The 72,089-nt window shown below is 40.6% G+C and overlaps 2 protein-coding genes across 3 annotated transcripts; one reads left to right on the top strand and one right to left on the bottom strand.

Annotated features, from left to right (window-relative positions):
* Positions 1 to 31,294: 31,294 nt before the first annotated feature.
* Positions 31,295 to 42,201, bottom strand: mzt2b (mitotic spindle organizing protein 2B). Of its 2 annotated transcripts, none has more exons than XM_034192154.1 (4): positions 42,125 to 42,201; positions 37,166 to 37,343; positions 36,892 to 37,052; positions 31,295 to 31,634 (listed from the first exon to the last, which is right to left on the bottom strand). In XM_034192154.1, exons 2-4 carry the CDS (start codon positions 37,330 to 37,332, stop codon positions 31,489 to 31,491), a joined length of 474 nt encoding a protein of 157 aa, XP_034048045.1. In that variant the 5' UTR covers positions 37,333 to 37,343; positions 42,125 to 42,201; the 3' UTR covers positions 31,295 to 31,488. The 2 variants fall into 2 exon arrangements, with proteins under 2 accessions (XP_034048045.1, XP_034048046.1); XM_034192155.1 differs by lacking the exon at positions 42,125 to 42,201 and adding an exon at positions 40,286 to 40,315.
* Positions 42,202 to 50,293: 8,092 nt separating this feature from the next.
* LOC117530031 (protein strawberry notch homolog 1-like) lies at positions 50,294 to 71,667 on the top strand. Its single transcript, XM_034192970.1, is given in 31 exon segments — positions 50,294 to 50,375; positions 53,471 to 53,605; positions 53,758 to 53,792; positions 53,794 to 53,854; positions 54,035 to 54,154; positions 54,156 to 54,263; positions 55,435 to 55,558; positions 57,322 to 57,420; positions 57,499 to 57,624; positions 58,259 to 58,419; positions 59,144 to 59,277; positions 59,567 to 59,726; positions 61,456 to 61,591; positions 61,702 to 61,807; positions 65,565 to 65,718; positions 65,795 to 65,977; positions 66,116 to 66,213; positions 66,302 to 66,453; positions 68,167 to 68,370; positions 68,464 to 68,625; positions 68,705 to 68,874; positions 68,973 to 69,104; positions 69,274 to 69,409; positions 70,312 to 70,424; positions 70,510 to 70,581; positions 70,664 to 70,763; positions 70,879 to 70,932; positions 70,935 to 70,952; positions 71,052 to 71,198; positions 71,386 to 71,480; positions 71,569 to 71,667. Coding segments are annotated over 31 exon segments (3,615 nt in total). The 5' UTR covers positions 50,294 to 50,354.
* The last annotated feature ends 422 nt before the right edge of the window (positions 71,668 to 72,089 follow it).

Genomic DNA, 72,089 nt, shown 5'->3' with positions numbered 1-72,089 from the left:
TTAGCTCAGATAAGATAATTATAGTGGGCAATTTTAACATCCACACAGATGCTGAGAATGACAGCCTCAACACTGCATTTAATCTATTATTAGACTCTATTGGCTTTGCTCAAAAAGTAAATGAGTCCACCCACCACTTTAATCATATCTTAGATCTTGTTCTGACTTATGGTATGGAAATAGAAGACTTAACAGTATTCCCTGAAAACTCCCTTCTGTCTGATCATTTCTTAATAACATTTACATTTACTCTGATGGACTACCCAGCAGTGGGGAATAAGTTTCATTACACTAGAAGTCTTCAGAAAGCGCTGCAACTAGGTTTAAGGATATGATTCCTTCTTTATGTTCTCTAATGCCATATACCAACACAGTGCAGAGTAGCTACCTAAACTCTGTAAGTGAGATAGAGTATCTCGTCAATAGTTTTACATCCTCATTGAAGACAACTTTGGATGCTGTAGCTCCTCTGAAAAAGAGAGCTTTAAATCAGAAGTGTCTGACTCCGTGGTATAACTCACAAACTCGTAGCTTAAAGCAGATAACCCGTAAGTTGGAGAGGAAATGGCGTCTCACTAATTTAGAAGATCTTCACTTAGCCTGGAAAAAGAGTCTGTTGCTCTATAAAAAAAGCCCTCCGTAAAGCTAGGACATCTTTCTACTCATCACTAATTGAAGAAAATAAGAACAACCCCAGGTTTCTTTTCAGCACTGTATCCAGGCTGACAAAGAGTCAGAGCTCTATTGAGCTGAGTATTCCATTAACTTTAACTAGTAATGACTTCATGACTTTCTTTGCTAACAAAATTTTAACTATTAGAGAAAAAATTACTCATAACCATCCCAAAGACGTATCGTTATCTTTGGCTGCTTTCAGTGATGCCGGTATTTGGTTAGACTCTTTCTCTCCGATTGTTCTGTCTGAGTTATTTTCATTAGTTACTTCATCCAAACCATCAACATGTTTATTAGACCCCATTCCTACCAGGCTGCTCAAGGAAGCCCTACCATTATTTAATGCTTCGATCTTAAATATGATCAATCTATCTTTGTTAGTTGGCTATGTACCACAGGCTTTTAAGGTGGCAGTAATTAAACCATTACTTAAAAAGCCATCACTTGACCCAGCTATCTTAGCTAATTATAGGCCAATCTCCAACCTTCCTTTTCTCTCAAAAATTCTTGAAAGGGTAGTTGTAAAACAGCTAACTGATCATCTGCAGAGGAATGGTCTATTTGAAGAGTTTCAGTCAGGTTTTAGAATTCATCATAGTACAGAAACAGCATTAGTGAAGGTTACAAATGATCTTCTTATGGCCTCGGACAGTGGACTCATCTCTGTGCTTGTTCTGTTAGACCTCAGTGCTGCTTTTGATACTGTTGACCATAAAATTTTATTACAGAGATTAGAGCATGCCATAGGTATTAAAGGCACTGCGCTGCGGTGGTTTGAATCATATTTGTCTAATAGATTACAATTTGTTCATGTAAATGGGGAATCTTCTTCACAGACTAAAGTTAATTATGGAGTTCCACAAGGTTCTGTGCTAGGACCAATTTTATTCACTTTATACATGTTTCCCTTAGGCAGTATTATTAGACGGTATTGCTTAAATTTTCATTGTTACGCAGATGATACCCAGCTTTATCTATCCATGAAGCCAGAGGACACACACCAATTAGCTAAACTGCAGGATTGTCTTACAGACATAAAGACATGGATGACCTCTAATTTCCTGCTTTTAAACTCAGATAAAACTGAAGTTATTGTACTTGGCCCCACAAACCTTAGAAACATGGTGTCTATCAGATCATTACTCTGGATGGCATTACCCTGACCTCTAGTAATACTGTGAGAAATCTTGGAGTCATTTTTGATCAGGATATGTCATTCAAAGCGCATATTAAACAAATATGTAGGACTGCTTTTTTTGCATTTGCGCAATATCTCTAAAATTAGAAAGGTCTTGTCTCAGAGTGATGCTGAAAAACTAATTCATGCATTTATTTCCTCTAGGCTGGACTATTGTAATTCAATATTATCAGGTTGTCCTAAAAGTTCCCTGAAAAGCCTTCAGTTAATTCAAAATGCTGCAGCTAGAGTACTAATGGGGACTAGAAGGAGAGAGCATATCTCACCCATATTGGCCTCTCTTCATTGGCTTCCTGTTAATTCTAGAATAGAATTTAAAATTCTTCTTCTTATACTCAACAAAAATATAAACGCAACACTTTTGTTTTGCTCCCATTTTGTATGAGATGAACTCAAAGATCTAAAACTTTTTCCACATACACAATATCACCATTTCCCTCAAATATTGTTCACAAACCAGTCGAAATCTGTGATAGTGAGCACTTCTCCTTTGCTGAGATAATCCATCCCACGTCACAGGTGTGCCATACCAAGATGCTGATTAGACACCATGATTAGTGCACCGATGTGCCTTAGACTGCCCACAATAAAAGGCCACTCTGAAAGGTGCAGTTTTGTTTTATTGGGGGGGGATACCAGTCAGTATCTGGTGTGACCACCATTTGCCTCATGCAGTGCAACACATCTCCTTCGCATCATCCGTGAAGAGAACACCTCTCCAACGTGCCAAACGCCAGCGAATGTGAGCATTTGCCCACTCAAGTCGGTTATGATGACGAACTGGAGTCAGGTCGAGACCCCGATGAGGACGACGAGCATGCAGATGAGTTTCCCTGAGACGGTTTCTGACAGTTTGTGCAGAAATTCTTTGGTTATGCAAACCGATTGTTTCAGCAGCTGTCCGAGTGGCTGGTCTCAGACGATCTTGGAGGTGAACATGCTGGATGTGGAGGTCCTGGGCTGGTGTGGTTACATGTGGTCTGCGGTTGTGAGGCTGGTTGGATGTACCCTCCTGGATCCACGGCGGAGACTGACGTGAGGCCGTGCGGCCCTCCTGGGCCCACGGCGGCGACTGACGTGGGGACCTGCGACCATCCTGGACCCACGGCGGCGACTGACGTGGGGACCTGCGACCCTCCTGGACCCACGGCGGCGACTGACGTGGGGACCTGCGACCCTCCTGGGCCCACGGCGGCGACTGTAGTCTCAGCAGATATGCTCTTGCGCATGTCAAAAGTGGAGTGGAGGCAAGTCATAATGAGCACAACTACCGTGTTCATCATTGCAATTCCCCTTTAAACTCTGACTGACTCTAGGACAAGGGCATTCGTTTTCTGGGAACGGACTCATATTTGTTGGGGAAAATACAGAGGCTCCTTTACACTTGTAAATACTTTGGTCGGTACCATCACTGACATCTAAACATTGACTAGTACATGGGCACATAGTTCTACTACTATCTTGGTTTAGAGAAGTCGTACTGGATTTCAATGCAGAGCCCACCTCCAAGGGAATATTTATACTTGTGTATGAGCTACTGTGTTTCAAGTCAGATCCAAAGTGATTAAACTCACATGGCTCTCTATTATCATAAGAATCATTACATTGACTGAAATTTGGACCGGTATGGACTGGATCTTGAGAAGCATTAGACCTTACTGTAGTGTCACAAGAACGAACAGTCAGACTGAGATTGGACCTGGTGCAATCGGGATCTGGGGATATATCAGCCCAATCGGAATCATCAGAAAGATTGACATTTTGACTGGGATTGGAACTGTTACCCTCAGGGTCTTGGGAAATGTCAGCCCAATCTGTATCATCAGGAGAATCACTATCGCGACATAGACTGGGAATGGTGTGAGCAGGATCCTGAGATGCAGTAGACCATTCTGTTTGAGGCTGTTTGTCTAGGCCTGCCCCCAGGTCCGTATTCTGCAAACAGCAGGATCCTTTGTGTTTCTGATCCTGCGAATGCGCAGGTTATGTGACTTGAATTTACCCAGCAGCCCCTGCTGTGCTTAAAGTCCAAACTGGCTTATCAGTAGCCAACAGTGTAATCCGATGTGGCCTCGACCGAGTCAATACTAAAAGTTAGCGGTAACTTCTGCTAAATTTTTTTAGCAGTTCATCAGTTTAGCATTATAAAAGTTAACTTTTCAGTTTGCGGTTTAATGGTTATCAAAGCTAACATTTCAGTTAGCTGTGCCCACCATGCCATTCTAAACTGTCTATTGTATCATTTCGCCAATAACCTTGCTCAGATATACTGTTGCTAGATTTTAAAGGGCATGTAATTTTAAAATTCAAAAGGCCCAAATCATTCGCCCTTATTGACGTTTCAAATCCTGCAAAACCTCTGAGAGGTCGCCGCTCTGCGAGATCTCAGTAACATTGAGAACTGCATTGAGACGCTCTGATCACGCTGCACTTTAACCGCTACACACGGACAACACCACTAACATCGCAACATAAAACTATTTTTATATTGTGCCTAAAACTCTTGTGAATATTATTCTCTGGGTTTATAGACGTTATTGCATTTGTTTTACGTAAATATGCGAGAATCACAGTCTGTCTCTCTGTTATTTTCAATGGAAGCTGCTGTGAGCTACAATCGCTTCCTGATCATGTCGCTCTGGGGGAAAGTGAAGTTTGCTCTTTAACGTCTTGATTATTGTTCTTTGCAACACTGTTTGTCCTCTTTGTTCCAGACGTTTGCGTTTATTAAATTCCACGCAGATTAAATGTAGCAGACACAGATTATTTGTTCTAATTCTTTTAGCACGTTTTCAGGGTATCATGCAGGGTATCATGAAAAAAAATAAATTTTTGTAGTATAATATTCATTTACAATTGTCATCATGGGGATTCTCTATGTTGTTTTGACTGCAGCGACTCTCTGGCGCACAAGAGATTATGGGATATCTCAATAGGGCAAATAGCTTTGCACGTTACTTTTGGTAAATACAACCATTAAATGTGTTGCATAAAACACAGTTTTGACAGAGAGATTCATGTTTGTGCAGCTTTGTCCATCTCGTTTCCACAAGTGTTGTCACGACTGCCATTATAATAAATTATAGACTCAATCACATTCTGTAGCCTCATTACTAGCTGCAAATGTAAAAGTAAATAGCTTAACCCTTGTGATGCAAGGGTCAATCTTGGAATCATATTGTGTTGAAACAGTGAAACACATAAGTGAAACAAATGCGAAATATGTCTACATATATTCAAGTATTTGTTAAATGTTTAAAATGAACAAGCATGTAAATATGTTGACATTACTAATTTAATTATATACATTATATACATAATTTAATTAAGCATTAATTGTTACAGTGGAGTAAATGAGCATCAACATTAATACTTTTCACAAACAAATTTTATCTAATACATGTACGGCTATTTGTAATATGAAAAGAACCAAGTTGATCAACTTGCCTTCTTCATTGTTTGGCAACAAGGTAATATCATGCATTAAAAAAAATCATCAGTCATCTATAAACTTTGACTTATATCATTACTTATTTAAACATCAAGGTATGGTTGTTTTACATTATTACAAAACTAATAAAGATTTTTTTTTTCATTATAAACTGTATTCAGTGTAATCTACAGCATAAACTATTAAAAATGTTGCTGAAAATACTGCTGATGTCAGGATTAAATGTGTGCCTGTTTCCAGTCCGTTGCCTGTTCTCGTGGGAGTTTTGGGTTTACTGTTTCTGTTTCAGCTGACTGTCCCGTTAGTTCTTCATCACACCATTGGTGTGTGTGTGTGTGTGTGTGTGTGTGTGTGTGTGTGTGGTATTCACTTCACTGTGTTTGTTCTGTTTCTAACCACACGCCGGGTATCACACTACGTCAGTCCCCACTTAACCACTGTCTTTGTTGGTTTGATGAAGGTTTTCTGGCCACCGTTTGCACGTCTGCAGTTGATCTTGGTTCGATGGAGCTGTCTGTTATCCAGCCCTGAGCCTGGACTGTACAGAACACCTGCACTGTAAACAAGGACGTTTTCACGCCCGAAAGTCCGGAATAAGGTCTGAACCAAGGTTCCTGTTTGTGTACGGTTGGTCCGATTCGTTTTGTATCACACTGCAATCTTGTGGTAGGGCTAAAGAATTGTTCACGACGTATCTACCTCATCATCTATGTATGTCTTGCTCCAAGGCAAGAAAATAACGGGTGCTGAATTTATGTTTATCCCTACAAACTATGGTATTTACACTGTGAGCAGAAATAAACATGTTTACAGCCTGGTACAAAAATGGTTTTGGTCTCTATATCTAGTTCTCCCCCAATGACAGCTCCAGGGCTTTAACGTCTTACTTCATGTCATAAAGGTTTGCATAATTAGGGGTGTGGTCATTTTGAATGACAGCTTGTCATTGCTGTTGATCATATTGCTGGTGTTTGAGTATTTTTTTTTTAATATCTGTAATAATATGGCTTTTTCTGAGGTTAATTCTCATAATGGATCATCTAAGATGTATGTGCCAGTATTTGCATCTAGTCAAATTATCATGATTAATTTTGGATGCTAACAGTGTTAGCATTCGTAGTAGCTACCATAGCTTGATGACATTAGGTGCCGTTAATCCACAACTATTTAAGAAATAAGCGGGTCATCATTTTTAATGCCCACATCAAAGTAAACCTTTGAGAACCACTGCTCCATCCCCCAAAATATGATTTAATAAACACTAGGGGTATAGCTAATGATACACAAAAATCATGGTTCGGTACATACCTCAGTTTTGAGGTCGCGGTTCGGTTCATTTTCGGTACAGTATGGGAACAAAATGCAAAACCTAAATTTGCTTGTTGTTTAAACCAACAATTTATTGTAACATTATACAAACAGGAAAATAAAATAATTGCAAAGCGCTGCCTGGTAATAAGTTCAATAAAATGTTCTCAAATAAACAACAAATGTATGAAATATTATAAAAAATACATTCCTAGCAAAGAGCTTTTAACAAAACCTTTCCACAAGTAAAGAGCAGCACAACGGTTCCAGCACGAAGCCCTGTTCAATTTTATTCAACCTTCATATTTTTTTTGCCAGGAAATTTAACTTGTCCAAAACTGTCACACTCTGTAAGGGATTTTTTGAGATAATTAATGTTAAAGAATCCCTTTACTTATGTACAATTTATTTTATTTTACATCTCTTTCTATTAATTGTTTGTTTAATGTTTGTTAATATATCTTTTTAAATAAAGTTTTGAAAACAAAAACATTGTGGGACAACGTCTAGAATCATAAATGACGACACTTGTTTTGGGTAAGTTGACCATGAGGATTCTGATTCTGACATCATTTAGACATTAATACACCATTTTGACCCAGAATTTCAAGGTGGTTGCCATCCAGTAATGTGAAAAAGTAACTTTTGAATGGGAACACCTAGGATTATGAATGAACACACTATTTCAGTGAACTTGAAGCATTGATACAATTTATAACAGCTGCAGATTGATTTAAAGTCAAGGTCATTCAAGGGTCATTTTGAGCTCACACATAATGGTCACAGATTTGAGGATGTGGACAATGTTGGCTGCATATCTATGAGTGTACGACCCTATTGTTTAGTACAATGAAGGTCTTGTTGTCTTTAACTATGACACTTGCCTGTTAGGTTAATTAGTTGTTCCCTTTATTGCATCGTTTCATATCACATACATCTCATGGAAACAGTTGTGCATCATTTATCTGGTTTGTATTTCCTATTAAACTGAACAGCCAAATAATAGGCATTTATAAGGTTGTCATGGCAACCAAGAAAGAAATGGGGAGAAATAGGCTTTTGGGGAGGAAAAATATACTTTGTGATGTCTCAGTAAAATACAGCTGATTTTGACAATTGGTGGCTCATTTGAGAGCATTATGTTTAAAAGGGAACACTGAGCCAGTTGTTATTGGATTTCTTTTCACAGAATAAAAGGATTATTGGGTTATTGGACAGTTTTGAGGGGACACCACCTATGTCCTTCTGTGAACATGGCCTACAACATAAAATGACCTCACAGCACAATTTCAACAGTTTAGGTAGAATTACAGACATACACTCAAACGTTTGGACACATTTTCAAATTCACTTGCATCAGTCTGTAAACATTGTCTACAAATGTAAATTTAATTGGTTTAGTCCCACTGAGATCAAGACCTTATTGACAGGGGAGACCTGGACAATTTTTAAAGTTTCCACTCCACCTAACCTGCATGTCTCTGGATGTGGGAGGAAGCTGGAGCACCCGGAGGGAACCCACGGAAAGACAAAAAGAACATGCAACCACCACACAGAAAGAACATGGGTGGGAATCGAACCCACAACCTTCTAGCTGTGAGGCAACAGTGCTAACCACTAAGACACCGCGCTGCCCAACACAAAAATGGAGTCTGTCCTTTGCTGGTAACAACTTTGTGTCTGATTCTCTGTTATTCAAACTCGAATGCTGCTTCGCCCGCTCACGAGTTAAAAGAACACACCTGCCAGTGGTCCCAACTTCTTCATTTTTTCATTTTGCTAATGAAATACAAATGAAAATTACTTTGATAGAATGTCCCCCTAAATAGACAGCAAGGGGACACGTGAAAAGAGTTGGGCTTTTATTATTATTAGAAATATTAGAAATATTAAATGTTAAATCCAGGATTAATGACACAGACACTGAGGTAGAAAAGAAGCTGAATGAACTCAGCCGGATCAGCGATGTATGTAAATATTCATCACGTTATAGGGTGACTGTAGGGCTTTTGGCGCCTGCTTTGACAGACAGGTAAATGTGTGAGCTTGTGTTCGGGAGAGAGAGCTCTTTCATTCTTTTCAGTGCGGGCACAAAGGGAACGGTTGTTGGCGTAATTCCAGCTAGACAGCGTGTGAGGAGGTAACACAATGGGCACGTAGCACAGCAGTCTGTTCGGGTTCACAGCCAACACATGCACGCGACACCGAGGCAACAATCGCGTAATGCATACATACAACAGGGGCGGGGCCAGACTGTGGCTCTAAAGAAACCCATGATTCTGTAATGACAGCCAGCAGGGGGCACTGCACAGCAGTAAACCTCACTGTCCAACACCAAAAGACATACTAGCCATAGATGGTAGGTGCCTTTGGGTTTCACCTCGTGATTAACATGCCTTATTCCCAAGCCGGTGATTGTGAGTTTGAGCCCAGTTTTGGACACAGCACAGGTTACCTGGGTGCCATGACCCACATAGGAGTAGCCAGCAGGTGGAGCTGTGCAATGAGTAAACCTCCTGTTCCCCTAACAAGGGCTCTCGCCTGGGCTTAACCCATAGACTGTATATATACTGGATAAAGTCTGCGTCATGTCACCCATAGGCCTTCTCTAGCGACCTGGAACCAACCGATATGAAGCCCATATCTGGGCAGCGGTGCAGCGCTGATTCTGCCTATGTGATGATGAACTCGTTAATGCATAGGGGTGGAGCTTGTGTGGCTCACTGTGTGATGAAAGAAGCCTGAACATGCCCCATTCTTCATGTCCAAACTAGCTAAGCTAACAGGCTAACCTTGGTTCAGGTGTTTACTACCGTATTTTCTGCACCATAAGGCGCACTGGATTATAAGGCGCGCCCTCAATTAGTGGGTACTTAACCCTTACAAAAGGTGCACACTAAAACATATAGTCTACCAAAAAAAAAAGGTCACGGAAGCAAAACGGTGAGTTTAACACCATTTAACAACTCTGAACTACCGGTATTTAACAATATGGTACTCACATTATTTTTTATTATGGTTCTGTCACAAATCCATCGAAGTCTTCATCTTCTGTGTCTGAATTGCACAGCTGGTCTTCTAGCTCTGGCCACCTCGCTTTGTTTCTGCGGAAACTCCGCAGGTGCTCTATTCCCATGAACAACCGCGTAACTGATAGCCTGCAGTTTGCCTCGTAAGCATGTCTCTTCGCTGGCGCCATTTTCGGGGGTCCGTAGACAAACAAATGTTGTTTTGCAGGATACCTGTAGTATACGGTAACTACCGGAGGAGTGGCGGAGGTAAGTGTACGTACCACGGACTCTTCTCTGATTGGTTTATCACTGGCAGCGTACGTACTCTACGCTACCAGCATACGTACTTTACATATTACGTAATGTTCTCCGATTAGTTTATCGCTGCCAGGGTACGTACTCTACACTGCTAGCGTACGTACTTTATGTATTACGTCCTTGTGTCAGCAGGAAATGGTCCGATATTCCGACGGTCAAAGACAACGTCGGTCGTTTTTACAGATTTTGGAATTCAGTGCGCACATAAGGCCCACCAGATTATAGGGCACACGCCCGATTTTTGTGAAAATTTAAGGCTTTTAGGTGCACCTTATGGTGCGGAAAATACGGTAAATCAAAGTTTTGGGGACTGCATGATGGTTCTCCTAGCGATTTACTTTGGTGTGGACATTAAATGTTATGAGCCGCTTATTTTCTCAGTAATTATGCATTAACAGGACTTAACGGATTAGGCTACCAAGAGCTGCTAAAAGTGCTAACGCCATTGAGTTTCACTCAGCACAAATACTGCAGCAGGGACACTTTAGATGATTATTTTGTGCTAATCATTGGAGATTGCATCCAAATAGAACTATTTCGTTATACTGTGTATGTGAAGATTCCTGTACTTTTTCCACATGCATACTGCGGAAAAAGCAATATCACAATATCAATTTCCAACATCATATAGTCTTAGGAGCTACCAATTAAAAAAAAAAAAAAAAAAAAAAAAAAAAAAAAAACACACTAGAAAATCTGTTCCAAAAATCAGGTCAGGTCTGGGAACACGCACAGTGTGTGCACTGCCTCAACCACGACATTGTACAAATACAGGAGATTCTGCAATATATTGATAAGATGGTAATCAAGGGCGCAATTTAGAACTAGAAATTGACACAGTGGTAAGGGGGAAAACTCCCTCTGATGATCTGAGGAAGAAACCTCAAGCAGACCAGACTCAGGAGAGGTGACCCTCTGCTTATGTCATACTAATAAAAAAAACATTTTAACAGTACAGAGGAACATCACATTTTTGAGAATTATTAAGACCACACAGATGTCCAGGACAGCACCAGTTGGTTGGGGGGAATTGAATACTTTAATATGCTTCCTGTTAGCATTAGCCTAGCACCAATGATGGCAACCGGCCAACTACTACTCAGCAATTAAACAACAGCAAATATCGCTGCAAAACTAGTAAATATGTCATAGATATGCCAAGGAATTGAGTCACAGTCAGTTGCCAAATCTCCACTTTGACTCAGAAAGCAAACTTAAGTGGGAGATTAAAAAAAAAAAAAGGTCACATTACAGCCAACCAAAGACCTGTAAGCTGTTTGTTTAGCTCACTCATCACAGGTGTTTGGATTTCATTTAACGAGCAGTGGTGGCCTCCAACCTGTAACTAGCAAGCAGGCGTCACAGACAACTTTATTTTCTTTCTTGTATTGTGCATGTTAAAATATGCCCACATGATCCACCAAAGGAGCTTCACTGGTCCTCAACTGCATCTATCAGATGCCATCATTTCAGAGCTGAATTGATGTTTTTTTATCATTACTACTCCTGACCCACTCACTCACTGACTCCATGAGTCCTATGCATGCCCTGCTAATTGCAGGGGTTTTTTTTTTCTTTTCATCTCACCGTATTAACTTCATGCTGACACAACAGCATAGTCCGTGACACGCATCACTCATCTAACTGTTGGTCAAATCATTAAGCACAAAAGAGTGTCGCTGTAATATTCTATTAAAACTGGGTTTGTGAATGATGAGGCATCCTGAAGTGGCTGAAATGAAGGCCAGTCGCACCGTGTGTCAGCCGGCAGGCGACACAAACACTCCTCTGCAAAAGAAATGGACAATTTCTGCTTTATGGCAGTTTGTCACAGCAGTCATAAGGCCAGCTCAGCCTTAAAGATGAACAGTTTTGCCCAGAAGGCTGGCAGTCAGAGGCAGACAACTAGGATCTCTAGAGCGATAGTATAAATTTCCATTCTCCTCCATAGACAGTAATTATACAGTCATTTTCTAAACCTGCTTATTCCAGTTAAGGGTCTCAGCAGGCTGGAGGTCATCCCAGCGGTCACACCGCGCCAGAGATGGGATTCACCCCGAGATAGACGGTAAGTATTTAACCATACTCATGACTTGTAGATATTTGTTTCTTCTTCATCAGTGAATGTTCATCAAGGAAATATAGGAAAAAGTCTTATTTTTAAATTTAAGCCATATTTCTGCTGGGCTATTTTTACCCTGCATGTTGGTGAGGCAGAAACAGCAGCTTGTTGTTTTCACTGGAGTCTTTATGTGTGTCTGTGGACAAGATAACTCAGTAGCACCTGGATGGTGGGAATATTACTTGGATAGACGTGTAGAGGTGATTAGATTAGACACCCACACCCCAAGAAACCTAAATGGATCAAACTTAGTAGGAATATTATTTGATATATAAAACTCAAGGTGATTACATTTTGGAGTAGTTTAGTCAAAGGTCATCAAGGAAGACATCTGAAAAATAAATGATTATTTATTTATTTGTATATATCAACAATGAAAGTGTTGATGATGATCTATAATCAGCAAAACATTTGACTTCAAAGAATGATGTCAAAATGAAGTTACACAGAAGTCACATGATGTCCTACATAGCCAAAAACATGATTACATATATACAAGGGCGCAATTTAGAACTAGAAATTGGGTAAACAAAGTGTGACGCCCGCAGGGCCGAAGCCCATAGGCCGGGGGTCTGGGGGCCACTTTAGGCCCCCAGAAGCCAACGGTTACTAGATGAGCTCAGATGCATTCTGAGCATCCAGAACAGTAATTTTAATGTTTTGAGAAGACCATAAACTGGACACCATTTGACTTATGCAATTTGAAACTGTGGATATAAGTACTTTATTCTGAGAACAGCCAGCATTGATTTTATTAACATCCTGGTGTAAATAAGGTATCACCACATGTGTCGAACTCAAAAAGAATGATAGGTTGAGTTTTCATTAAAAAAAACAACTGCAATGTGGTAAAATGTATTCATAAATATGAAAGAACAGGCTCTTAATAATTATTAAGTATCACATACTGTATTTTTTTTCTCAAGATTTGTTTTTGCATAAGTTTGAAAAAACAACAGATCATAAGTTTAGGATAAATTACTTATCATGAATTTAATTTTCGAAGTGGCACTAATGACAACACTCATACTGAACATAGACTGATTTTGGAGATCAAGCAATAATTGCAGATGGGCTTTCTGAGGTCCCAGATAGCTTTTCTGATTTCCTTTTCTAACTTTCAGAATTTAGTAAATTAGCATATGGTCCATTGATACTTATGTGTAGTTCCCTAGAGGCAACTATTTTTGGTTTCAAATCTGGGCAAATGCAGTCCCAGAAAATTCCGAATGTGACAAACAAGAAACAGGTGTAAACAAGTCAAGGCTGCTAAAAATACAAACTTGCAGAAACAAACATACTATTCTGACATGGTTTGCACATAAGACTGGCATAGCATGTTTCAAGTACACATATGTCAGAAGGTGGGGGGACATATCATATTCTGTCCCCCCGGTTGAAAAGGTGGGGGGGACATGTCCCCCCTATCCCCCACCAAATTGCGCCCATGCATATATACATATTTACTTGTACATTTATGTCATGTTGTGCAGAGTGTGCAAGGTACGTATGAGGTCTCTGATTTGAAGTAGAAAATGTAGCGGGAACGCCCAACGAGCTCATTGCTTTGGCATGTTTTTGTGTCCACAGAGAGCCGTAGCTACTCTTCTACCAAATAACATTCAAGAATAATTTGTGAGACGTTTGTGGAGGAGTCTTGCATAAACAGTGAAAATTAAACAATAGCCTCAACCACGTCATGTGATGCTATAATTATCTTTACGCAAAAGTCTTTGGTGCTGTTAACATACATATTTTGCATGGAAAATGACCGTGACTCCAGCCATGTGCCGCTAATGCTAACGGTAAAAGTAAGTCCCTTCGGCTGCTCCCTTGTTTGCACTCTGGGTCGCCACAGCAAATCCAAGGTGGATCTGCATGTTGAATTAGCACAGGTTTTACACCGGATGCACTTCCTGATGCAACTCCACATTACATGGAGAAATGTGGCAGGGGTGGGATTTGAACCTGGAACCTTCTGAACTGAAACCAAGCGCATTAACCACTTGGCCACCACCCCTCACTAGTGCTAACAGTCCTGTACTGATTTATTTATCCTGTAGCATCAACTGAACTGATCACAGGAGGGCTTGTAGGTATTACACGTATCTGTTGGAGTATTTTGTAGTAAGCACAGACTTGAAGGTCCAAAATAAAAATACGCTGCTGTGATGTTTTGCCTCGAAAGCAGCTGTGGCTAATGTGCCGCTAGTGCTAACTGTAGCTAACACATGATTATCTCATCTGTAGCATCGGTTGAATTTCTCACAGGAGAGTTTGTAGGTATTAGTACAAACATTTTGGCACTTCTGTGTAATCTGTCTGCAGTTGTTAAAAAATAATTCTTGGCCATAAAGTGAATCTACATCACATGTTTTCACTTTTTAACAATATCGTTTTCCTACATTACAGCATCAGAAATATATTTTCAGCACACATCTTTCACAGAAGTCAGCAAACAAATTTTGCATCACAAAGTCAAGCCTTGCCACGGCACAGTAAAGGTCGCTAATCGCAGATTGGTTGCTAACAATGTCAATCCTGATTTTACGAACGGTCAACTGACATATTAAAGAAGCAATTTCACAGTGTCTTTATTACCGATTCATGCTTCTGCATCAAATGCTGCCATTACCGAAGCCAGCCGTGTCTGTGTGAGGACTGCAGCTCGCACGGGCTCCTTCTGCAGCTCACATTAGCAGATTAGATCTGGATCACACATGAAAAAGAACACGCACACACTCACAATTCTAATACACTTTTGCACATGCACATGACATGCAGTAGGTTGACTGCAGCATTCAGTCTCAAATAATGCTGGCAGTGACTCCTACATGCATGCATGCACACAAAAGCATGTCCAAAAAACAACCAATTAAAAAAAATGTAATCTGTAATCTGAGGGAAACTGTAATCTTTCTTTACACATGCAAAACACTGGCATTCTTGTATTGTGTCAGCAAGTCAGGCAAGTGACATGACATCATTGACATTTAAAGGATTCTCTCAGGGGGAACGTCCTTCATGACCACAACCTTCTTTATCTGCAGCCGTGCACACACCACGGAGCACACACACACACACGTATGCAGCAGCTGCAGCACAGGCTCACACACACACAAGGTTAAAAAGAGACAGCAGCTCACAGATACGCCTTAGTCAATTAACAAAATGTGCACACAAAAGACAATGAAAAGAAAGAGAACGCACAGAGTATAATTGGTATTTGTTCCTCGCCCATATTAGTTTGCATCCCACAAGCAAACAAATGTTTTGTTTTAAAAATGTAAAAACAAATTTGAAAAGGCTCTAAAATAGTTGAAACTCAACGGGTTAAAAAGTTTGAGAACTCTATTTACTGAATGCTGTGCATCTGGAAAGTATTCACAGCGCCTCACACATTTTATGTTACAACCTTATTTGAAAATCGAATAAATTCATTTTTTTTCCCCCCTCAAATTTCTACTCACAACACCCCATAAGGACAACATGAAAAAAAAGGGTTTTTTGAATTTTTTGTAAATTTCTTAAAAATATGAAACTAAGAAATCACATGTACATAAGTACAGTGGAACCTCGGTTTTAGAACTTAATTGGTTCCGAAATGTTCTTCTTAAACCGAAATAAATTTTCCCATAAGAAACAATGTAAAATGGATGAATCTGTTCATGGTCCCACTATGTTTTTACCACTTTAACAGCATTTCATGCATTAAAGGCAGACAAGATACAAAGAATATTCATATTTTATAAAATGCTGTACAGTAATTATAATAAAACAGACAATTTAATTTAACCTTACCTGTACAGAAGTGACTTGATGGTGTACATGGATAGCGAAGGGGGTCACTGTCCGTTAGGACGTTTCACCACACAATAAGTCAGATTGTTCCAGGTGCTGCAGTGAAACTCTAGTCGGATTTAATGTTGTATGCTAACAGCATTAGCATTTTAGCAGCTATTGGTAGCATCACCCATTAGCTTCACATAATGTATGGTTACTGGAAAAAATACACACACACACACACACACACACACACATCTCTTAGCTTATTGTCCTCAACAAAGTAAACATTAGGAGAACCACCACACAGTCCCCAAAAATATGATTTAATAAGCAACATTGGAGTTCCGAGTGAGCATGTGCGAGTTGAACTTCTGGTAGTGACAACTGAGCTCGGGATAAACAAACGTTGTTCGTCAATGGAGAAGCCTTGAATCGGTTTAAAACTGTGGGATCGTTGCTTTTGTGAGTTTCGCCTGATTATTTTTTTTATCGTCTGTGCGAATTAATAACGTGGATGTGCAAAGGCCCTTGGTGGCTGATTTGAAGGTATCCAGATTATATACAGCCGTATATTTTGATGTTTGTATGCTGTAAATTAGACCACTGACTACCACTGTGTATTCATGGTACTGGTAGTATCGGCTTTGCGTGATGTTCATATATATGCTTTCAATTCATCCCATATTTCTGACTTGATGAATTCATCCGTAAGGTTGAACCTCTCGGTAAAGCTCTCTGCATGTTATGTTCGGATTTCATCAACTAAACATTGGAAGAACATTGCAAGATGAAGAAACACGTCACCAAAGTTAATATTAAACGGCCTAATCTGCCCGGGTCGAGAAGAGCACAGAAGAGGCGCAGCCAGCCCCAAAGCCCACAACACTTGTACCAGTAAAGGGTAAAGTGCTGAGCTCCTGACACCGCTCAGCGAGCGAACATCCAGTGCTCAGGTGCCTGTCAAATAATTCTATTCATGCAATTAAAATGTGTTTATCATCACTGAAATGTTTAAGTGTGGTGCAGTTATATATACTGTGCATGTACTGAAGTGAAATTCAGCGCTGCAAAACTAGCATTTGTATACGGATTTTCATCAAAATTTATTTCCATGTTCCGTTTATTTCATCATATAAAACCGGTAACTTAAAAAAACATGTATTTTATCATTTTATTTTGACACAAAACGTGCTTTTTCTCAAAATGTCGCGACAAGCTCGTCTTTCCTCTTCCCAGTGACTTTTAGCCCCCACTTTCAAAGGTAATCTTTCAAAGGGTCTACAGCGTGAAAAGTCCTTCAGGGACGTTTCTGTGTCCGGGTTTTCACTTGGCATGACTTAAGAACGAGCACACACGCATCACAACACAACCGCATGCAGTGTGTCACGTTTCTTTATCGCAAGCCGATTTTTCTCCTACCCATGATCCCACACGCGCACTCAGAACTCCAATCTCGCTTATAAACACCCAAACAGAACACAAAAATAACCCTTCTTCTGCTTTTGAGTTTAGTGGCGGGTTGCAACCCAACACGGTGCTTTACCGTCACCTACAACGGAGATGTTCATGCACCACGACTTTATTCAAAAACTGATGCATTTTTCTTTCAAAAAAATATTTTGTGACCCAATTTGTTCATAAAGAGAGCTGTTATAAAACCAAGGTTCCACTGTATTCACAGCCTTTGCCATGAAGCCCAAAACTGAGCTCAGGTGCATCCTGTTTCCACTGATCAAAAGCTGTGAATACTTATGCATGTGATTTTTTTACACGTACATAAGTATTCACACCCTTTGTTCTTTGTTGATGCATCTTTGACAGCAATTTCAGCCTCAAGTCTTCTTCAATATGACGCCACACGCTTGGTGCGTCTATCTTTGGGCAGTTTGGTCCATTCCTCTTTGCAGCACCTCTCAAGCTCCATCAGGTTGGATGTGGAGCGTCGGTGCACAGACATTTTCAGATCTCTCCAGAGATGTTCAGTCAGATTCAGGTCTGGACTCTGGCTGGTTCACTCAAGGACATTCACAGAGTTGTCCTGAAGCCACTCCTTTGATATCTTGGCTGTGTGTTTAGGGTCATTGTCCTGCTGAAAGATGAACCGTCGCCCCAGTCTGAGGTCAGAGCGCTCTGGAACATGTTTTCATCTAGGATGTCTCTGTACATTGCTGCATTCATCTTTCCCTCAATCCTGACTAGTCTCCCAGTTCCTGCTGCTGAAAAACATCCCCACAGCATGATGCTGCCACCACCATCACTGTAGGGATGGTGCCTGGTTTCCTCCAAACATGATGCCTGGCATTCACACAGAGTTCAGCATATTTCACACAAAGAGTTCAGCATATGTCTCAATAGACCACAGAATTTTGTTTCTCAAGGATGATCAGTGCAAACAAGAGGCACCTGAGCTCAATTTTGAGCTTCATGGCAAAGGCTGTAAATACTTATGTACATGTGACTTATTAGTTGTTTTTTTGTTTTAATTTTTAATAAATTTGCAAAAATCTATCAAAAAAAACTTTTTCACATTGTCATTATAGGGTACTGTGTGCAGAATTTTGAGGAAAAGAATGAATGTCATCCATTTTGGTCTAATGCTGTAACATAACACAATGTGGAAAAAGTGAAGCTCTGTGAATACTTTACGGATGCACGATATGAAGAATTAAAGACAATTAAAAGCTTTACTGTTAAAACAATGCCATTCAAGAACTACAACTCAAACCTCAGTCTGCCTCCTAATTAAAGGAAATTTAGAGCAACACACACGTACACAAAACACCTTTGCAAGTGTCTTCGTTTGCAAATCATTAAAGTTCTAGTTTCTTCCCTGTTTGTTCTCTTCTTAGCAATTAGCAGCTCATAATCTGCAGCACATTTATTGTCATTACTTCTACAAACGCTCCGTCTCTTCCTGGAGTAACACGATATGTCAGCGATGACATCAAGCATATGGTTAAACCCTGAAAGGCGTCGCAAACTGCACCTTTTCATCAACCTATGTATTCCAACAGGTGTCTCAAAACAAATGTTAAAGCCACATTGTGCAGGATTTAGGGGCCTTTATCAGCAGAAATGGAACACAGCATTCATAACCATCTGTTTATTAGTGTATAATTACCTGCAACAATACGTCGATGCGCAAGAACAAGCCCTTCATATCTACGTACATGGGAGCGGGCCCCCTCATGCACTGCCATGTTGATACAGTTGCCCAAAAGGGACATAATGTGTCTTCTGTTTTTTGCATTTTTGCACTGCAGCCACAATGCTAAAGAACAAAAAGAAGCGAAATGATAGGTGTCACATGCGCATTTTGACTGTCACCATCAGAGGGCGCTGTAGAAACTGATACAGTTGCGTGAAAGCTTGAATGAAAAGTGTAAATGTTTGAGTTATTGTGTCATGGTCCGGCCCATCGGGGGCTCCTGTTCCAGGTTTGTCTTTTGTTGGTATCCATGCGTGCCCTCCTTGAGCTTCTGTCTTTGATTGTTTTTGTTTATTATTTGTCTCTGTTTTTATTTAGCATTCATCTTCGGTGTATTATACTTTAGCCAGGTATCTAGTTCCGTCTTAGTTTCTGCACAGCCTTTGTTTTTGTCATTAGTTGTATCACCTGTTTGTTTTTTGTCATATCTTGAAATCTCTGTTTATTTTATTGTCACCATTTGTGAGGCCCATTTTAGTTTAGTGTGAACCTTTAATTTGTTATTGAACTCTTTACAGTAGTTAGATTTGTTTTCTGTTTAATTCTTTGTTCTTTCATGTTGGTCTTCTTTATTTTATTTCTCAGTTATTAGAACTTGGGTTTTGTTCTTCTGTGGTTTTGGCATTTTGTTTCGATCACTGTGTTCGGTTTATTGTTAAGTTGGGCATTTCACTTTGCTTTTGTCTTACTGCACTCTCTTGTCTGGTGTTCAGGGTGTGGTGTGGGTGTGTCCTGTCCCTTCTGTTTGTCACTCCCCCCCCTTCCAGACTGTTCCCTACACCTGCATCTTGTTCCCCTAATTACTACACCTGTTCTGTTGAAGTGCTCTGTGTTTGTTCACTCACCGTTTGCTCGTTGAATTACTTTCACGTTCCGTCTTTGTTCCACAGTTGTCCCATTTTTTGCCTTGTTCTGCTGCCTGCTTGTTTTTTTTTTTTTTTTTGGGGACCCTGCCTCATTTTGACCCTGATTTTTGACTCTGCCTCTGATACACCACCACGCTGTATGTTTGTGACCTCCACCTGTTTATGGAACCACGCCTCAGCCTCTCGACTGTCTGCTACCTCCACCTCGCTGCTTAACCTCCTGTGTACCGAATCTCTGCTGCCTTTTCGTATTAAACCATTTTACTTGTGGGAGTTTACATTTGTGTCCTGCTCTGGTTGTGCCACACCTCTGTCCAGCCTGACATATTGTTTTAGTTTGTATGGTATCTGGTGATGGAGTCTTGTTTTTGTGACATCCAAATGATGATGTAGAAGCTCTCAGCGGATCATGGACCCAGTGTTCAGGTCAGAAAATCAATTGCTACACTGGGATCCAAACCCTCTTTTTAGAGGGCGGCGTTACAAAGAGACCAGCACTGCGTCTGATGTCAGGTAAACCCCGTTAACTCTCCTTCGCATAACTCGCATTTCAGCTTTACTCAGTCGTTTTGTAAACCCCAAAAACTGAGACTACTCTAAATTTGTGCATGCCTTGGGCACGAGGGTGGGTGTGTGTATAAATTCCGGGCCAATCTGAACCAGTGGGAAGGATCTAAACAGGAAGGTCACACCCAGATGAAATCGTCCGCACTGAGGAAGGCCACGTCGCTGAAGTGCAGCAGCCCGAGGAGGAGGAGGAAGATCCTGAACCCACCCCAGATGAACAAATCCTCACCATCCAGGAAGGAATCACACTTCAATTGGTCAAAACTATTGTAATATGGCAAGATAAGCTGATTTAAATTATTATTTTTTTGGTCAACCTCATCAACTCACGGTTTCAGATAACTCGTGGCTCGATTTTGTGGACCCCGACTTGTGCAAGTTAACGGGGTTTGCCTGTACCTACTGCATACTTAAAGTGGATTGGGACAGTCTACCCAACGGTTACTGTAATACTTATTAGAAGCAGGGGAGTGCTGCTTACAGTTTAGACGTACGACCCCACCTGCACATATTTATACCCAAATATTTATTGTAACATACAGCTGATTATGTTTACTGGCTTAAGTGACACCTGCAAAATCTTCTCCAAAAAGCAAATTTTCATTAAATTTACACTTCCCCAAGTGTCTCTGTGGTTCTGCTAACTTGCATTGCATAGACTTATAAGTGGCTTTCACTCAATTAATAAAAATTACTTCATTTTTATTTTTAGATATTTCTTGTAAACATCAGAAGCGTGAATAAAGTGCTACTTCACGTCTTGGCCTTTTTTAAAATTTTTGAAAGACTGATTTAAGATATTTAAAAACAAATTAAGGCCTTATTTTTAGATGAATAAATTCAATGCCTTGTAAGATTTTAAAGATTCGCAGGAACTCGGGTTTTAAATTGGTATCGATAGGTTGTGGTGTAGCATTTGTATATATAGTGCAGCAAATAACTGAAACAATACTTCACATGGTGATACAAGCACCAAATTCAGCACAAATTCTCCTTAAACATTGCTCTTTTGAAAAAAAAAAAAAACGATGGGCCACTTGAATTTTCAGTAGGTGGCCACGTAGGGGTCAATTGAAGAATTACACAGGGGTCAAAATACAAAAATCCTCCAATCATATTGAAACCTATACCACATTATTTGTCTGATCATAAAGATTACAAAAAGGTATAGTTTGGACTATGACTGAATGATCAGGAGTTATGGGGTAAAAACCTGAAGAATGGTGACAAAGGTCAATTTCAGTTTGTACAGGGGTCAAAAGTTAAAGTTGCTCCAACTTTAGTGAAAAAAAAGGTGCAAATTATTGAGCTACTTGGATTAATAAATGAAATTGTTTTGACTGTTGAATGCTTGGTCTCTAAAGTAAAGGTCAAGTAATGTTGACGTCCATTGAATTCTCTGACATGTGCCATATGTTACCCTGTAACGTGATAAATAAGCATGATACATGGTGCAAACTATTCCTTTTTGAAACCCTATTAACTCAACCAATAATTTGCATCACCTTTGAACAAAATTGGAGCAACTCTAACTTTTGACCCTGTACAAACTGAAACTGAACTTTGTCACCATTCTTGTTGTTTTTACCCCATAACTCTATAGAATTCAGTCATACATAGTCCAAACTATATATTTTTGGAATCTCTACAATTAGACAAATAATGTGGTATAATTTTCAATATGACTGGAGAATTTTTATATTTTGACCCCTATGTGGCTGCCTATTGAAAATTCAAGTGGCCCATTGTTTTTTTTTCAAGAGTAATATCTAAGGTGTACTTTTGCCAAATTTGGTGCTTGTATCACCATTTGAAGGATTCCTCTGTAAATATTCTGTTATCTGCTCCACTAAGACAGTTGTCATATCTCAAGGCTACATCTTAGACCTGCCTCCAAAATGAACTCTCCCCCAACCCAATGATGTTCTGAAAATGATGAGAGCACATGCCTCCACTGAGGCCCAACTGTATCTATCCATCTGAGACAAAATAAAGTAGGTTCTCCAAAAAAGTAGGACATCATAAAGTAGGTTCTCATCCACGGATCACATCGATGCATATTTTCATCAAACGCCATCCACTGCCTCTTGAGAAAGCAGTGAGACAGAAATCGTGACCACAGAATCATATAACCTCCATCCTCCTCTGTGGGTTAGTGGGTGCAATAAGAGACACTGACACAGTGAGTTGTTTTTCTGCTACTGAACCACGAGGCGCTCATGGAACCTTCAATCACAGCAATTTTATTTTCACTCTCAATAACTAAAGTCACTCTTTTGGCTCCATAAAAGGGTTGAATACTTTTTCACTCCACAGTTGCGTGATTATATCGCTCAGCTTTATTCTGAGGCTTTGTTGGCTTCTTGTATATTTCTGATGTGTAGCTTGCGAGTTGACCTTCTGACATGAGTTAACATGAGTTTAACCGTTTATAGAGTACGGGTGTATTTTTACCTATGGAAGGTGAGACAAGCCAAGGACTCATGAAGACACACGTGCAGCTAGAGAGGCCTGATCCTATACAGCGGTTGAATGATGGGTCAGAGAAGTAAACACAGGCAAGCGAGTCTGAAAGGTGACCCACATCCAGGCTGCCCTCCAACTGCAACGTGAGGAAAATGTGGATAAAGTGCATCACATGCTTTTGGAAAGCATCATTTCAGCCTCAAATATCAAGTGCTGACACTGAGCAGAACACACGCCTGTCACATGGACACCCTGGAAATGTTTCCATCAGCATCTGACCATTAGATAATGTACAAGGAATATTTAAAGATGCCTCAGAGACACACACACACACACACACACACACACACACACACACACACACACACACACACACACACACACACACACACACACACACACACACACACACACACACAAAAAAACGACTACAGTGTAGAGTAAAATATACCCAATATCAAAAGCCTTACATGGAACATGATTAACCAGTTTTTTTTCTGTTGGTTCTAAAAGCAATTTTAAGGTGAGACCCAAAACTGGAAACATCAAAATACAAATTCTGTTCAGAACAAACCTACTTTTAAATAATACGTAATATGCTGGTTTGAAGCTCTGATGAATGCACATAAAATGTTACTAATTTACACCTTCAAAAATACAGAATTTAGTTGCTTTACTGTGTGCAAGAAAATCTGGTCATCTTTAATCAGGGTTTTACAATCATTTAATTTGTGAGTAACTTTGTGCTGTGATGTAATGAGCAGTATGACAAAACCCGCCGCGCGTTCATTGCAAACTCAATCTGATTTATATTTGATGTAAAAATAAGGTTGATAACCTGATAATTACTTTCATGAAATAGAAAATAATACTAATAGAATTTTAATTTTAGTGGAATTCCTATTTCTTTTTTCTGTTGAACAACTAATAAAGATGGTTGATGGTGGTAGTTTCTTTTTTTTGTTTTTTGGTGGGGGTCAAAAACATGTTTAGATCAAACCCAAAATTCTAGGGTCCCTAAACCCTTTGCACAGTACTGCATGTACACAGTATGAGTGCTGTAATTTCAGAAAACAATTCGTAGAAATCACAACTTGCAGGCAGTTGTGTAACCTGACAGCCTGCCACACAACAGGGGTCCAAACGAGTGTGAACTCTGCTCATTTCCACAGCTGCTGTTAACAGACGGAATGAACAGCTTCTTGCTAATAAAGTGAATAAATAAATAATGCTCCCAGCTTTTCTCCTCAGTCTCTGTTGATTAGTGCTGCTTGTCAAAAAGAAAAAAATAAGAAGTAGGAAGTACTTTTGGTTACCTTCGGAGTTTGGTGTGCGCCTCAGCTATTGTGGGTAAAGTGTACATTTTCAAAGTTATTTGACATCTGAACAGGATCATCTTGGGCCATAATAAGGTTACTGAATTTCTTAGGAAAGCCATTTCAGTAGATAACAGACAGAACAAAAACTAAGAACTACATGAGCACTCAGTAGAACAGATCATTCTGCCAACACCCAAAATTACCCGTCTCATCTATGGGTGATAGACTTAGACTACGGGCACTTATTATGTCCTTTGATCATATTGTATGAAAAACAGAAAAAAGGGGAAATTTCACACTTTTATAGTTATCGTTACAATGAAAGTGTGTTAAGAAATTTGTTCTAGTAGTCTATGATGACTTTTTCACCTTTTTTCAGCATCATTATATGCAAATATTGCCATTTTGTGGCTTGTCCCACACCCCGACTTTTGATCTTCAATGAGAAAAATGAATGGTAAAGAAACATTTGTTCAGTCTGAATAGTCTTACACACCTCTCTGCAGCTTCTCTCCCCCTGCCATCCCCTCATTACCCCATCCCCGTAGAGACGGTGCCTGCTCCCAGACTACCAATAACCAGCAAAAATCTATTTAAGCATAAAAATTCAAAAAGAAAAAATAATATAGCACCTTCAACTGCACCACAGACTAAAACAGTTAAATGTGGTCTATTAAACATTAGGTCTCTCTCTTCTAAGTCCCTGTTGGTAAATGATATAATAATTGATCAACATATTGATTTATTCTGCCTAACAGAAACCTGGTTACAGCAGGATGAATATGTTAGTTTAAATGAGTCAACACCCCCGAGTCACACTAACTGTCAGAATGCTCGTAGCACGGGCCGAGGGGGAGGATTAGCAGCAATCTTCCATTCCAGCTTATTAATTAATCCAAAACCCAGACAGAGCTTTAATTCATTTGAAAGCTTGTCTCTTAGTCTTGTCCATCCAAATTGGAAGTCCCAAAAACCAGTTTTATTTGTTATTATCTATCGTCCACCTGGTCGTTACTGTGAGTTTCTCTGTGAATTTTCAGACCTTTTGTCTGACTTAGTGCTTAGCTCAGATAAGATAATTATAGTGGGCGATTTTAACATCCACACAGATGCTGAGAATGACAGCCTCAACACTGCATTTAATCTATTATTAGACTCTATTGGCTTTGCTCAAAAAGTAAATGAGTCCACCCACCACTTTAATCATATCTTAGATCTTGTTCTGACTTATGGTATGGAAATAGAAGACTTAACAGTATTCCCTGAAAACTCCCTTCTGTCTGATCATTTCTTAATAACATTTACATTTACTCTGATGGACTACCCAGCAGTGGGGAATAAGTTTCATTACACTAGAAGTCTTTCAGAAAGCGCTGTAACTAGGTTTAAGGATATGATTCCTTCTTTATGTTCTCTAATGCCATATACCAACACAGTGCAGAGTAGCTACCTAAACTCTGTAAGGGAGATAGAGTATCTCGTCAATAGTTTTACATCCTCATTGAAGACAACTTTGGATGCTGTAGCTCCTCTGAAAAAGAGAGCGTTAAATCAGAAGTGTCTGACTCCGTGGTATAACTCACAAACTCGTAGCTTAAAGCAGATAACCCGTAAGTTGGAGAGGAAATGGCGTCTCACTAATTTAGAAGATCTTCACTTAGCCTGGAAAAAGAGTCTGTTGCTCTATAAAAAAGCCCTCCGTAAAGCTAGGACATCTTTCTACTCATCACTAATTGAAGAAAATAAGAACAACCCCAGGTTTCTTTTCAGCACTGTAGCCAGGCTGACAAAGAGTCAGAGCTCTATTGAGCTGAGTATTCCATTAACTTTAACTAGTAATGACTTCATGACTTTCTTTGCTAACAAAATTTTAACTATTAGAGAAAAAATTACTCATAACCATCCCAAAGACGTATCGTTATCTTTGGCTGCTTTCAGTGATGCCGGTATTTGGTTAGACTCTTTCTCTCCGATTGTTCTGTCTGAGTTATTCTCATTAGTTACTTCATCCAAACCATCAACATGTTTATTAGACCCCATTCCTACCAGGCTGCTCAAGGAAGCCCTACCATTATTTAATGCTTCGATCTTAAATATGATCAATCTATCTTTGTTAGTTGGCTATGTACCACAGGCTTTTAAGGTGGCAGTAATTAAACCATTACTTAAAAAGCCATCACTTGACCCAGCTATCTTAGCTAATTATAGGCCAATCTCCAACCTTCCTTTTCTCTCAAAAATTCTTGAAAGGGTAGTTGTAAAACAGCTAACTGATCATCTGCAGAGGAATGGTCTATTTGAAGAGTTTCAGTCAGGTTTTAGAATTCATCATAGTACAGAAACAGCATTAGTGAAGGTTACAAATGATCTTCTTATGGCCTCGGACAGTGGACTCATCTCTGTGCTTGTTCTGTTAGACCTCAGTGCTGCTTTTGATACTGTTGACCATAAAATTTTATTACAGAGATTAGAGCATGCCATAGGTATTAAAGGCACTGCGCTGCGGTGGTTTGAATCATATTTGTCTAATAGATTACAATTTGTTCATGTAAATGGGGAATCTTCTTCACAGACTAAAGTTAATTATGGAGTTCCACAAGGTTCTGTGCTAGGACCAATTTTATTTACTTTATACATGCTTCCCTTAGGCAGTATTATTAGACGGTATTGCTTAAATTTTCATTGTTACGCAGATGATACCCAGCTTTATCTATCCATGAAGCCAGAGGACACACACCAATTAGCTAAACTGCAGGATTGTCTTACAGACATAAAGACATGGATGACCTCTAATTTCCTGCTTTTAAACTCAGATAAAACTGAAGTTATTGTACTTGGCCCCACAAATCTTAGAAACATGGTGTCTAACCAGATCCTTACTCTGGATGGCATTACCCTGACCTCTAGTAATACTGTGAGAAATCTTGGAGTCATTTTTGATCAGGATATGTCATTCAAAGCGCATATTAAACAAATATGTAGGACTGCTTTTTTGCATTTACGCAATATCTCTAAAATCAGAAAGGTCTTGTCTCAGAGTGATGCTGAAAAACTAATTCATGCATTTATTTCCTCTAGGCTGGACTATTGTAATTCATTATTATCAGGTTGTCCTAAAAGTTCCCTAAAAAGCCTTCAGTTAATTCAAAATGCTGCAGCTAGAGTACTGACGGGGACTAGAAGGAGAGAGCATATCTCACCCATATTGGCCTCTCTTCATTGGCTTCCTGTTAATTCTAGAATAGAATTTAAAATTCTTCTTCTTACTTATAAGGTTTTGAATAATCAGGTCCCGTCTTATCTTAGGGACCTCGTAGTACCATATCACCCCAATAGAGCGCTTCGCTCTCAGACTGCAGGCTTACTTGTAGTTCCTAGGGTTTGTAAGAGTAGAATGGGAGGCAGAGCCTTCAGCTTTCAGGCTCCTCTCCTGTGGAACCAGCTCCCAATTCAGATCAGGGAGACAGACACCCTCTCTACTTTTAAGATTAGGCTTAAAACTTTCCTTTTTGCTAAAGCTTATAGTTAGGGCTGGATCAGGTGACCCTGAACCATCCCTTAGTTATGCTGCTATAGACGTAGACTGCTGGGGGGTTCCCATGATGCACTGTTTCTTTCTCTTTTTGCTCTGTATGCACCACTCTGCATTTAATCATTAGTGATCGATCTCTGCTCCCCTCCACAGCATGTCTTTTTCTTGGTTCTCTCCCTCAGCCCCAACCAGTCCCAGCAGAAGACTGCCCCTCCCTGAGCCTGGTTCTGCTGGAGGTTTCTTCCTGTTAAAAGGGAGTTTTTCCTTCCCACTGTAGCCAAGTGCTTGCTCACAGGGGGTCGTTTTGACCGTTGGGGTTTTACATAATTATTGTATGGCCTTGCCTTACAATATAAAGCGCCTTGGGGCAACTGTTTGTTGTGATTTGGCGCTATATAAAAAAATTGATTGATTGATTGATTGATTGAATTTAAGGAAGATCATTTTAGAAATGTTTATTTTTTTGTATTTGTTTTTGAAATGGCATAAACAAATTAAAATGTGTGAAATACCAAGTGTTCCAATACTTTTGGAGGGCACTGTCGATCTATTTTTTTTTTATGTTTGCTTGTTTGTTTTTTTAAGTAATGCATGAGGACACATAAAACACATTACGATCCTCTTGATGGTGGAGCTAAGGTTAAAAAACAAAACAAAAAAAATTAGGTAGCATGGCCCAAGCAGAGGGTGGCCCCTTTAAGTCTGGTCTGCTTGAGGTTTCTTCCTCAAATCTTCAGAGGGAGTTTTTTTCTTACCACTGTCGCCTGCCTGTGTTCTTGCTCTGGGGGTTGGTAAGGTTAGATCTTACGTGTGTGAAGCACCTCAAGGCAGCTTTGTTGTGATTTGGTGCTATATAAATGAAATAAATTGAAATTGAAAAAAAGAAGGATATAATTTATAACCTCTACTTCTGTCCACATTTAAATTAGTTTTTAAAAGAAACCAATTATTGTGGGGGGGGGGGGCATGAAAGGTTTCAAGATGAGGATCCATCTATAAGAAAAAAAAAAAAAAAGGTAAAAAATGCCAGAGGAGGACTAGAGAGAAAACATTTAGTTGGTTGGAAGACTATAGTGTGTAACAGAGAGTCTAAGAGATAAAGACAGAAGACGGAGGGAGGCGGGTGCGACAAGATGGAGAGAGACTGCCTGCACATACTGTCAAGTCAGTTAATATAAGGTGTGGAGATAAGGCCCCACAGACAAACACTGACCAAATCAGGCATTTCAGCAGCGAAGCCTGAACTGTCAGTCAGCCTGAGAGACAGTCCAACAATCAGTACTCTACCTCTGATAAGGGCTCTACTGGGCGCATGCAGGAAATAGCCAATCTGCAGCCAGCCTGGTGAGGAAGGTGATGGCAGGCGGCGGGTTCGGATTTGAGGTGGGGGGGCCTGGCGATGATGGAGAGTGAAGGGGTTAGAGTGGGTCTGAATGCAGAGAGACAACAAGTGAGAGAAAAGGAGGCATATAAATTCAGAGAGAAATGTGGACCAAGAGTTCACAGTAAAGGATAATACCTGAGAGAAAAGAGAGGGAGAGAACAAAAAACAGGATCATATTCTCCACACCCCACCCGAGTGCTCTCGCACAGAATGAGACGCGGGAGGGAATAAAAGTGAAGGCGGTTACAAAAAAAAAAGGAAAAAAAAAGAAGTGGAGAGAGAGAGGTGCGATATCAGCTCTTAAAATAGTGTGTCTCCCCAGTTTTTTGTCACCTTTGGGAACAGCTTGCACTGAGAGAGTGTGAGAACTTGTTTAGACCAAAACACCTTTACATTAATGATTTGCCAACAGCTTTGACTAGCTCATTCTTCAACGCGCCGTTTGGCTTACCTCGCACACAATAGCATCATTTCATCGTCTCCATTGATTAATGGTGCATATAGCGCTTACGCATGCACGTGCTCCGCGCGACGCCCCAGTAAGGAATAACGCTCCCTATCTAATGGAGAAGTCTGAACTGGCTACCAGATTCCCTCATAACAAAATGAACACATCCAAAGGTGCTGGATACCTGGAGAAATCCAAGACGGTGGAAGGCCCCGTTGCTACCTTAGAGCCACACTGGCCCCTATAGTCCACATCAGGAATTGCAGCCTGGAAGCAATAAATTCCCACCCCGTTTACCTTTGTCAAACACATTTAGGTTCCTCCAAGCAAAACAGAGGAAAACACCAACAGCTGGTGAGTATTTATTTTTGGAAGTGGAGTCAGAGGGGTGTCTGAGCATCCTTGATCATGAACCAAACTGCCATTACCGTGACCGCTGATAACAGTAGGAACCGTAAACAAGCTAATCACCCAGGGCCTATTTGTATCCTCATTTGTGACGTGCAGGGGGACGGACCAAGTCTGCATCCAGGATAAAGGCCAGACGGGATCGGTGGGGGGGTATAAGGGTGTGCGTGCGAAAGAGTTAAATTCCCTCCCTGGTTTCATGCTGCTTTCCCTTGCTCTGTCAAGCCCCATTAAACCTGCTACACCACAGCAATATGGTGCCATCAATTACAGGCACACTGCCATCAATGCAGAGCACAGAGGAGAGGCAGGAACACATAAACAGGACAAACGGCCACATAAAAGACCCGCAGCAACATCAAGCCCCGCAGCCTGCCTTGTAGACAGACGCACACGTCCTCCGTTTGCATTGCAGCGGCCGCGTGCGCCATCATTTTGTTTGTGAATGACTGGGTGCTCCCGACTCCCCCGACCCCCAGTGTGCACACCAAAATACAAAATATGTGCATTTTTGATTCATATCCGTTCATAACACCATGCCGAGTTTGGTGGGGAGTGGGAAGGTTGAGGATTTACGCTGACGATGGCGGTGTGCTTCTACTGCCCCCATGTGGGACGTGAAAAGATTCATAATATCGCTATAGAGGCAAGCGGTAAATTTCTTTAAAGTAGAGTCATTCTGTGTACTTGTCCACATGTGAACGTCTCCTGTCATTTACAAAACAGATGGAGGGACGGGGAGGATCAATACAACCATGAAGGTATGAGTACGATCAATAGCAGTAAGGAGTCTTCAGAGTGCCGCGCTGCCTCGTTTCCATCACAGTCAAACCTGCCGTGTTCTTCAAGGTTCTGAATAAATTATCAACCAGAGAAAACAGGTGTGCGCTTTGAGTGGCACACAAACACGACAAGGCTGCCACACACTACTGTCAACTGTTGCCAACCAGTAAGTGCAGGAAGACACGACAAGTTGCCTTTTGCTGTCGTCTTCAAAGATCACCGTATGGAATGCCAAGTGGAAGCATTTGATGACTGATGATGATTCGACGACCATGTAAATAATGGAAGGAAAAAAATATTCTGTACACGCGTGGAAAATTTTCAATAATGGCAAATCAACCTTCAGTCAAAATTTACAAGTACATCAGGGTAGATTTATTCAAGATGAATCAATATATACACACAACCTTGTGCGTTACATTTTTTTGGTCCTGTTATTCTTCCAACTGTGTAAATGTCACGTAACAACCAGACAAAAGGTTCCACTCGCTCACAGTGCCGCCCGCTGGGGCCGCACCAGACAGACGTCTGGGATTTTATGATATTTACATGTGAGAAAGTTAAACAAGCCACATAATAAACATGCAGATAACTGTAAATGCAACATATTACCAAATATTCTCAGGCTGACCTGAGTCTCAGGTAGAGTTTATCTGTGAGGAGGAACTACTGCTGCCAGAACTCTTTGTCTTCTGCCCCCTGGTGGCGCTGGGCTGCCTCTGCGTTCTCTGACTCTGGGCCTCTTTACTCTTTTCGCTGTGGCTCGCTCCAGCTTTACTGCGCACTGCTGACACAAAGTAAAACATCAAAGAATGGGACACAGATGGTATTATTTTTAAATGGATACCTCAACAACACACACGCAAAACAAACAAAAAAAACACTAGAATGAAGATCTAATTAGTTATCTTCTTTTAATGACACTCAATAATGAAGCACATTAAACACTGAACTTTTACCTGTATCATAATATATTCTACAAATAATGAATGTTTGAGTGCAGTGATAAGAATATTTGCATGAGTTGAAAGCTGGAACATTCCATCATCCTTTATCGAATGAAAATATTCTATTGCACAAATTGAAAACATTCATTATTTGTTTTATATGACACCTAAATAGATAATATTCAAGTCAAAGTCCATGTGCTACAGACAACTTCCTCACATCATGGATGCAACTGTATGAAAAGGTAGTGGAGTTACTCAATGGAGCAAAACATATGGAATCAAAATGAAAGTTAAATGGAACCAAAGTGCACAATAAATGACACAAATCATACAATGGACTATTTTTCGATACAAAGGGTAAATATTAATGACATTTTACATACAATCCACCTATCAAAGGACAAGGATCCAAGTGAAACTCAAAAGCAAAATTTAACAAATACAGCTATTTAAAAAAAATCTTGATTATTAGCTTCACATTTATTTGTTATTACTGCAAAAGGAAACCAACCATTAAAACCTGGTAAAATTGTTGAGACTGCTGTAGAGTAGAAAAAAAAACTGTTTAGCAGAATGACTATTTTTATTTATTTATTTATTTTTAAATTGTGAGATACGGCACTTTGAACAGACCGCCCTGATCCAAAATTTCAAGTTCAAGTTTGGTTATTTGAATATGTGTATAGTACACAAGACAAAACAATATTATTACTACATAAAGAAAGTACATATTCAAAAAGGAATGGAAAGAAGTATAGACTTATTAGTCCCATCCCTTTTCTTGTCCAATGCCCCAACTCAGGGTACTCTCTGATACCAAAACCAACAGAACGGTTTTAGGGGGAATCAACTGACATTTTAGTGTCTTTCACAAAGTATTGACTATTTGTAATCACTTTTCCACATGTAAAGCTTAATGCTGTTAACTGTAAATCTGTACTGTAAACTAGAAGAGTCCTACAACACCATTACTTTAGACCACGTACAAATTTATCTATTTATATGATCCCAGATTTCTTGGTCCTTCAGAACAGGTGTCACATCAACACACAAGCAAATCTACTCAGGAATAGTTTTCATCAGTGTAAACAAGACCAGATGGCGGCTGTAAATGTTGTTTCAGGAAATCTGCCCAGCCGTGACTTCACCATTCTTACAAAAGGTATGGACTGTGATTGGTGCATTGATAAGAAGAAGATTCCAAGTAGAAAGAATATTTCACGATCGTCAAGAATCTTTAGAGTACCCTATTTTGAGAGAGGTCATAATTCATTTGGGGTGGGTGGGGATCATTTTAATCACTTTATTAATTTTAATACTATGATATTTTCCTTCATTTTGTTTCCAGGTGGTGGTCATTGTTTTGAAATGATGAGATCATTATTGCACTGGATGCACAAAGGTTGCAACAGGGAACAACTGAAATGGATTAATGAATTAATTTCTCTTATAATGCTCTTCATTACCCAAGGCCATCAAAATATGGCCATTGGGTAATGCGAAAGCTTTGCATCTGTGCTCAGCATAAGTCCAGTCCTATTACTGCCAGAATCTTTGAACATTCTTGGAACACAGACCTTGGACAAGTTCAAAGATTGCTAACTTTGACCTATTTTAAGAGGTTTGCTTCTGGCTAAATATAACATGTTTCTCATATATTATGTAAAGGCTAGCAAGAAATAAACACTTCAAAAAGTGAAAACGCTGTTTTCATAACCTGATAACACCTCTAGAGTGATTTACAAGTCATCTCGTGGACATGAGCCTGGCGACATCACTGGCTGGACTAGCTAGCTGCTAACTCTGCTTCATTGTTGTGTAAACATGACCTCTTTCTCACATATTATGTAAAAGCTAGTAAGAAATTAACACTTCTAAAACCGAAAACACTGTTTTTGTAACCTGATTACAACTGTGGAGTGATTTACAAGACATCACGTGCATCACACGCGGTCACAGCTAACTTCTGCCCTTCTCAAAAGCTCATATGCGCACACACACGCCCTCCTGCAGACGGTGTTAAGATGTAAATAAAGATTGACTGATTGATTGATTGTGTTTGTTCTGCAACATCAATATAAACATACAGAGGTGAATGTATCAATGACAAACAGAAAACACAATAAAGAATAAACTTATTATTTCCATTGTGGTCTTTGTGAAATCATCATGTGACATATATATATATATATATATATATATATATATATATATATATATATATATATATATATATATATATATATATATATATATATAAAGTCCCTTGCGGTCGCCACAGCAAATCCAAGGTGGATCTGCAGGTTGAATTGGCACAAGTTTTAGGCCGGGTGCCCTTCCTGACGCAACTCCACATTACACAGAGAAATGTAGCAAGGTTGGGATTCGATTAACCACTTGGCCCCCATGTATACACACACTTTGCATTGGGATATCAATTAAACAACTGCAAATTATAAAGAAAACACTGCTGATAGGGCTGAGGGTATTTTTGCACTGCGTTATATTTTTGATTTTTCTGTCCAGTTTTGATGCTGCACAACTGGTAATTTTAGTAGTAGGATTATTACTGGTTAGCCAATTTTTGCCACGCTTCCTTTCTCATTCTTGCAGTATTGAGTAGGGGACACCAGCGGTGGGCACAGCTAACCAAAAAGTTAGCTTCGATAACAGCTAATCAGTTAACTGAAAAGTTATCTTTTATAAAGCTAAACTGATAAACCACCCAAAAATTTATCTGAAGCTACAGCTAAACGATAACTTTCAGTATTGTTTCCAATACACTTGCAACTACTAACAAGCTGATTTTGAGTTTTAACACCACGATCGCTTCTGGTAGCATCAAAGGCGACCACAGACCCAAACAATGAGTCAGCACTTCTGTCTTTGTGTGCGCTGCCCCCTGCTGGAAGCTCCTGTTTACTACATAACTTAGTGATGCCAGTAACACGTTACTCTTTTTTTCCAGTAACGAGTAATATAAAGCGTTAATTTTTCCAACTCAGTAATCAGATTAAAGTTACTTCTCCAAGTCACTGCGCGTTACTATTAGTTTTGCATTGTGGGTCGATCACAGTATTACACTTGGTCCATGGGCAGGCGGAGGTCGGGGTTTGACTGAACTGCACACTTTAAGTGAGCTGCGAGCTTTTAATCCGCGGTTTTCTGCAGCAGCTACAACTCGTCCTCACCTCTTAAAGCGCGGTGACAACAGCACACCTGCACTGAGCTTTACAAAGACATTTTTATGCTCCCCCCCTTATTTAGAACGCTGAGCTGAGACACTCCGCGTCTGCTCGCTAAAAACAGCTGATCCACGATGCATCAACAACTAACACTTTTTTCCATTCAAATGCACCTAAACTCTCTGAGGATGACATGACGTAAAAACGTGAAAACTTTCTTACCTGTAAATCTGGTCATGTTTTCTGCATAAATAAACGTTATCCACCATTTGTGCTCAAACGCCAGAGCAGGGGCGAATCCGGATGGAGAGGGGACGTGGGGCAGGGATGCGGCACCCCCAAAACACCCCTAGATTAAAGGTCCAGTTTTGAAGGCTTTTTTTTTTTTTTTTTACTACAACTACTATTACTGCTTATAATAATAATTTCCACAAGTAAAATGTTTAGAGAGAATTTAATAGTTACATTTATAAACAATGTAGGTTAGAAACTGCAAGTTTTACTGTTACAGTGCTGTCAACAGTTAAATATGAGGTCAAGAAAAAGGTCTTTATTTTACTTTTTATAAAACAAGTATTTATTTTCATTAAAGTGAGTATCGGCAGAACAGGTATCATTGTCATGTTGAGGTGGCAGAGGGGTGTTGTCAGCAGCTGGTGAAAGTAAATAGTAATCTAACTTAGTTATTTTTACAATTGAGTAATCAGTAAAGTAATTAAGTTACTTTTTCAAGGAGTAATCAGTAATTGGATTACTCACTTTAAGGTTATATATGTCAAATTGCTTTACATCAACAACAGCACAAGTTAAAACATTAGAAATATAAATACATAAATGTACTGTATAATCAAGAACACCAAGAGGCAAACAGGCATTATAAACATATTGCAAAACTTTAAATATTTATATGAATTAAATCCTAATGTACCACCAGTCAGAGGCTCAGACAGAGAACACAAACCAACATATTTCAAAGACAAATCTGCTTCAACATAGGTTTAATTATTTCTATGTAACGGTGCTTGTCGGCCGGTCCCGCACTCAGCTAACACCATGCAACACCAAAGTCTGATCAGACCAAGTCCTTCTCGCTGGCTAATGTTAGACTCGCCCCCAGTCCATGAGACCTCCTCCACTGGAATCAGACACCAGAGGGACACGCATGCATTTTCCATTGTGACCACCAGAGGGCGCTGTTCAACTTTGAGATCTTAATTATTTTAAACAATACAATACTTGCTTTATGCTTTAAAAATTTCTCCTCCAGGGTCACCCTGTTTGTGTGACAACTTGATCGAGAGTATGACATAGTAATTCTCAGTCAACCAGCACCCAATGTTCACCGCTTCATAACTCTTAAGCATCCTTGAATAAGACCCCCCTTTTAGTGGGAGGAGTTAAAAAGAGAGGATGGATGATTGAGACTTGGATAACGTGACCAATCAAAGTGACATAAGCCGATATTACACTACTCTTAATTATAACAAGCTCCTCACACACAGATGTGTGTTTTTGGCATGTAGAGGTATGTGTAGCATCCACCACTATCCTGCACAAACACACCACTACACGCCACAAACATGTTACACGGTTGCCAGCAATCACCAGTGTGTGGCAAGACACTCACCAATCAACTTCAGCCATCATGCAGCCCGCCCCTACACACCACTAACGGGCCACGCACACACACCATCTGTGTGAGAGGCTGCAAAGCACTACGGCGTTCAAAACCCCCAAATTCATGATTAAATGAGGGGGAGAGAGAGGGATAAATTTGATAACACTGGCCAGGAAGCAGCAGGTTCGACCACGTAAGAGTGCAATATTCCATTTAGAATTTTATATGTTAATAACAGAACCTTAACAAACTGCACTTTAAGCCTTCGGCCACTACTCAGACACCGACCTTTGACTTCTGCAGGAACTGTGGGGATGTTGGTAGGGTGGGAAGAGACGGTTGTCTCTGCAGCACAGCCTTCAGCTACCCTTTGACCTGCACACATTGACTTCAAAGTCTGGAAGACCGCCTGTGGAGCCACATTCATCTTCAAAAGGTCTACAATAATTCTGAGGATTAAATAAAATGGAACAAAAAAAATAAATAAATAAAATAAAACGTGAATAAATCTGCATTTCCTCCAGCTTGTCCTTTAAGGTGTCTTTGGTAGTTTGAAGCTTACTTGAATACTTCTTGGTCCACAGTGACCCCTGCTGCCTGTGTTAGTTCATACAGCTCATTTTCCTCAGTGTTGAGGACTTTCTTTTTCTTCATGGCAAATTTCTGCACATTAGCAGTGACCACCACAGAAGGACAGTCAGGAGGTAACGGACACGGCTGCTGAGACATTACAGGTGAACCTGGAAGGGTACATTTGTACACAACAAATTACATTCGGACAAAACTGTTACTTTGCATAAATTAATTGATTTTAGTTTATTTTTTCCTCAATCATTTTGGCTCATTTCTTGAAATACAGTGTTGCTTCAAAACAAGAAGATCAAGTCTTTAAAGAACAAATTACAATTTCTCATTCAGTCCAGCAAATCGGTCTTGTTTTGGCACAAGGGTGAAAAAGAGTAAACACAACTTTCTAAATAACCACTTGCATATGTCTTTCTGATCCAAATGGATTCATTGATTGTCAGTGAAACGTCAAAAAAAAACAAAAAAAAAAAACTTCAAAACATTCTCTTTGTGTTTGAACCCCCTCATGCAATACAATATGGTCAATCACCAAATTCCCTCACACATATATACACTGTTTTTTTGTGTTACTATAGACACACACTACATAATGGACCTGGAAGAACAACAACCCATATGTTGCTTTTGTAGATAAAGCCAGATTTATTCAAGGTTGGGTAGGATTACTTTGAAAGAATACATGTGGATTACATGTATGTATGTACATACATTTGGATTACTTGTAATCTGATTACATTTCAAAGTAATCCTACCCAACCTTGGATATAATCTATCCAAATGCAGGAGATGTGGCCAAAACGTCAATGAACACAAAGCCATACATGGTAGATCAGCCCAGCATGGTGCCAACGTCACACTGAGTACTGCTATTACTGAGACTATTGTGATCACAAAGAGACCAGATACGCCAAATTATGTAATGAAAGAGAAAACATTATTTTAATTTTACACCCAGGAGGGGTTAATACACATTACAACCCCCCCCCCCCCCCCCCCCCAAAAAAAACACAAACAAAACACAAACCAAACATAAAAGACAGAAGAATCAAATAAATATGTTTAAGAAACTGATTTCAAGACTTCAGTAATTCAACATCACTTTCCATTTGCATAAAAAAAGCATCACATTATTTACACAGGTGGAGATACCCAAACTAGGGGGTAACATATAACAGGTCACATCTTTTTTTAAACCAGTGGTAAACATACAACCCCTGGCAAAAATTATAGAATCACCGGGCTCGGAGGATGCAGATCTGGCTCCAACTTTCTCTGATTGCTGTTGCCAGATCAGCTTTGCAGGTTGAAGCCTTGTCATGGACCATTTTCTTCAACTTCCACCAAAGATTTTCAATTGGATTAAGATCCGGACTATTTGCAGGCCATGACATTGACCCTATGTGTCTTTTTGCAAGGAATGTTTTCACAGTTTTTGCTCTATGGCAAGATGCATTATCATCTTGAAAAATGATTTCATCATCCCCAAACATCCTTTCAATTGATGGGATAAGAAAAGTGTCCAAATATCAATGTAAACTTGTGCATTTATTGATGATGTAATGACAGCCATCTCCCCAGTGCCTTTACCTGACATGCAGCCCCATATCATCAATGACTGTGGAAATTTACATGTTCTCTTCAGGCAGTCATCTTTATAAATCTCACTGGAACAGCACCAAACAAAAGTTCCAGCATCATCACCTTGCCCAATGCAGATTTGAGATTCATCACTGAATATGACTTTCATCCAGTCATCCACAGTCCACGATTGCTTTTCCTTAGCCCATTGTAACCTTGTTATTTTCTGTTTAGGTGTTAATGATGGCTTTTGTTTAGCTTTTCTGTATGTAAATCCCATTTCCTTTAGGCGGTTTCTTACAGTTCGGTCACAGACGTTGACTCCAGTTTCCTCCCATTCGTTCCTCATTTGTTTTGTTGTACATTTTTCGATTTTTGAGACATATTGCTTTAAGTTTTCTGTCTTGACGCTTTGATGTCTTCCTTGGTCTACCAGTATGTTTGCCTTTAACAACCTTCCCATGTTGTTTGTATTTGGTCCAGAGTTTAGACACAGCTGACTGTGAACAACCAACATCTTTTGCAACATTGCGTGATGATTTACCCTCTTTTAAGAGTTTGATAATCTCTCCTGATTCATGTCGGTCCACTTGGTGCAACAGCTCTCCAAGGTGTGATCACTCCTTTTTAGATGCAGACTAACGAGCAGATCTGATTTGATGCAGATGTTAGTTTTGGGGATGAAAATTTACAGGGTGATTCCATAATTTATTCCTCAGAATTGAGTGAGTCCATATTTTTTCCCTCTGCTTGGTCTAAAAAGGTAACCGTTACTGCCACAATTTTTTTTTCCTGATTTCTTATAGTGTTTCTTAAAGCCAGAAAGTTGCCAGTTGAAATGACTTTAGTTTTGTGTCATGTCTGTGATCTGCTTTTTTTTCTACAAAATTAAAAACAACTGAATGAACATCCTCCGAGGCCGGTGATTCCATAATTATTGCCAGGGGTTGTATTTCCTCCCCCAAAGTAACGCATGATACTGATCGACATGATGCATAATCCTCTTGGTGTGTCATCATTATGCTTTATGAAATACTGGCCTGTGCCAAGGAGGGCCATGCTGCCCAAATTTTGCATGCTATGTTTTGTTTTTAATATTGTGATGGATTTTATTTTGTTTGTTTGTTTGTTTTCTCGCTTTGTTGGTACAACCCACTGTCTCACATTGCCCAGGCAATAAACAAAAAAAGTGGCTAAAATGTAAAAAAAACAAAAAAAAAAAAAAACTTGCATCTAATTAAAGTGTCCGCTACTTAAACAATCCACCCAGCTTGATTACTGTCACGCAAGCCGGCATTGCTAAGCATGTTGCTAAGACATCCCAGACAGAAGTGCCTGAAAGTGTGACTGACTCAGTAAGAAAATGCTGCAAAAATAAGTTTACTTTTGAGATTTCTTATATATTGTTTAATATGGATTTTTTTTTTATCCAATGTCTCTGATATAATAAATATGATTATTTGTCAGAGTTGAAATCTGTAAAAAACACAACTCAATTATCATGCCAGAGACTGACTTTCATTTCCTGATCAGGGAGAGCCAGCGTGACCCCTCGTCACTGTCCGTCAGTCAGCTCTGAAGGGCCTGCCCACTCTGCTCCTGAATTTAACACACAGACATATTACAGAACAATGTACAAGACACAGCTGTGTTCCTTCAGTCAATTCAGACTTGTATCACTTTGCACCTGGAAGGCGCCCTGCAGTCTTGCTCAGACAGATAGTAATTGTTCTTCAAATTGAAACATTACAGCTCCAGCCTCAAACTTATGTATAGGCTGTGTTATTCTCTGCTCAAGGCCGAAATATTAATCTGTGCTCGACAAAAACATAACTCTTAGCAAAACAATCTGCGAATTCTTTCATCAACAAATGTTACTTTTCTCAGTGTTCAGCATTCAGCAAAAGAACAAGTGATGTTGTTTTCTCATGGAACAGTTGTAATGATTACTCAACAGTTTAGTTTATACTACTGTTTTAACAATGAGTGATTATATATATATATATATATATATATATATATATATATATATATATATATATATATATGGAAAACAACAGAATCAAAACAAGATAAAAGGCAGTTCATCAAAGTAAAGTCATCAAAGTAAATACAAAGACATTAATATTTGATAATAATATTGACAATATATAGAAATCTCTATCATTATTATAATAGCGAAATATCATATTCATTGTAGTAAGTGGAGAAATTGCAAACCCTCCTTTGACTGGTTTATAAACAATTTCAAACGATTTTTCCTATGCCTTAAAAAATGATACTCCAACAAAATAGCTACAAAGATCCGCGGTGATGTATCTCGTTTCTTGATTATTTTATTAATATTATAATATTTTAATAATCCCTAGATTTTGCTTTTCTTTCTTTATATGAGTGGAGCACCGCGCAGCGGCACGAAGCCCGCTCTATGGTAGATTAAGGCACAAACCGGAAATGGCACAACAACAAAAAAAATATCTCCCCAGTGGGGAAAAAAGCACTGAACTTTAGAGTTCAGTGGGAAAAACCCACAAACCGATGATAGACGAACATAGACAATATACAGAGATGTAGACGCCGCTACTGAGTTAGTAAGGCACAAGAAATGCTGTCGCCATCTTGGGCCGGTCATCGTAGTGATTCTATCACAAAGCCGACGGCAGACAAACATAGACATTACAAAGAGGAGTAGACGCTACACTGGTTGCTGAAGCGCAAGAAATGCGGCTGCCATCTTGGACCGGTCATCTCACAAGGCACAGTGAAGGTTTGATTTTATAATCCTATTTTCTTTTTTTAATCTAACATATGTGTGAACTACCAAGTGCTCCAATACTTTTGGAGGACACTATCCTAAGCTTATGATGAGGAGCCCCCCCAAGCTGAAAGGCTTTAGCCACCACCGAAGCATTTACTTAAAAAAAAATCTGAAGAAGGATCTAAATGACGTGGTGAGATGCTGAAGAGCTTCGCTCGTCATGTCTGCGACATGTACATATTATGAAAATATATAGGCCCTACGAGATGTAGGTTTTTCTATGTTCCGTTTTACTGTGTTGTACCTTTGTTGTGTATAAAGCTCAGTCTGTTACAAAATAGCAAGCAAACAAAACTGACATGCTTGTGTATTACAGTAGTAGTTCGTGTGAACAAAAAGTAGAAACAATTAGATTTGTAAAATAAATATTTATTTGGTTCTGAGCAGCAGTTCAGTTAAACGGAACGAAACAAGGTTAACCCCAATATAACTCTTCACATATTTACGAAAACAAAAACGCTACTTGGGTTCACGTAACCAACAAATCACGAACTCAGAACACACCCAAAGTAGTAGTTTAAATTAAAACGAACTTACCTTAACAACAGCTAAAAGAAACACAAAAAAACCGACTCTGTTGTTTGACGAGAATGAGGCGCGTGGAAATTACGTCATCAGTATGAGACAGCAGCGTGTCTTCCTCTTCTTCTCTTACTTAGCAGACTAGACGCATCCAAGGCGTATTGCTGCCATCTGTTGTTCACTTAAAAAAACACTTGGATCAGATTGTGCCGCAGATATACAACCCCTGGCAAAAATTATGGAATCACCGGCCTCTGAGGATGTTCATTCAGTTGTTTAATTTTGTAGAAAAAAAGCAGATCACAGACATGACACAAAACTAAAGTCATTTCAAATGGCAACTTTCTGGCTTTAAGAAACACTATAAGAAATCAAGAAAAAAAGATTGTTGCAGTCAGTAACGGTTACTTTTTTAGACCAAGCAGAGGGAAAAAAATATGGAATCACTCAATTCTGAGGAAAAAATTATGGAATCACCCTGTAAATTTTCATCCCCCAAATTAACACCTGCATCAAATCAGATCTGCTCATTGACATTGACCCTATGCCATGACATTGACCCTATGTGTCTTTTTGCAAGGAATGTTTTCCCAGTTTTGCTCTATGGCAAGATGCATTATCATCTTGAAAAATGATTTTCATCATCCCCAAACATCCTTTAATTGTCCAAAATATCAACATAAACTTGTGCATTTATTGACGATGTAATGACAGCCATCTCCCCAGTGCCTTTACCTGACATGCAGCCCCATATCATCAATGACTGTGGAAATTTACATGTTCTCTTCAGGCAGTCATCTTTATAAATCTCATTGGAAAGGCACCAAACAAAAGTTCCAGCATCATCACCTTGCCCAATGCAGATTCGAGATTCATCACTGAATATGACTTTCATCCAGTCATCCACAGTCCACAGTTGCTTTTCCTTAGCCCATTGTAACCTTGTTTTTTTCTGTTTAGGTGTTAATGATGCCTTTCGTTTAGCTTTTCTGTATGTAAATCCCATTTCCTTTAGGCGGTTTCTTACAGTTCGGTCACAGACGTTGACTCCAGTTTCCTCCCATTCGTTCCTCATTTGTTTTGTTGTACATTTTTCAATTTTTGAGACATATTGCTTTAAGTTTTCTGTCTTGACGCTTTGATGTCTTCCTTGGTCTACCAGTATGTTTGCCTTTAACAACCTTCCCATGTTGTTTGTATTTGGTCCAGAGTTTAGACACAGCTGACTGTGAACAACCAACATCTTTTGCAACATTGCGTGATGATTTACTCTCTTTTAAGAGTTTGATAATCCTCTCCTTTGTTTCAGTTGACATCTCTCGTGTTGGAGCCATGATTCATGTCAGTCCACTTGGTGCAACAGCTCTCCAAGGTGTGATCACTCCTTTTAGATGCAGACTAACGAGCAGATCTGATATGATGCAGGTGTTAGTTTTTGGGATGAAAATTTACAGGGTGATTCCATAATTTTTTCCTCAGAATTGAGTGATTCCATATTTTTTTCCTCTGCTTGGTCTAAAAAAGTAACCGTTACTGACTGCCACAATCTTTTTTTCTTGATTTCTTATAGTGTTTCTTAAAGCCAGAAAGTTGCCATTTGAAATGACTTTAGTTTTGTGTCATGTCTGTGATCTGCTTTTTTTCTACAAAATTAAACAACTGAATGAACATCCTCCGAGGCCGGTGATTCCATAATTTTTGCCAGGGGTTGTACCAGCACGTTAAGTTAAGGAGTTCTTTCAGAGTAAAATTGTCTTGACCAGCACTTCCCAGGTCTCTGTACAGTTGTTTCCTCTGGGGTACATTAAGTTGATATGATCACAGATCAGTGTACACACTCTGCACAATCCGCTGAATGCCTAATGCTCAAAAACTATGCACAAGTAGACCTAATAAATGTCTTAAAATAGTTGGTCCAACACAAAACACAACATGTGACGCCACATGTTGAGTTAATAAGATTATTATTATTATTATTCCGGTCTGCTCTGTGTAAACCTGATCCCGTCAGATCTCAGAAGCTAAGCAGAGCAGGATCTGGTTAGTACTTGGATGGGAGACCTCTTTGGAACACCGGCGCTCCCTTGTGTTTCTCCAGGTAAAACTGGAATTGCGTCAGGAAGGGCATCTGGCATAATCTTGTGTGAATTACCAGTGCAGATCTGGCTGTATCCGCTGTGGCAACTCCGAACAAAAACCGAGAGCAACTGAATATAGCTGGAATAAGGGAGAGAACTCATCATTACTTCCCATTTCAATCATACTCACAGGTGAAATATTCGTCCACAGCCTTTGAACGTTTTTTTCCCCAAGGGATTAATAAAGTTCTGTCTAATCTAATCTAATCTAATCTATATTGCTAAAGCAGCTTCTAAAGCAAACAGCATTCAGGGAATGTTAAAAAGTACTTTTTTCATATTTGTTTAAACAAATATATATATACTCAACAAAAATATAAATGCAACACTTTTGGTTTTGCTCCCATTTTGTATGAGATGAACTCAAAGATCTAAAACTTTTCCCACATACACAATATCACCATTTCCCTCAAATATTGTTCACAAACCAGTCTAAATCTGTGATAGTGAGCACTTCTCCTTTGCTGAGATAATCCATCCCACCTCACAGGTGTGCTATATCAAGATGCTGATTAGACACCATGATTAGTGCACAGGTGTGCCTTAGACTGCCCACAATAAAAGGACACTCTGAAAGGTGCAGTTTTGTTTTATTGGGGGGGGGGGGATACCAGTCAGTATCTGGTGTGACCACCATTTGCCTCATGCAGTGCAACACATCTTCTTCGCATAAAGTTGATCAGGTTGTCAATTGTGGCCTGTGGAATGTTGGTCCACTCCTCTTCAATGGCTGTGCGAAGTTGCGACGACAAACTGGAGTCAGGTCGAGACCCCGATGAGGATGACGAGCATGCAGATGAGCTTCCCTGAGACGGTTTCTGACAGTTTGTGCAGAAATTCTTTGCTTATGCAAACCGATTGTTCCAGCAGCTGTCCGAGTGGCTGGTCTCAGACGATCTTGGAGGTGAACATGCTGGATGTGGAGGTCCTGGGCTGGTGTGGTTACACGTGGTCTGCGGTTGTGAGGCTGGTTGGATGTACTGCCAAATTCTCTGAAACGCCTTTGGAGACGGCTTATGGTAGAGAAATGAACATTCAATACACGAGCAACAGCTCTGGTTGACATTCCTGCTGTCAGCATGCCAATTGCACGCTCCCTCAAATCTTGCGACATCTGTGGCATTGTGCTGTGTGAAAAAACTGCACCTTTCAGAGTGGCCTTTTATTGTGGGCAGTCTAAGGCACACCTGTGCACTAATCATGGTGTCTAATCAGCATCTTGATATGGCACACCTGTGAGGTGGGATGGATTATCTCAGCAAAGGAGAAGTGCTCACTATCACAGATTTAGACTGGTTTGTGAACAATATTTGAGGGAAATGGTGATATTGTGTATGTAGAAAAAGTTTTAGATCTTTGAGTTCATCTCATACAAAATGGGAGCAAAACCAAAAGTGTTGCGTTTATATTTTTGTTGAGTGTATATATATATATATATATATATATATATATATATATATATATATATATATATATATATATATTGTTGTATGTATGTATGTATGTATGTATGCGTGTATGTATATACGAGGTCTGTTAGAAAAGTATCTGACCTTATTATTTTTTTCAAAAACCATATGGATTTGAATCACGTGTGATTGCGTCAGCCAAGCTTGAACCTTCATGCGCATGCGTGAGTTTTTTCATGCCTGTCGGTTGCTTCATTCGCCTGTGAGCAGGCTTTGTGTGAGCACTAGTCCACCCCTCTCGTCTATTTTTATTGCGAATAAATGTCTGAATGATTTGGATCTTTGCTGCATCAGTGTTTTTTTTTCAGAAACTGTAAGAGACCTCCAGGTGGACACCGTTCAAAAAATTAATATGGCTTTCAGGGACGATTTTATGGGGATTAACAGATTACAGGGTGTTACTGCCCCTTTAAGGACGGCCCACAACTGCTGAGAGCGCAGCGCACTCCCAGCGCCGATGGACAGGCTGACACCCCGCACAAACAACCAGATCATTTCCAACGTGAAGGCTTTGTTGATCTGGGACCTCGTCTGACGTTCACAAAAAGGCAGAAGATGTGGACATCAGCACTTTTTCCGGCACATTCCACCGTTACAGGAGGTTTTTTTCAATGGAAAAAGAAGCCGAGGGACGCGCCACAGAGCCTTCATACGTGGGACAAAACCACCTCGGTGTTGGTCTCTCAGGACGGCTTTCAGACGGATTCCGGTGCTTTTCTGTCGTGTGAATATCCAAGAAATTGAGCTTGAGCTGGACAAGCCCCAACATGTCCTGTGAGGCTTCATCACGGCGTTTCTTTGCGCCAAGCGGCTTGCACCACGACGCGCCGAACTCCTCGCAACCTCTGTCTTAATGTGCCGAAAAAGTGCTGATGTCCACATCTTTTCACAATTCCTGTGCTAGTCAGAGGACATACCGGATCAAGACAGCGTCCAGTTTAGAAAGGAACGGCACATTTCACTGTTACAGGAGTTTTTGTCATGGAAAGAGGAACAAAGGTGGAGGAATCCTGTGCGTTGCGGCGCAGCCGCATGGTGCAAAGCAACGCCGTGATGAAGCCTCACAGGACATGTCCAGCTCATGCTCAATTTCTCGGATATTCACACGACTGGAAAGCAACCAGAATCCGTCTGAAATCCACCTTTAAGCCGTCCTGTGAGACCAACACTGAGGTGGTTTTGTCCCACGTAATGAACGGCTCCGTGGCGCGTCCCTCGGCTTCTTTTTCCATGGAAAAAAAACTCCTGTAACGATGGAAAGTGCCGGAAAAAGTGCTGATGTCCACATCTTCTGCCTTTTTGTGAAAGTCAGACGAGGTCCTGGATCAACAAAGCCTTCATGTTGGAAAGATCTGGTTGTTTGTGCGGGGTGTCAGCACTGTCGATGGGGACTGGGAGCGCGCTGCGCTCTCAGCAGTTTGTGGGCCGTCCTTAAAGGGGCAGTAACACCCCGTAATCTGTTTAATCCCCATAAATCGTCCCTGAAAAGCCATATTATTTTTCGAACCGGTGTCCACCTGGAGGTCGCTTACAGTTTCTGGAAAAAAATGATGCAGCAAACATCCAAATCGTTCAGACATTTATTCACAATAAAAAATAGACTAGAGGGGTGGACACACCTCACTCAAACTTGCTCACAGGCGAATGAAGCAACCGACAGGCATGAAAAAAACTCACGCATGCACACGGGGTTCAAGCTTGTCTGATGCAATCACACGTGATTCAAATCCATATATGGTTTTTTGAAAAAAATAATAAGGTCGGATACTTTTCTAACAGACCTCGTACTTTGAGTATGAAAAGGAATCAGTTTCCAAAATACCTAAATCTTTTTCTTTGTAATGTATTTTGTAGAAGAGTGGCATGGCGGAGTAGTGGTTAGTGCTGTTGCCTCACAGCAACAAGGTTATGAGATTGCTACCTGCTTGGTCTTTTATGTGTGGAGTTTGTGTGGGTTTCGTCTGGGTGGGCTGGCTTTCTGCCATTTTCCATTTTATTTCTGTGTTCTTAAATTCCTGTACAGCACTTTGTGATTTTATCTTGAAAGGTGCTACACAAATAAGCTTTAAACTTACTTACTTACTTACTTACTTAATTCCAAAGACATGCAGGTTAGGTAACTTTAAATTGACCACAAGTGTGAATGTGTTTATCTATATGTGGCCCTGCAATAGACTGGCATCCTGTCCTGTTGGGTGTATCCTGTCTCTCACCTTGTGACTGCTGGGATAGGAGTAATAGTGGGAAAAGAAAATGAATGATTGAACATTTTTGAGAACTTGTCCATCCATAATGTTAGCAGGGATTTCTCCTTTTTACATGGAACAATTTGCATTTGTCAAAGTAAATGATGTCTGTTAAGAAGACTCATGATTGACCAATGACAAAAGTGGATACCTTTGCATCCTATGTACAAGTTTTACATAATGCAGAAAGAGCATTGGCCCCAAGACAGATCTTGGAGGAACACCACTCCTTAACCTTTGCCAGATAGCATGGACATATATTGCTCTCAGTCTTGAAGAAAATCCTTGATCCAGGAACTGACAGTTGATTCACCTTGATCCACCGGAGTCATGTCTGTCCCCCAGTGGCTCTGGTTATTGGGGCAGTGAGTCCTCGCTGACTTGTATAGAGCCCCCCACACTTCCTAGGATCGTTTCAATGTGGCCTTCGAATTAATTTACTGTAGCGCTGCTTACAGCCTCTCTCGGACGTGTTATTCCATTCATTGATGACTCTTCTTGAAAATAATAATAATAATAATAATAAATTTTATTTGTACCGCACTTTATATTTGAATGCAAATCTCAAAGTGCACATAAAACAGCAATAAAAGAGATAAGATAAAATTACAATACATCATACATATATTAGTTAAAAACTAGCTGTAAGCTTTTCTAAAAAGGAAGGTTTTTAATCCTTTCTTAAAAGCGTCCACCGTCTGTGGGGCCCTGAGGTGGTCTGGGAGGGCGTTCCAAAGGCGGGGAGCAGCAGCCTCGAAGGCCTGGTCCCCCATGGTCTTGAGCCATGTCCTGGGCGGGAGCAGACGGTGCTGTTGGCCTGACCGGGTTCTGCCAGAGGTATGTGGAGTGAGGAGGTCAGTGAGGTAGGTATGGGCATCACCATGGAGACAGTGGTGGGTTGTGCAGAAGGATCTTGTACTCTATACGGAAGTGAATGGGGAGCCAGTGGAGGGTGTGAAGGATGAGGGTGATTGTGCTCGTGTTTCCGCACCCTCACCAGGACCCTGGCAGCGCTGTTCTGGACATACTGGAGCTTTCTGAATGCTCCTGCCAGGGATCCCGATGAGGAGTGCCTTACAGTAGCCCAACCTGGAGGAGACAAAGGCATGGACGAGCTTCTCCGCAGCCGAAAGGGAAAGTGAAGAACAGAGTTTGGAAATATTACGGAGGTGGAAAAAGGAGGTTTTGCAGATGTTATTGACATGACTGTCAAAAGAAAGGTGGGGGTCAAACCTGACCCGGAGATTGGTAACAGAGGGAGAGAGGGGAATGCTGTGGCCAAAGAGAGAAATTGAATGAGACAGGAGTGGAGTTGGTGAGGAGTACTGGTTTGAATGGCTTCTGTTTTTGAGCCATTCAGCTGCAGGAAGTTCTGTCTCATCCATGCCCCTATCTCCTCCAGGCAGGAGTTGAGGCAGGAAATGGTGGCAGAGGAAGGAGCGGAGGGAGTGATCTTGATGTAGAGCTGTGTGTCGTCAGCATAGCAATGGAAGTGGATTCCATGCCTGCCAACGACACATTGGAGGGGAAGCATGTAAATGGTGAAGAGGGTGGGACCGAGCACGGAGCCCTGAAATGAGTATTTCCCAATGTTTAGTCTTACAGGTCTCTTCTTAAGTGTTTTTGAATGTCCTCAAAGGTTCCTGTCTGATTCCCTGAATTCGAAGAGTTTCCCTGGTTCGATGTGTTGACACTATTGATAATTCTGTATGTAATAATTAAATAAAGCAATTTTTTTTTTTTTTTTTTTGCAATGCAGCATTTTTTTTTTCATATTTTGAAAGATTATTGATTCAGGTTGTGTGTATTTGCCAACAGCGCCAATGTGTCAGGTCAAGAAGAGGGAACGAGGAAGTAGACAACGAAGAAGAAGATGAAGTCGTCACTTCCTACTAAGACCCTCGTGGGGTCACGTGATGGTGTATTAGCTCGCTGACTCTTCTATGTTTGTCGTTTATGTTAACCTGGTAGAAATGCTTTTTTCGTTGCCTTTATCGCTTCATTTTCGTCAAAGGACACCCTGCGCTTGCTCGAAGGCTCGTTTCGCGTCGACGCTGGCCGAGGAGTTTGACTTCGAGGACGGCGGCCTACACGTCACGTGGACCAGCATGCGCCGGAAGCGTTTGATAAAAGATGGCGTGCGCGCGGCGGAGCGAAAAGGACAACAAACCCCGAACTGCCGAGCGCCGCTGACCGGGCCCGAGGGACGTGTCAGGTGGGTTTATTTTAATCGGGCAGCGGTCTTAATTTAAGCTACAAAACGCTGTCGTATTCATAAAACGCTACATTTTCCTCTCTGTTGGTAAGGTGAAAATATTCCTTTCGTTTGTATTAAAATGAAGATGCGACAGCCGCCGCTTTAGCTGACTGCTAACGCGAGCTAGCCTCAGTGATGACCAGCACAGTCAACACTGTGAGTAACTAATTATTGCTCTTAAACTCGCATAGCAACCGCGTCCAGCGACAATGTCTAGATATTCTTGTTGGTGTTCGTTCTTTTTTACTGAATACTGGGCTGCGGGAGCTTGCTAACGCCGTTTATCCAGTTTTGCGTAAAACATCGCAAGTTCGCTAACGCCCATCGCAGTGTTAAACATAAGTTGGTCGACAACAAACAAACGTGTGATCCGTGTTTGAATATCATATGTTAAACGTGGTTAAAAGAGAATGACCTTTGTCACGCTAGTTCAGGCAGCCGAGTCACCGTGGTAGTAGTTATTTAACTGCTAAGTCGTCACCAATATTACGTGAGACGACTTGAGATTTTTAAGTAGAGAAATTGCTGGGCTCAGTTGTAAATTAGCTTCGTGGTTTGGTTTGGTTTCTGTCACTGTGTCTCGAGTTTACCTGCTTTAGCATTCGTCTCGTCGACAAGCTAACGTGGCTAAGCTGTGTCACCCTGTACTAACCAGGCCAGTTTAGCTAGTGCAACAGTGCGTTAAGGACTGGTTGGTGATTTATGATTTCTTCTGACCAGTGAAGACATCTGTGAGAATATCGTCAAATTGTTATACGCTGGAATAGTTTAAGTCATTGTTACAGTGGTTGTGCTGAGACCTACTGTTGAGTCCGAGAGACCAGGAAGTTGAATGGAGTAAAGGACAGCACTGGAAACACGTGTAGTGTTTTGGGTCATTGTGAACTCGTCTAGCATCAGCACTCGGGGTAAATGTTAACGGCTGTTAATGGACAAATATCTAGTCTAACAGTTTGCTGCGAGTAAGCAATCATAACTGTTCAAATTCCATAGATTGGTGGTTCATCTTTGCAGTGTTGGAGAATCTTTGAGACACTTATTTCAGTAAGTTAATCTTCATGACTTAAGCCCACTTCACACTGAGATTTCTAACCCTCTGTGATACAGGGTTCTTTGCCAGAAAGTTTTTAGTATAGTGGTGCTGTTGGCAATAAGCATCTCAGTTATGAGTGCACATGCGTGGGAGAACCTATAGCACTTCCGGGTTAACAGTCAACTACCCCAAATAATTTTCTGCAGGCTTAAACAGTACGGCTGGAGTTTGCATGTCTGCTTTTTTCTTCACTACTGTAACAATTATCCATGTTTTTGCTCAATCTTGTGTGGCTGAACAGTACTTGTCCCCTAAGAAGTTGACGGCAAGAGCACAGGACCACGTAACTAGTTAGTCTTCCAGAGTCTCGTTTGTTATCGGCATTAACCAGACAAATCGCTCCACCAACAAGAACAGTGAGAATAAAGTTGATGGGAGCAGAAGAGCTATCAGTCTGTTCATCCTTTCTGTCTCCGGGCCAGGTGAGGTTTCCCGTGTTGAGTCAGATTAATCCGCAGGCTTCTGGCGGTTGTCCTTCCGTCTCCACCCGATACACCGAACACTGCCCGGCCCAGGATGAGCCGGGCAGTGTTCGGCTCTAGTGCTAATAATAGCTCTAATTAGCACTAGAGCACAATAGGTGCTAATTAGAGCTATTGTTTAGTCCACTAGCCTATAGCAGTCCGGCCTCTCGGTAGAAGGGGTCTGGTTAGGTTTAAAAAACTCCAGCTTTTGTTGGCTTCTGTTTATTCTTCTCTACAAGAGTCAAGACAGAAGTCAGACTACCAGAGCAAGAATTTTAGCTGAGGAAGCTTCTGCGATTTGAAGCGAAACGTCCTCACGTCAAGCAACCCAGTCCAGTCGAAGATTCAAGCTTCTCTACTACTTAACAATGAAATACTATATTCGAATAATATAACATCATTCAAAACATAGACCCGGACGACATAAAAAGTGCTTATCGACTCAGTCCTTGATTAAGTTATTTGGGATTTATTTTCAAAACCTTTATTTTGAAGTTTTTTTCGGGGGGGGGGGGGGGGGGAGATCACCCCAAACACACACACACTGTCTGTATCCTTGTACTATTCTTCTTCAAGTTTTAACACTTAATTCAATAACTAATATTGTATTTCATTTGAATTTAACAAAGCATAGAATTAGTTTGTAGTTATCTTTACAAAACACACTAAGGAACGTTACCTTGCTCTATCACCAAATCCTACCAAGTTAGATAGTTAATGATAATAACCTTGAACAGTGTGAAGTTAATCATCAAATGAGTGCACCCAAATGTATTAACTAATATCTTTGCTCAACATCATTTTAATTTGATATGCCAACACCAAACCAAATCCAGTTCTTTATTATTTGCACTGCAATTGATATTTCCTCCTATAGAATAAAAAAAAACTTCCTACGGGCACTGCACTAGTTTAATAAACCTGCAGCGCTCTCTGCAGCAGCATTTGGATTATGGCCCCCTGACACTTGCACAACTTTAATGCATGCACATCGTCGTGATGATCCCATCCACTGTGTTCCCGGCTGGATGCCGTGCTTTGTTCCACCAGCCGCTGCGCGCTAGAAGCTGCATATATAAAATGATTTTCGTGGCAGAGTAATCATTTCTCTGCGAGTTAGCTGTTGAAAACGGCTCTAATTGTTTCCTGAATCAGAGTGCTCCAGCAGCAGCTGTTGAGTGCGTAGGCTGAATGGACAGAAAAGGCATTTTGAGAATTATTTGTCATGTTTACATTGTCATGGCTTGGTAAAACAGTTGCATGTTCTTTCCTTCTTGTGAGCAGCTGTAAAAATACGTTTATGACATATTTAACATCTCGTTATAATTGCTCAGACGAGCTACGCTCTGATGCAGTGCGCTGACGCATTCACTCGAACTGTTCACTTCTTTACTCCACTTGACGAGCTGCCACGTTGTGTTGGCAAGTAGAATGCGCAATGTTGCACAACGTTTATGCGTGGAAGATTTATTGAACATTTCAAAATTCTCTTTGCACAGTTGCATGCGCCGGCACCATCTCTAGTGTTCAGTATACACCCATTAAAGATGAGTTTACTCTCAGGCACAACACAGGGCGTGCAAGTGCCAGGGGGCCTTTACTCTCCATAGCTTAGCAATGCGTTTTTTTTTTTTTTTTTGGAAGGTTGGTTACAGTGGTAAGAGAAACCCTACAATGACTATTTTATCCTGCAGATGGATCCTGGACAGGATTTGCTGCTTACAGCCCTCAGTGAAAGTGGCATTTGCCCAAATGATATAGGCCTGTTCGATGTTGACTCTCAGGATGCTGATTCTCAGGATGTTGCACAGCCCTCTACAACCCAACAAGTAAGATGATCTCAGCAACGGCTTGCCAATCAGCATGATGTTTTTTGGGGCGGGGGGTGGTTTGGTTGCATTCCCAGGCGTAACATTTTTCTTAGAAGGTATTGTTTTAAATGATTCCCTCATTAATGTTGTAATTTCTGTCTTTCTTCCAGTCTATCTCCATTAGTGCCCTCGATGTTGGTTGGGGCAGACATGGTGGAAGCTGTTCGGCCCCAGCCTGCTGCTCCAGTCCCCATAGTTGCTATTAGGGTGAGATTACAATACAAAACCCTGTGATTGGGGTGGGTTAGGTCTAGATCTTAATCAGTGTATAGTGCTTAGAGAGGACTGTGACTTTTGGCACTATTGATAATTTTGACAGTATTTTCATTTTCCATGTTTGTGACAAGTTTATTTCTTTGCCTAACATCTCACTAATCTTTTCACCAGCACAAACCTCAGCCAACGACCACCACATTTGTCTTAAATCAACTAAATCAGTTGCCATCAATAGGAGCCGCTGTGACAAAGCAGTCGGCTACAAATCCTATTAAGCGAACAGTAACTGTAAACCAAGGTGGTACAGGTTACTAGTTCAGCCCTGCGAGGTTCGGCGACTACTTCCTCCACAAGTATTCCTGCTTCAGTAACCACAGTAGTGCCTTCTAACAGTGACCAGGTAAGTTTGTAGAAGCTGTGTGTGTGTCGTCTTCATAAAATAGATTTTATTTAATACATTACAAAGTAGGGATAACCCACTTTCGTTTTTGTTTTTCTGTGGCAGAGTACTGTAATTTCCGGACTATACATAGCACACCTGAATATTAGCCGCACCCAGCAATTTTAGAAAGAAAAAATAAATTGTACATAATAGGCCGCACTGGTCTAAGCTGTGGGTCTCCCCGTTGTAAACATGATATATTTACATAGATAGGCATTAGACAAAGTTTTTTTGTTTTTTTTTTTTTTTTTTTTTTTTTTTCCCTGAAAAAAGATATTCGCCCTTGTCTAACTCGGGCGAATATCTGTCTTGTGGTGACTGGGCATGGACGTCCGGGGCCTCTGAAAATACATACCGCACGACAACTGCATGTTATTTGCATTATTACACTTACTGAGATACTAACACTGGAATCACAGTAACAATATTTAATGTCATTTCAAAATGCATGAGACCCAGCAACGCGTACATAAAAAGTTGGCTCACTTTAACTTTTGACATTTTGGGCTGGTACCTGACGCGCCTGCTCTCCAAATTCACCAGTGCATCCTCATCAAGCTGCTGCTTTGGCTGCTGTTCATTGTCGTACTATCCATGATAAAATCATCCGGAATTCCATATTGTGACGAACACGTACTTCTCACCTTTTCATCTTTTCCTCTGCGGACAGTTCTTGGGCTGCGCGCTATGACGTTATCAGTTTATGCACAGCGGGCGGTATTGGGATGACAGTTTGTTAATTTAGGTATTTCATGGCAAACATTTACCATCAATAAATAAAAAGGCAAACTACTTGTGTAGCAGAGCAGCGGTGAAAATTTTGAACTTACTTGCAGATCTTGGGTTAGAACCACTATGCAGTCTCCTCTTGGCAAATTTGCAGAGCAAAATTTGCAGTCCACTTTACTTTTATCTTCATTGATTAAAATCTATATAAACAGCTGAATTCTTTGCACCTTACTGTCCTTCTGCCACTAAGTTAAGTACTGCAAGTATAGATTGCAAAAAGCAGTATCTGAACAGTATTCCTAACGTGACTGTGGCATTAGGGCATCTCTAGCACAGAGAAATATTTCAGTGCATGGGGTGGCGGCTCTGCTGATTCTCCTACACTTGTTTTCCTCATCAGACTCAGTTGAAAGACCTTCTCAAGTCCAGCAATGTGAAGGGCAGCAGTTTGATGGAGCTCATGAAGCTGAAGCCTCCATCTGATATTGCTACACCAGTGGCAACTGCAACGGCCACAATTCCAAGTAGGTTATCCAAATGTGCAGTTAAGACAGTGTTGCTATTTTGTACATGCTGTACCTATTGTTGGTGGAACAACACAGTTTATTATATTGAGAGAATTTTTTGATAACTAACGTACTTAACAACCATGTACTCGAGTTGCATGACATAAAACTTAATCATAACTTAGATTTAGGCTGTTAGTGACTAGCCGATGAGAGCACCGATATTACTTTGTGCACTTCCATGACCGATATCAATCAGGCATGTGAGAATTGTGTATTTACACATGTTTTAAATATGTAATTGTCCTCCAGCTGCTCCTGGACCTCTCAGCTGGAGGACACATTCTGTGTTTGGAAGGAGGTGAACTGACAACATTTCTCTGTGAGGCGCGTGTCTCTGCCTGCTGTCCCTCACGTGGAAATATAAAAAACATCTTTCACCTTTGTGCTGGGCTGCAGCGGCTGGACACAGCGCACCTCCTCCATGTCTTTATTGACGTCAGGCATTTTTCCGCACTGAGTACAGGTCAGCGATGGTAGCGCAGTGATAAAGTGTCCCATCTGGTAATCAGAGCTTACGGGTTTAAATCCTGTAAGTGATATTTTTTTTAACTGTGGGGTTGTGTATTGCGTCCCGTTTTATGTATTATTTAATCAACCAGTGATATTCACTAATTATATGCTGTTTTTTATTTTATTCTCCACATCAGCGGGTGTGATGTGGTGCAGTCACTCGCGCTGTGTTCCTGCTCGAAAGATACTGCCCGCGTGGAGGAACCGTCACACCGGCATCGTGCACGCCTGCCCGTCTGTGCGATGTTTTTGTGGTTTGTTTATATGAGCTGTTTTGTCGTGAGTCACTCTTGAGTTGTACTTATCGTACTATGTGTGGAAGCACACTAAAATGAGCTGTGTCGTGTTGGAAAATGTTGATCTGCTGCAGAAAGAGGATTTAAACGTGATCATGGATAAAATCAAATGGGGCTGGTTTGTTCGTGCTAACACGTACACCGGTAAAGCTCAATTTGCGACGGTATAATCAGGCATGAACATCCGCAAATCATCAGACACAACAGGGTTATTCCCTAAATGTGTCATGACTATACATCATGTTGCCTGTAATAGCAGAAAATGTTTCCAATGCTGTTTGTGAAATTACATTTTTGAATCGCTTGGGAAAAATCACCTCACGTAAGCACAAAATGACTTGCGGCATTTGAGTTTCTACAAAAAACATAGGCGTCTCTCTTGAGCATGTCTTCAAGTTGCTACTTGAAATTGTGCAGTTTGATGGGTAATGGACATCAGTCTACTGTCTAAATACTTCTGGATCTGGCTAAAATAATACATGTTGTATTGCAACACTTTTCACAATAATCACTTAATTTTTCATCAAATTCTGCACCCCTGTTACTGACAGACACTTGTATACAGTGCTGTGAACAAGTAGTCACTTTCTTGATTTCTTTTCTATGAATGTCTCATTTGAAAATGTTTATTTAATCAAAGGCGACCAAAAACACACAAAATAGTGTTTTAAAGCAACTATTTTTGAATGAAGCAAAGGTTGTATCACATTTTATATCTATGGGGGAAAAAATAATTTCCAAAACAGAAAAAGATCACACTAACTCAAGTTCCAACACTTAAATTGCCTTGTTCTCATTTTGCCTGCCTTGAATGAAATTTTCTAGGTTTCTAATGAGAACTTTAAAGCTGCTGCGTGTGAAGTGTATTACCTTTTAGATTGTAATTGGTAACATCTCTGTTGGTGTTTTCAGATGAAATGAATAATGGCATAAAGAAGGAAGTGTTGGTAAGGATGCAGGTCAAGTCTGGCCTGGTGATGACAGTAACTTCAGAACTTTATGCAGTGTCTGGTAAGTATTAATAAATGTAACATGTTAATTTACAGTACTGCTGCACTCAAGTTGATACTTCTGATTGATTATATTTAGATCATTCTGAAAGTGAGGTGTGTTCACAGAAACCCCCTACAGTAAAGGAAGAGGATGAGCCTGAGGAGGAAGAGGAGGAGGAGCTGGGACATGCTGAGACTTATGCAGAGTACATGCCATTGAAATGTAAGAATGTCTTCATGGAGACGGTCAAGGATGTGTAATTTCAACAGAATCATGATTTCCGTGGTTTAGTTGTGTAACTGATCATAGTTGATTGTATGTATCTCTCTGGTCTGGTTTTGCCATGTCAAGGTTTTGTATGGTTTTTCAAATTGTATTAGTGCAGTTGAGAATATTGAAGAATCTTAAGCAGAACTTGGATGCCATTACTGCACAACATGTAATAAGCCACTGTTTAGGGACAGATGTATATTATTAATGGATTGGCACATGTGTAACTTTGCAAATAAATACTCAGACTGCTCTGTTTCACAAAATTTTCTCACAAATGTCTATAGAATTTCTTCAATCATTGTTCTAAAATGCGAGTCACATCCTTGTCTGGTATTACAGTATGTCAGTTTATTCTTAGTTTTGGGAGTTTACTGATTTCATAAAATTCAAAATATTAATTAGAAAAAAAGAATAGAGCTTGATGGCAGTATCCTTGCTAAAACAGTGTAGATGTGATAGGGAAGTGTAGCTAATGTAAGAATTCTGATTTTTTTTTTTTGTTTTGTTTTTTTTTGTTCCAGTTGCAAAAGTATTTTATTGCCGTTTGTAACTTGATCATTGACTGATCATTATGTCAATGCAGTGAAGATTGGGCTGCGTCATCCCGATCCTGTCGTGGAGACCAGTTCCCTGTCCAGTGTCAGCCCTCCAGATGTGTGGTACAGACTGTCCATCGCAGAAGAAATCATAGATCGAGGTTGCCTCTCTGCTTTGCAGCTGGAAGCAATTACGTATGCAGCTCAGGTTAGCATTCTGCTTATGATCTTCTCAAGTACATGATTGTGTTTTACGGGTGTGGCTGTTTACATATAACCTGGCTAAAGACTTTACAATTTGAGCTTTTTCTCCTGCACATATTCGATTTTAATCTGGTTAGTGTATTATTTTGTAGTTTTAATTACTTTCTCTGATTATTAGTGTTACAACACAACAATGATTTTAAACAGCATGGAAGATTCTTGAATTTGACGGAATTCAGGGTGAACCCACTGACTTGGTGTTGGGGTATGTAACACATCCCGACAGCTTTTTCCCCACGATGCGCCCGGACACCCCTACTACACATTTATCTTGTAGACGTGTCTTAATATTGGTGGCAGTTAAAGGTGTTTAATATAATTAATATTTTTAATATATTTAATGTTCCCCATTATATAAGTAGCCCGTGGGTCTGTTTGCGATTAAAAACATCTGAACACTTCTGCGTTTTTGTATGTGACGGGTGTGTTTGCCATGTGTACAGTAGTGCATGTGTGTTTTTTTTGTTGTTTTTTTTTTTAATAATAGAATCTAAGGTATTACATCTGTACGTGCCTCTGGGCTATGTGTGTGCACCAGCTGATTTTTTGACTGACTGCCATTTTTTTAAAACATTGTTCAGGATAGTTTAAATTTAGGTTAGAATTGTCACTTCTGGAAATGCCTGGTTATGGAAAGTGAACGTTTCTCTTTGCTCTTTGTACCACAGCAACATGAAACATTCCTCCCTAATGGTGAGACGAGCTGCATATTGATTGGTGATGGAGCCGGAGTTGGGAAAGGTCGGACCATTGCAGGGATCATCTATGAGAATTACCTTTTAGGCAGGAAACGATCTCTCTGGTAATTTGATTCTTTTATTTTCAACACTTATTCACCTAATTCTTAATAATCATGTATATTGCCTTCATTGTGGAACCTCATAAATATGCTCTTTTGTTCAGGTTTAGGTGTCTCAAATGACCTTGAAATATGATGCTGAACGGGATTAAGGGATATAGGAGCAAAAAAACATTCAGGTTCAATGCACTAACAAGTAAGGCTGGCGTCTGACGGTGGAAATGGCAAAGTGAATGTTGCACTGAACATGTAATTTAATACGCATCTGATTTGTTTTGTTGGGTTTTTTTAGTTCAAATATGGCAAATCTCCTCAAACACAATGGGAGTGTGAAGAAAGGTGTGATCTTCGCCACCTACTCCTCACTGATAGGAGAGAGTCAGTCTGGAGGAAAGTACAAGACAAGATTTCAACAGCTCCTCCACTGGTGTGGGGAGGACTTTGATGGAGTTGTATCCTTTCATACGCTTTTTTTTGGGGGGGTGGGTGGGGGGGGGGTGGTGTAATATAATGAGGTAGATGTCTCGGGGACAGTATTCAAAAGTTTTGGATTTGCTCATTTTGGTTCGATTTTGTTTTTACACACTTGCACTTCCTGTTAGTCTTATATACAATGCATCTGGAAAGTATTCACAGAGCTTCACTTTTTTCACGTTTTCTTAGTCTTCTTTGTCTTTCGGCTGTTCCCGTTAGGGGTCGCCACAGCAGATCAATCGTTTCCATCTCACCCTGTCCTCTGTATCTTCCTCTGTCATACCAACCACCTGCATGTCCTCTCTCAGCACATCCATGAACCTCCTCTTTGGTCTCCCTCTTCTCCTCCTGCCTGGTGGCTCCATCCTCAGCATCCTTCTCCCTATATACCCTGGGTCCCTCCTCTGCACATGTCCAAACCATCTCAATCTGACCTCTCTGACTTTGTCTCCAAACCGTCCCACCTGAGCTGTCCCTCTGATATGTTCATTCCTAATCTTGTCCATTCTTGTCACTCCCAAAGAGAATCTCAACATGTTCAGCTCTGCCTCCTGTCTTTTTGTTAGTGCCACTGTCTCTAAACCATACAACATAGCTGGTCTCATTACTGTTTTGTAAACTTTCCCCTTCACTCTTGCTGATATTCTTCGGTCACAAATCACTCCTGCCACCTTTCTCCACCCACTCACCCTGCCTGCACTCTTCTTCACCTCTACCACACTCTCCATTACTTTGAACAGTTGACCCCAAATATTTAAACTCATCTACTTTCACCACTTCTACTCCTTGTAACTGCACTATTCCACTCGGCTCCCTCTTTCACACACATGTACTCAGTCTTGCTTCTACTGACTTTCATTCCCCTTCTCTCCAAAGCATATCTCCACTTCTCCAGACTAGACTCAACTTGCTCTCTACTCTCACTACAGATTACAATGTCATCTGCAAACATCATAGTCCATGGGGACTCTTGTCTGATCTCATCCGTCAACCTGTCCATCACCACTGCAAACAAGAAAGGACTCAGAGCTGATCCTTGGTGTAATCCCACCTCCACCTTGAATGAGTCTGTCATTCCGACTGCGCATCTCACCGCTGTCACACTATTCTTGTACATGTCCTGCACTACCCTAACATACTTCTCTGCCACTCCAGACTTCCTCATACAATACCACAACTCTTCTCTTGGCACCCTATCATAAGCTTTTTCTAAGTCCACAAACACACAGTGTAACTCTTTCTGTCCTTCTCTGTACTTTTCCAATAGTATTCTCAGAGCAAACATTGCATCTATAATGCTCTTCATCGGCATGAAACCATATTGCTGCTTACAGTATTATTCCAAAATAAAAAAAGCTGGGGGAGGTGTGTGTGGATCGGGAGGTCTGGGCGGCTTTGCTTGAGCTGCTGCCCCCGCGACCCGACTCCGGATAAAGCGGAAGAAATGGATGGATGGATAAAAAAATAAATAAATTCCTGAGTGTTGACTCATGTCCCTACTCATCTTGGTTGCTATGATGTCTGATAGGAGCTTCAATGCTGTGGAGAGGCAGGTAATGTGCCAGTAGTTGGAGGGTGTCATACCCTTGGGGGTCTTTCATGATCAGAATTGTCCTGCTGTGTGTTAGCCAGTCGGGGGAGTACCTGGTGTTCTGGACTGTCTTCTGTCAGGGTGGCGGTTGTTTTCCTTAACCAAATGTCTTTAAGATAGTCTATGATGAGTGTCACAAAGCCAAAAACGTGTGCCCTATTGGATCATCTAAACCAACTAAAACTGGCCTTGCAGTTTTGGAGTTGCAGAACAAACTGCCCAAAGCTCGGGTGGTGTATGCAAGTGCTACAGGTCAGGCAAATAATGAAGTGGAATAGTTTATTGGCTTTATTTCCAGCAGTTAATCTGTGCAGACACTGCAGATGTGGTAAAACAAATACCTACTGCTTTTTCCTGTCTAGGTGCTTCTGAACCACGAAATATGGCTTACATGAACCGTCTGGGCATCTGGGGGCATAAAACCCCTTTCCGAGAATTTGGCAACTTTATCCAAGCTGTGGAGCGGAGGTGAGCTTCTGTTTACTGTTCGATGCAACACAGTTGTAAGCCAACAGGTTCATAACTGGCTGTAAACATTTCACCACTGTACTCTGATCAGTTGATCATCACTGTTCACACATAGATGTTTGCAGTGTACAGTTTCATTTACCAGTCATCTCTGGACTATTGCCCCTCATAGATCTACTACAGTTTCCTCACACAGTGTGGTCATAGCCTGTGCTTCCAGGCACTGATTACTTTCAGTGTTACAGTACATACAGAGCTTGGCAAAAAGGCTTTTTCTTACTTTGCCCCTTCAACCTGGAACAGGATCTGAAGTTGTCCAGTTTGATTCCAATGGGGGATTTCACTTATTTTAAGGACACTTGGAAAAATCCCTGGAAACTTGTTCCTTATTCTAGTATTTTAATCTTTCTGTTTAGCACTTTGATTTTACTGAGTTACTGCCCTTTATTGTTATCATACAGAATCTACAATGAGATTGGAGATATTCTCCTTTTTCTCTGCAAACAGATTGTTGAATGAAAAACAAGTAGTTATAAGAAAGTATAGGTACCAATTATATACAAGATTAAATCTTACAGGACAGTGCAATTGAAAATCTTGATGTACAATATAAGATAAAGGATAATAAGAAATATATAATATATATTTGGGGGTCGTTTTGACCGTTGGGATTTTTCTGTAATTATTGTATGGCTTTTGCCTTGGAATATAAAGCGCCTTGGGGCAACTGTTGATTTGGCGCTATATAAATAAAATTGATTTGTTATTGTATGTACTGAAACGGGTCTCTCTTGGGAATGAGACTCTTGTCTCAATGAGACTAGTAAGTACCTTTGCTACAGCAGGTACAGTAGTGTTCAGAATAATAGTAGTGCTATGTGACTAAAAAGATGAATCCAGGTTTTGAGTATACGAGGTCTGTTAGAAAAGTATCGGACCTTTTTTATTTTTTTCAAAAACCATATGGATTTGAATCACGTGTGATTGCATCAGCCAAGCTTGAACCTTCGTGCGCATGCGTGAGTTTTTTTTCCATGCCTGTCGGTTGCATCATTCGCCTGTGAGCAGGCTTTGAGTGAGCACTGGTCCACCTCTCTCGTCGTCAAGGAATGATTTGGAGCTTTGCTGCATCAATTTTTTCCTGAAACTGTGAGAGACCTCCAGGTGGACACCATTCGGAAAATTAATATGGCTTTCAGGGATGATTTTATGGGGATTACACAGATTGAGTGCTCCAGCCGGTTTAAAGACCGCCCACAGCGTCTGAGAGCGCGGCGTGCTCCGAGCGCCGATCGACAGCTCAAACCCGCTAAAACAACCAGATCATTTCCAACGTGAAGGCTTTGTTGATCCGGGACGTCGTCTGACTTTCACAAAAAGGCAGAAGGCGTGGACATCAGCACTTTTTCGGCACATTCCACTGTTACAGGAGTTTTTTGTTTTTTTTTTTCCATGGAAAAAGGCGGATGAATGTGCCACCGTGCCGCTCATGACGTGGGACAAAACCACCTCTGTGTTGATCTTTCAGGTGGCTTTCAGACGGCTTCCGGTTGCTTTTCAGTCGTGTGAATATCCGAGAAATTGAGCATGAGCTGGACATGCCCCAACATGTCCTGTGAGGCTTCATCACAGCGTTTCTTTGCGCCATGCGGCTGCGCCGCGACGCACAGGATTCCTCCACTCCTCTTTCCATGACAAAAACTCGGGTAACAGTGGAATGTGCCGTTCACTTCTAAACTGGACGCTGTCTTGATCCGGTATGTCGTCTGACTAGCACAGGAATTGTGAAAAGACGTGGACATCAGCACTTTTTCGGCACATTGAGACAGGCGTTCCGCCATTTCCTTAACGAGAGGGGTGGACCAGTGCTCACTCAAAGCCTGCTCACAGGCGAATGACGCAACCGACAGGCGTGAAAAACTCACGCATGCGCACGAAGGTTCAAGCTTGGCTGATGCAATCACACGTGATTCAAATCCATATGGTTTTTGAAAAAAATAAAAAGATCCAATACTTTTCTAACAGACCTCGTGTTTTGTTACATGGGAAACAAGGTACCAGTAGATTCTCACAAATCCAACAAGACCAAGCATTCATGATATGCACACTCTTAAGGCTATGAAATTGGGCTATTTAGTAAAAAAAAATAGAAAAGGGGTGTTCACAATAATAGCATCTGCTGTTGACGCTACAAACTCAAAACTATTATGTTCAAACTGCTTTTTTAGCAATCCTGTTAATCACTAAACTAGTATTTAGTTGTATAACCACAGTTTTTCATGATTTCTTTACATCTGCGAGGCATTCATTTTGTTGGTTTGGAACCAAGATTTAGCTGGTTTACTAGTGTGCTTGGGGTCATTGTCTTGTTGAAACACCCATTTCAAGGGCATGTCCTCTTCAGCATAAGGCAACATGACCTCTTCAAGTATTTTGACATATCCAAACTGATCCATGATACCTGGTATGCGATATATAGGCCCAACACCATAGTAGGAGAAACATGCCCATATCATGATGCTTGCACCACCATGCTTCACTGTGAACTGTGGCTTGAATTCAGAGTTTGGGGGTTGTCTCACAAACTGTCTGCGGCCCTTGGACCCAAAAAGAACAATTTTACTCTCATCAGTCCACAAAATATTCCTCCATTTCTCTTTAGGCCAGTTGATGTGTTCTTTGGCAAATTGTAACCTCTTTTGCATGTCTTTTATTTAACAGAGGGACTTTGCGGGGGTTTCTTGCAAATAAATTAGCTTCACACAGGCATCTTCTAACTGTCTCAGCACTTACAGGTAACTCCAGACTGTCTTTGATCATCCTGGAGCTGATCAGTGGGTGAGCCTTTGCCATTCTGGTTATTCTTCTATCCATTTTGATGGTTGTTTTCCATTTTCTTCCACGCTTCTCCGGTTTTTCAACTTTTTAATCAAACTACGCTGTTCTTCTGAACAATGTCTTGAACGTCCCATTTTCCTCAGGCTTTCAAAGAGAAAAACATGTTCAACAGGCTGGCTTCATCCTTAAATAGGGGACACCTGATTCACACCTGTTTGTTCCACAAAATTGACGAACTCACTGACTGAATGCCACACTACTATTATTGTGAACACCCCCTTTTCTACTTTATTTACTAACAGCCCAATTTCATAGCCTTAAGAGTGTGCATATCATGAATGCTTGGTCTTGTTGGATTTGTGAGAATCTACTGGTACCTTGTTTCCCATGTAACAATAAGAAATATACTCAAAACCTGGATTAATCTTTTTAGTCATAGCACTACTATTATTCTGAACACTACTGTAGATCTGCATGCTGATATTTGGCACAGGTTTTACACCTGGTGCCCTTCCTGACAGAAGTCCACATTATATGGAAAATGTGGCGAAGTGGAGTTTGAACTGCACTGAAACTAAGCACACTTGCGCACCACTCCTGCTCAAAGTAAGTCCCTTTGGCTGCTCCCTTGTTTTCACTTGGGGGTCACTACAGCAGATCCAAGGCAGGTAGATCTGCATGCTGATTTGGCACAGGTTTTACACCAGATGCCCTTCCTGACACAATTCCACATTACATGGAGAAATGTGGCGGGGTGGGTTTTGAACTACACTGAAACCAAGTGAACTAACCACTTGGCCACCACCCCTGCCTGTGTCTCAGTGAGACTACCTGTATAAATAATGGATTAACAAAAAAAAATCCATAAGTTGAGAAATTTGAAAAATGATTAACTTGCATGATGTTCATGTCTCCTCAGAGGTGTTGGCGCCATGGAAATAGTAGCCATGGATATGAAACTAAGAGGGATGTACATTGCAAGACAATTGAGTTTTACAGGCGTAACTTTCAAGATTGAAGAGGTTCCGCTGACTCAGCAGTACATCAACATGTACAACAAATCTGTACATTTGGTAAGTAATATTTAAAGAGCTTTCTGCTCGTGGTTTTATTTGCACCTGAAATTGCTCCATTACGTTTGTGTGTCAGTGGGTGAACGCTCGTGAGAAATTCCAGCAGGCTGCTAACCTGATGGATGCAGAACAACGCATGAAAAAGTCCATGTGGGGTCAGTTCTGGTCTGCACACCAGAGGTTCTTCAAATACCTCTGTATTGCCTCCAAAGTTCGCAGAGTGGTTCAGCTGGCCAGACAGGAGGTCCAGCATGGGAAGGTAATACGACCCTTGGAACGGTCGTTGAATATGTGCACATCTTCATCTTTGGGTGAAGGTGATGGATGTGTAACTCCTCAGTACATCAGTGATAAGTTATCTGTGACATACTGACAAGCGCCCCCCCCCAAATATCAGTGTGTGGTGATAGGTCTTCAGTCCACTGGAGAAGCAAGAACACTTGAAGCCTTAGAGGAAGGCGGCGGCGAGCTCAATGACTTTGTGTCAACGGCAAAGTATGTAGTAACTAAGCTACAACTGAACAATTAAAAAAAAATTGACACTTTATTTTAAAAGTTGTGTTCATTGTAAATGTTGTTGCAGAGGTGTGCTGCAGTCCCTGATTGAGAAACACTTCCCAGCTCCTGACAGACAGAAGCTCTATAGCCTGCTCGGTATTGATCTTTCGGCGAAGAAAACCTCTGAGCCCGGTGACACTGGTGCAAAACCTGAACAGAGAGTCAACAAAAGGAAAGGTAGTGAAAACACATTGTTCCAGATCAAAGTTGTCTTCATAGCAGGAGAATTTCTACATGCACTCACAGAATTGTGGCATTTGATGTTCAGCATGATGCAGTTGTACAGTGCATTAATTATTGCAGTATTTGATCATGACTTAATATTCAATGTTGTGGGTGTGGAGATGTCCATGAAAATACAGTACTAGTGAAATGTTTGGACACATTTCCCCATTCCATCAAATGGGGAAATGTGCGGATTGGTGCGCCCTGCTCTTAGTAATTGCCTATAGACTGGGCTGGGCCCGGGTGAGTAGAGCACTCAGATGCTTGCTTGGGGGGGTTTAACCAGAATTAAAGGCTGAATAGTGTTTGTGGCTGGAGGTGGTCCCATAAGTTTTTGTTGGTTGTGCAAATTGATTGCAAACTCAAAAAAACTGTTGCGCATTGTTACGAAATCTTTGCAAGGCTCGTGTTTTGGAGCCGGTATCCTAAATACGGTATGAAATGTACACCAGAAAGAGAATGTCAGTTTGGAATAAAATTAAGCATAGATTGTGTTCGTCAGGATGATGCCAGAAATGTTGCCGTATTGCAAATTTGTAATGGCAAAGTAAAAACATTGGTTTGCGGCATTTTGAAATCTGTGCAGGGCATTCAAAGCATTGTTTGACATTTGTATCAAAAGGAAGATGTACAGAGCCTGAACCTGGTGAATGGGTCACAAGTGTGCATCCACGTGAAAATATGAATTCCACATTAAATGATAGTCATCACATGTTCTCCGCGTGCACTAAAATGTACCACAGTTTCCTGAGTACAAATTACATGTTTAAAAACTACGTTGTGCTCTCTTAAGTTGCACTTTTTTTTTTTTTCCCCTGTTATCAGCTCTTTAATTTGTGGTTTTTGTGAATTGTTGTGCCCTTATTGGAGTTTATTTTTTGTGCTTTGATTCCTGTTAAAGCCTTATATAAATAATTACTGTGTGTGCACGCGCGCATCAATACTTATATCAGTACTCTGGAAAATGAGATGTTTTTGCTTTTATAATACCAAGGTAGATAAATGTGTAGCAGGAACCAGCAGGTAGCTCAGTGGATAAGGAGCTGACCTGCCAATATGTAGACCTAGGTTCAAATCCCGCTCATGCTACCTCTCTGTCCTTGGGCAAGATATTTTCATCTGGATTGTCTCATTCGACCCAATTGTAACTGGGTCCCGGCCTCAGCTTCATGCTATGGAATCCGGTGACACGAACGGACGTCAGAGCAGATACAGGACTGATTGATGTCTTACCTCAGGGAATGTCACATGCAGCAGATGCATAAAATGTATTTTCATGACAAATCTGCAAGAAAATTAGAGATTTAGGAGATGGGAATCATTCAGATTACCGGGTGACAACGTCATATTAAATGGGAAGCTAATCATTAGCCATTGAACCTGGTGGGGCTTAATTGTAAAAGTGTTAGGCTGGCCCACGGTCCAACGGGATGTTGGAGATAAACTAACAAAAGTCTTAAAACATTTTATCAGGAAGTTGTTTATGAACATGAATGTTCCCAGTTAATCGTCACGTTGTTGAATATCAGTGCAGGTGGCAGTAAGGGGGGATGTTGTGTGAAGAGAAATGAATCTTCTAACTGAAGTCTTTGATCTTTTGAGGAGAGTTGCTTTCGGAAAAGTCTGTAGTTTTGGTTTTTATAATTCTATATCGTTGTCATTCAGGTTCAGACATAAAACAACCGAAAAAGAGGCCCCGCATGCACGGGGGTTTATCGGGTAGCAGTTCAGAGGACAGCCAGTCAGAAGACATGGACAAAGACTCCGGTAAAGAGTATGACAGTGATGACAGCTTGAAGTCTGTCAGCTCAGCCGATGAAGACGATGACTTCAACCCATTCAGAGATGAGTCTGACGACGATGAAGACGGTGAGAATTGTGAATTCATTTTCGGGTGGTCGTTATTGTTGCGTGTAGACTAATCTTGGTTGTCCTCTGATCTTTATGCATTTCTTTGCTCAGATCCTTGGCTTATCAGAAAAGGTCCAAAGAAAGCAAAAGATAAGAAAAAGAGAAGGAAAAGTATCGATCCAGATTCCATTCAAAGTGCCTTGTTAGCCTCTGGGCTCGGCTCCACCAGACTGGTCTTTACTGCCTCTAACCCCCCTAGTGCACCGACTGCAGGTAAGCGCATTACCCGAAGGCAGAGCAGGTTTGGACTACTTTTGTCTAAATAGATAACATGTTTTTGTTTGTTCCCAAGTCAAAGCAGAGAGTGAGGATAGCTGTCTAACAAGTCACGATGCAGTGGAACTAGCCCAGAAAATGAAAAAAGAACTGTTGGAAAGGCTTGAAGAACTGTCTGAGGATCTCCCTCCCAACACACTAGATGAACTAATAGATGAACTTGGAGGGCCTGAAAATGTAGCAGAGGTATCAGTCTGTTTCTGACATCAAATATAATTCAGTTCTTTTTGTAATGTTGGTCACAAATAGATTTTACATTAATTCGTTCTTCAAATGTGTTTCAGATGACGGGCCGGAAGGGTCGTGTGGTCAGCAATGACGATGGCAGTATCTGCTATGAGTCTCGCTCTGAGATGGATGTCCCAGTGGAAATCCTCAATCTTACAGAGAAGCAGAGATTTATGAATGGAGAAAAGGTAATGCCTCTGTTATTCCAAAAAGGAGCTGTGGCAGATTTGGTTCTTCATTGATGGTGTAAAACTGGGGTTAGGGTTAGCAGTGCCTTCATTGCCAAACATTCCAGGAGAGAAACAATAATAAGTTGATTCCATAATCATGAATGCTGATAACTTTTCTTCCATACAGAACATAGCCATCATCTCAGAGGCTGCAAGTTCAGGGATTTCCCTGCAGGCAGACCGACGAGTGAAGAACCAGCGGAGAAGAGTCCATATGACGCTCGAGTTGCCTTGGAGTGCAGACAGAGCTATACAACAGTTTGGTGAGTTGACCCCAACGAGTGGTGATCAACTATAATTTCTTAAGAAACCATTGCAATAATAGTTGTAGCTTGTCAAATTGAAATTGATTTTGTTCTTTTCATTTTTCACCATAAATTGACATATTTGGGTTTTGATGATATTGCCGTTGTCTGGGGCACTATGTAGTTCATGTTAATTTCTTGTGATTATTTAATCGACACCTCAGTGGAAATTTGAATTTTGTACTCTGCCCTCTATATGACCCAACCAGCCACATTAAACTTTACAATTTAGCCTTCTGTAACTGATCTATTTAGCGTTAAATGTAACCCACCTTTTTTAAAATAAACTAGATAAAAAAATCTAGTCATCTCTAAATGGCATTTTCAACCTTAATATAGCAGCCGACAATTATTTTCTGTCTCGACTTCGTGCCATAACGGCATAGTGTAAAAAGAATTAAAGTAATACTCCTCTGTTTATCTGAGCTTTTCTGTCCCTTATTTACATAATCAGGACAGCTACAAATGCACGTTCAGTATGAGATTCTGGTGTGTACTCATTTTGTGTATGAGTGCCACCCTTTGAACCACCCAAAGCTTACGAGACCGTGGCACTCACTGCATAGATGTTGCATTTATTCAAGATGGCAGTCAGTAGTGACTTCCAAAAACCATGATGAGGCTAAAAATGTGGGTTTTCCTTCATGGAAATCTGTTCTACCTGGTAATGCTCCAACTGACATTCCTTCTGCTGAACATGGAAAAGGATTAGCAGAGGAGGAAAGCTTTTGTTTTGATCCTGATCAGCAGAGCAAGTGACAAGACTTATTTCCCCTTGTTAGAATAACTGGAGAAGTAACCTTTTATAGAGCTGTGATGTAAAATGTTACAAATGCTCTTCTTTGTTTCCTTTGGTTCAGGGAGAACTCACAGGTCCAACCAGGTCACAGCTCCAGAATATGTTTTCCTCATATCTGAACTTGCAGGAGAACAGAGATTTGCATCCATTGTTGCCAAAAGATTAGAAAGCTTGGTAATGACTGTTGGTTTCAAACAAGCATTTAAAGGAATTCAAATCTAGAGACTAAATATTTATAGCCTGTATTTGTTTTTAATAGGGTGCTCTCACTCATGGAGATCGAAGAGCAACGGAAACCCGAGATCTCAGCAGGTTCAACTTTGACAACAAAGTAAGCACATTCACAATTTGTCTATAAAATTCTTCAGTTGTCTCCATGGGGACAGTCACTAACTTGTTGATCTTCGCTTCAGTATGGGAGAAATGCTCTGGAAATTGTGATGAAGTCTATTGTAAAGCTTGATGTTCCATTGGTGTCCCCGTCTTCAGACTTTAAAGGGGATTTCTTCAAAGGTTTGTATTCCACAAAATGACATTGTCACAATCTTTTGTTTGGTACATTGACCGTTCACACTCTGCTGTCGACATATTTCTGGTTTTCCTGTCTGACTTTTTGTTCCGTTTGTAGAAATTCAAAACGGACTAATAGGTGTGGGTCTCATAAATGTTGAGGACAGATCTGGCTTTTGTCACTGGATAAAGGTGATAAGCTATCATCATATTGAATAACTTCTCAGCTGTACTTAACTGTGGAAAGCTTGAAAAACACATTCAGTGACTTAATTTTCTTTACTGCTACAGACCACAACAACATTGGGAAGTTTCTTAACCGTATTTTGGGCATGGAGGTTCAGCAGCAGAATGCCTTGTTCCAGTATTTTTCTGATACACTAGCTGCAGTTATTCAGGAAGCAAAGAAGAATGGGAGATATGACATGGGCATTCTTGGTAAGATGGTCATCAAGTCTGTTACTGTTAAACCAAATGTGCACATGCAGAAGAGAAAAGTGCTTTAATTTCTTTATCTCCCTCCATAATCTTGTGCTGACATAACTGGACTTAAGTGCTGCATTGGAGTGAGAATGTATTCAGTTTGAATGAAATTAAAATGTGACACAAGCTGATCTCCTCTTAGATCTGGGTTCTGGTGACGAGAAGGTGAAGAAGGTGGACTGCAGAAAATTCCTAACACCAGGCTATACAACATCAGGACACGTTGAACTCTACACCGTATGCTAAGAAACATTTATATAAGTATTATTTTTGACTTGAGGTATGTTTGGAGCTTACAGTACCTGGCTTCCTGCTGCTGTCACAGGTCAGTGTGGAGAGGGGGATGTCATGGGAGGAAGCAACTCATCTTTGGGCAGAACAGAATGGACCAGATGATGGCTTCTATGTCCAGGTATGGGCTTAGCAGTATTCCATACTATATATTTTCCATGTTTGATTAGTTCATACACACAAAAATCTGTACGTTGCCAAGTGTGCACAGGAACAAGAATTGCACCTGAGTGATAAACTTTATTGGACATTTATGTGGATGATGACAACACTTTTAAACATTAGATGACAGAATAGGTTTTGTTTGCTCAGGAAGGTGCATGCTTTGCCAAAATCATGTTTTGTGCAGTATATATATACTCAACAAAAATAAATGCAACACTTTTGGTTTTGCTCCCATTTTGTATGAGATGAACTCAAAGATCTAAACTTTTCCCACATACACAATATCACCATTTCCCTCAATATTGTTCACAAACCAGTCTAAATCTGTGATAGTGAGCACTTCTCCTTTGCTGAGATAATCCATCCCACCTCACAGGTGTGCTATATCAA

Source organism: Thalassophryne amazonica, chromosome 17 (genome assembly GCF_902500255.1).
Source record: "Thalassophryne amazonica chromosome 17, fThaAma1.1, whole genome shotgun sequence".
NCBI classification, from domain to species: Eukaryota; Metazoa; Chordata; class Actinopteri; order Batrachoidiformes; family Batrachoididae; genus Thalassophryne; species Thalassophryne amazonica.
The sequence above is the reverse complement of the archived record's forward strand: the minus strand, read 5'-3'. Positions and strand labels throughout refer to the sequence as shown.

Coding starts and splice junctions, on each gene's coding strand:
- mzt2b (XM_034192154.1), bottom strand. CDS start 37,332: ATGTCTCAGCAGCCGTGTCCGTTACCTCCTGACTGTCCTTCTGTGGTG. Junction 37,053..37,165: donor GTGGACCAAGAAGTATTCAA/GTAAGCTTCAAA, acceptor TTTAATCCTCAG/AATTATTGTAGACCTTTTGA. Junction 31,635..36,891: donor AGTTCCTGCAGAAGTCAAAG/GTCGGTGTCTGA, acceptor TTGTGTCAGCAG/TGCGCAGTAAAGCTGGAGCG.